Source organism: Miscanthus floridulus, chromosome 3 (genome assembly GCF_019320115.1).
Source record: "Miscanthus floridulus cultivar M001 chromosome 3, ASM1932011v1, whole genome shotgun sequence".
Lineage (NCBI taxonomy): Eukaryota > Viridiplantae > Streptophyta > Magnoliopsida > Poales > Poaceae > Miscanthus > Miscanthus floridulus.
Genome location: NC_089582.1, coordinates 92,639,866 through 92,711,954, shown reverse-complemented (window position 1 = coordinate 92,711,954; position 72,089 = coordinate 92,639,866). Strand labels below are relative to the sequence as shown.

General features: G+C 44.3%; 3 protein-coding genes and 1 pseudogene across 4 annotated transcripts; 3 read left to right on the top strand and 1 right to left on the bottom strand.

The window, feature by feature from the left end:
* Window positions 1–30,363: 30,363 nt before the first annotated feature.
* On the top strand, window positions 30,364–31,590 carry LOC136544052 (FBD-associated F-box protein At5g56370-like). The gene is made up of 2 exons (XM_066536332.1): window positions 30,364–30,411; window positions 31,069–31,590. The coding sequence occupies exons 1-2, from the start codon at window positions 30,364–30,366 to the stop codon at window positions 31,588–31,590; spliced, it is 570 nt and encodes a 189-aa protein (XP_066392429.1).
* Window positions 31,591–33,359: 1,769 nt separating this feature from the next.
* Window positions 33,360–36,810, bottom strand: LOC136544051 (uncharacterized; annotated as a pseudogene).
* Window positions 36,811–38,463: 1,653 nt separating this feature from the next.
* LOC136546132 (uncharacterized) lies at window positions 38,464–42,163 on the top strand. 2 transcript variants are annotated; one of them, XM_066538108.1, is made up of 7 exons: window positions 38,464–38,861; window positions 38,948–39,038; window positions 39,366–39,948; window positions 40,041–40,308; window positions 40,470–41,154; window positions 41,228–41,687; window positions 41,786–42,163. In XM_066538108.1, the coding sequence occupies exons 1-5, from the start codon at window positions 38,619–38,621 to the stop codon at window positions 40,554–40,556; spliced, it is 1,272 nt and encodes a 423-aa protein (XP_066394205.1). In that variant the 5' UTR covers window positions 38,464–38,618; the 3' UTR covers window positions 40,557–41,154; window positions 41,228–41,687; window positions 41,786–42,163. The 2 variants fall into 2 exon arrangements, with proteins under 2 accessions (XP_066394205.1, XP_066394206.1); XM_066538109.1 differs by having other exon boundaries at window positions 40,041–40,353.
* Window positions 40,842–42,025, top strand: LOC136544050 (protein FAR1-RELATED SEQUENCE 3-like). The gene is made up of 4 exons (XM_066536331.1): window positions 40,842–41,154; window positions 41,387–41,501; window positions 41,612–41,687; window positions 41,786–42,025. Exons 1-4 carry the CDS (start codon window positions 40,842–40,844, stop codon window positions 42,023–42,025), a joined length of 744 nt encoding a protein of 247 aa, XP_066392428.1.
* Window positions 42,164–72,089: the final 29,926 nt, after the last annotated feature.

The window sequence follows — 72,089 nt, the reverse complement described above, 5'->3', positions numbered from 1 at the left end:
ACAAAGAGGAAAAATTTTTAATTGCAATGGCTATCTAGTGCCATTAAGTGTGAGTCTCATTTGCATTTATCCTTGCGTTTAGTGACGTGGTAAGATACATGAGAAAAGCATGTGAAAAATATTTATGAAAAGCTAACTTAAGTGTTTAATATATTTTGGTATATTTTGATGAAGTTAGCATTTAAAATGGGTTGAAAAGAGGTACTGGAATTACCGGTTGAAAGCAGTTGAAAGGAGTTGGAAGTAAGTGCTGCTGCTCTCTTGGCTCGGCTGCTGCATGTTGGCCAAGGCCTAGTTTAGTTCGTAAAATTTTTGACGAAATGATACTGTAGCATTTTTGTTGTTATTTGGTAATTAGTGTCTAATTATAGTTTAATTAGGCTTAAAAGATTTGTCTCGTAGATTTTGTCTAAACTGTGTAATTAGTTTTACTTTTTATTTATATTTAATGCTTTATGCATGCGTCTAAAGATTCAATATGACGAGGAATCTTAAAAAATTTGGCGTTTTGGAGGGAACTAAACAGGCCCCAAAGCCAAAAATAGGAGCTGGGCTTGTGCGTAGTCTGGGGCATGTTTAGTTGCCTGAATTTGGTGTCGATAAAATACTGTAGTATTTTGTTTGTATTTGATAATAATTATCCAATCGTTGACTAATTAGGCTCAAAATGTTTGTTTCGCAGAGTACAACCAAACTGTACAATTAGTTTTTGATTTCATCAACATTTAGTACTCTATGTATGTACCGCAAGTTTGATGTGACGGAGAATCTTTTTGCATAGTATCAAAGTTGGGAATTGGGGGTAAACTAAATATGGCTGAGGAGCTGCTGGCCGCTGTTCGTAGCATGCTTGCATGTGCGGGGCCCGCGCCTTAATTAATGATGAGCGAGCTGTGCGTGGGAGCAGCATGGGGCCTGCTTGCATGCTATTTCTTTGGTCTGTGAGGCTGCTGCTGCCGCCCCCGTTGACCCAGAGAAAGACCAGCGTGCGACTGTGCCTGAGTACGCGCTCGCTCACGGGATCAGCCAGGGCAACGTTGCTGTTTCGCTGAGAGGGGCACGCGGGGTTGGCCCGCAGCCGCTGCCGCCGCTCGTTGAGCCGTGCGAGAGAAGGAGCCGCGTGGGGGTCCGCTGGGACCCACGCCCGAGAGAAGCAGAAGCGCCTGGCTTCTGCCCGTTGGCTGGGTGCCGTTGCCCGTTGGATCGTTGCGGTCTGGTGCGACCCGTTGGGGAGCCGGGCTGGCTGCGCCTGGCCGAAGGGATAAGACAGTGACCTTGCCCTTCCCCTCTCTAGCTGGCTCCCATTCCTCATTCTTGCATCTGTGAGAAAACAGAGAAGAACAAGCTCTCTCCTTCCCCTCTCTCACTCCCAAACATTTGTGCTCTATTCAAGTGAGAGATTGAGTTCTAGTGATTGATCTTAAGAACTTCAAGAGCATCTTCTCCCTCTCCTCTCCTTCTCTAAGCGTGGTGCTTATCTTAAGAGGATTTGGGAGAAACCCTAGTGTGTATTTGGGACTGCATATTTCGTGGAACTAGGTGATTCTTGTGACTGTGGATTTCTTGTTACTCTTAGTGATTGCCGTCACCTAGACGGTTGGTGATTTGTTGATTGGTAGAGGATTTGGTGATTGTGTCTGCCCTCAATCAAGGATTATATTTGTGAGGGATTCTTGACCCTTTTCCCACGGGAGATCGCAAAAGGTATTTTTGTGGATTACTCGTGTCATTGAGTTACCTTCACTTGTGGGTAGGTCCTTGCGGCGCCCATTTGTTGGGCTAGGTTTGTGAATCACTTATTAGCCACCAAACCACCAAGTGTGTGGTCGACACAACGGGGACTAGCGTGCCGGCAAGCATATGAACCTCAGGAGAAAAATCATTGTGTCATTTGTCTTCTTGGATCATTTGGTTTTCACTACTTGATTTATTGATCATCGCTTGGCGTGATTGGTAATCTTATCCATCACTCGTATTTACATTTCAATATACTTGTCTTGTGGTAGCAGCTAGTTGAAACCAGTTGTAATTAAGTTGTAATCAGTTTTCTCACTAGTTGTTTAACTTAGTTGAAACCAGTTGTAACTAGTTGTAACCAGTTATCTCGTTGGTTGTTTAACTTAGTCCATACCAGTTGCAGCTAGTTAGAACCAGTCATAACCAGTTTTCTTGTTAGTTGTTTGGCATAGTTGTAACTTTTTGTTTCTTTCTTTAGCTAGCTAACTAGTGTAGAAATAGCAACCTAGACCTTTATATGCCATAGAGATTATAATTCACTAGAATTGATTGGATATGTGGCTTGCATCACTTAGTAGAGCTGGAGCAAAATTCGCTACCACCTTTTGTCATACTAATTATTTTGCTCTAGTGTTTTATAGAATTTTTATTAGGCTATTTACCCCCTCTAGCCATTTAGGACCTTTCAAAGGTGTGGAAAGTGGTGGAGACCAAGATTGAGATTGCCGATGCGAAAAATCCTACCATGGCCGAAGAAGTATTGCTACAAAATAATGACATTGCTTTTAGTGTCATTCATGATGCTTTAGATGAGAGGACATTTAAGCAAATCAAGAACATTGAGATGTCTCATGAGGCATGAAAGAAGTTGGAAGAATCATTTGAGGACACTCAAGCGGTGAAGGACGTCAATGCATATATTCTCAAAGAGAAGTTTGCAAACTTCAAGATGAAGGAAGATGAGAGTGTGCCGAAGATGTTTCATAGGCTACAAGTGCTTGTCAATAATCTCAAAGCACTTGGAGAAGAGGTGAAGGACAAGGACTTCTCCCACAAGTTCTTGAGATGCTTACCATCAAGGTTTGGCACATTGGTCACTATTCTAGTGAGGAGTGGTTTGGACACCATGACATCAAAAGTGTTGGGAGATGTGATGGACACATATAGAGATGATGATGAGAAAGAAGAAAAGAACAAGGAGAATAAAGATGACAAGAAGTATGAGAAGAAGAAGAGTGTGGTATTCAAAGCCGCATTGTCACACCCAATTTTAAGGATAAAATTGAATACACAAAACTCGTGTGTGCACAAGGATCAATCACACACACAAGCTGACAAATTACATAATGTATCATCACGGTGTCTCTTACATCAGATTCATAATATAACTTAGTCTTACATCACACAGCGGAATATAAAAAGATAACTCTCTCGTGGGACTTCATCACAGGGAAGGTCAACTGGTTGACCATAAGCCTAATAATCCTCAGGAAATTCCTCATACCCGTTGTCATCTGTTACCTATCCGGGATTTTTGTCCAAATAAAGAAATAAATAAGCGTAAGTACTTCCCATACTTAACAAGATAACATGGGGTTATGAAGCTCAAAAAGGACGACACTGGTTTACTATAATTAGCACTTTTAGTAAGTCCAAATTTTATTATCAAGTTTAATCAAGTTATGCTTAAGCTCCCATTTGAACCCACTTAATTAGATATCAGCATCATCTGGATCATATCATCATAAACCATCATAACTGAACAACAATGAGTGACCAATTATTCTGTGAGTTTTTCGGGCCGCTCATGACCATGAGCACGACTGTTATAACAGTTTGTTACCCTCTGCAGAGGTGATGCACATTCACCGCGAGTCGTGATTTTCATATGCCCGGGTTAATTACTCCCATGTCACTGCCAAGGTGAGCGGGAAGGGTACACTATGAAGCCATTTCATAGGTTTCTCTAACAAGTTAGGGCCGCTAGGTTTCCTCGACAGGTAGATGTAGGAACCCCCCTTTCCTATGGCACATATCCATCGCGGCTATACACATAGGAACAGAGGCAGCCCTATACCCAACGTGGCAAGCCCCTTTTGCGCCATAAAGGTAACCTCTAATAAGCTAGAAAAGGTCCTATTACTGAGCTAAAGTCAGAGCCATATGACTCTCCCAGTTGCACTGTCAGTCCTAGCTTTTGCCGATAGATAAGTCCTTATGGAGGGCCGGGAGCAACATGATCCAAAGTCATTTGCACCTTCGCCCTATGGATCAGTTGTTATAAATCATGTTATACTTTTAGTTCCATAGAACCATTCATCATCATGTAGATCATGTTCAGTTAGAGCACTAGCAATCTACCCATATGCAATTAACCTATAGGAGTCAAGGGAACAAGTCATCAAATGACTAGAATGTCCTTATGGTTATCAAAATTAGACACATGCACATGAGTAAATGATTAAAGTGAATAGGACATCAAGGTAGGCCCATGCTATACTTGCCTTGGTTCACAAACTCTTGCTGGTCCTGCTGGTCGTCGAAGAATTCTTGGTCTCCAACGATCTCCTCACCGTCTGAACGCGACCAACACGGCAACATACAACATTCCAAAGGCAGTCATGCAAAGCAAACATTCCTATAATTAGAATAGTACACCAATAGTATAGAAAACAATATAAAATGTTTATGAAAATAATCTACGTCTCGCTACGATCACGTCAACGCGAAGTTCACGAAAAACGGAGCTAAAATGCGAAAGTTGTGATTTAAACGGGATTTCCTATAGCAATATATTTAATTAAATCTAACCATGAAATTTAAAAGTTACAAACTTGATTAACAATGGTACTAACGCGTAGATTATGAAATTATGAAGCTAACACAATTAGAATGGGTTAATTCAGAGCTAAAACGCCGATTTTATAAGCAAAACAGTACAAATTGCATTTTTGTAAATACTGAAAACATATTTTAGACTAAAACAGTGAACTTTACGCTTTCAAAACGAGAAAGCGTACTCGGGGAAATGCGCTAAGGACACCGGGTTCTATTACGCGAAATCAGGGGGGTTCTTTAGCAATTTGACCCACGAAGGGGTATCGGCCAACGGTGGCCGTCGGATTTGAAATGAACGGCCAGAAATAGATCTGAGGAGAGAGAAGAAGGTGCTGGCGCCGGAACAGTGCGGCTGGCGGCAAGGCGCCATTGCTGGCGGCGTGGAGGTCGCCAAAGCGTGCGGTATAGGGGCTAGGGGCCACGGATTGCGTATCCGAGAGCACCGGGAGAGAGAGTGGGAGCAGGGGAAATCGCCAAGGCCAGAGAGGTGGCCGAAGAACGCGGCTAGCGGGGTGGTCGCCATGGCCGGCGATGCGGAGGTCGTCGACGCACACAGCTAGGGCGCTAGAAGACATGAAATGGGAAACAAACAACATGGGGGGAGAGAGGGGATCACGGTGAAGCTCACAGCGGGGAGAACGGAGTCGACGGCGGCTCGAAGACGACGGTTCGCACGTAGGCGGGCGGCGGATCCCGGTGTCACGGTTGCTGTGGCTTCTGAGCACGGTGAGTGCGAAAATGGAGCGGGGAGCAGCAGGGGAGCGCGTGGTGGGGGGTCGGCTTCGTTTTGTAGAGGCGGGGGTGCGGGCGACGCGCCCACATCGCGAGTGGAGCATGGGGCAGTTGCGGCTTGACCGCCGCTGCGGTTGCGGGGCGCGCGGGAGGAGGTGGGGGGGAGGAGCTGACAGGCGAGGCCGGGTGGTCAGTGGCTGAAGAGGGGAGGAGGGGCACTGGTGGTTGCCACTTGCCTGGTTGGGCCAGTGAGGCTTGCTGGGCTGAGCGACCGAGGCAGTTGCCAGCCCGGCTGAGTGGGCCAACACCTTGCTGGGTTGGCGCGTTGCGCAAAAGAGGAGAAAAATAAGAGCTGGGCTAGTGGGGAGAAAAGGCCTGTGGGCCGAAAACAGAGAAGGGGAAGATAAATAATAAAACTCCTTTTCTATTTCCTAAAATATATTTTCAAAACCAATTCCAATTCAAATTTCAATTCTCTTTGAAATTTTTGATCAATACCAAACATTCACAAAATAATATGCAGCGACATGAATGCACATACATGTTACTATTTTATGATAAATTTTAAATTCATGAGAAATTTATTTATTTCTACATTTCATGAGCACAAAATATAGAATTAAATCATTTTAAACCTATTTTCCAAAAGAGGCAAATTTTAGGGTGTTACAATTCTACCCCCCTTAAAATGAATCTCGTCCTCGAGATTCGAATGATTGCTTACTCAAACAGTTGGGGATAAGACTTTCTCAGATTCTCTTCTCTTTCCCAAGTAGCTTCATCCTCTGTATACCGATTCCACTGCACCTTGCACATCTTTATAGTTTGGCTTCTTGTAACTCTTTCATTAGTTTCCAAGATCTTTATCGGATACTCTTCATAAGTAAGATCTTCCTTGATAGCAAGTTCTTCCAAAGGAATTTGCTCTTCTGGTACCCTCAAACACTTTTTCAATTGGGAAACATGGAACATGTCGTGCACACCTGACAAACTCTCAGGCAGTTCTAACTGATAAGCTACTTCTCCGCGTCTCTCTAGGATCTTAAAAGGTCCAATATACCTTGGTGCTAACTTTCCCTTAATATTGAATCTTTTCACACTTCTCATTGGTGATACCTTCAAGTACACATAATCACCAACTTCAAAAGTCAGCTCTCTTCTTTGAGTATCAGCGTAACTCTTCTATTGGGACTGAGCCACTCTCAAATTGTCTCTAATCATTCTCACTTGTTCTTCCGCGTCTCTAAGGACATTGGGTCCAAACACTTGAGTTTCACCAGTCTGATTCTAGAACAAAGGCGTTCTACATTTATGTCCATACAACGCCTCGAAAGGTGCCATCTTAAGACTCTTCTAATAACTGTTGTTATACGAGAACTCTACGTATGGCAGACTCTTATCCCAACTATCACCATACTATAGTGCATAGGCTCTCAACATATCTTCCAAAATCTAGTTGATCCTTTCAGTCTGTCCATCAGTTTGCGGGTGGTAAGCAGAACTAAAATTCAACTTCGTGCCCAAAGATTTGTGTACTTTATGCTAGAATTGCGATGTAAACTGAGTGCCTCTATCAGACACAATCTTCTTGGGAACACCATGTAAACACACAATCCTTTCCATGTACAACTCTGCTAGTATTGCACATGTATAGGTAGTCTTGACTGGTAAAAAGTGGGCAACCTTGGTGAGTCGATCCACTATTACCCATATTGAATCATAACCTCTTTGAGTGTGGGGCAAACCTACGATAAAATCCATACCAACTTCTTTCCATTTCCATTTAGGAATCTTCATTGGTTGTAGCAACCCTGTAGGTCTTTGATGCTCAGCTTTCACTCTTTGACAAGTGTCACACAAAGCCACATACTCTGCCACATCTCTCTTCAAACCATACCACCAATACTTCTCCTTGAGATCCAAATACATCTTGGTATTTCTAGGATGTATAGAATAAGTAGACTCATGGGCCTCTTGCAGAATTGCATCACGGATAGCCTTCACTTTAGGTACACATATCCTTTTTCTGAACCAAAGAGTACCATTCTCATCCATCCTGAATCCTAGTGCCTTTCCAAGCACTACATTCTCTGCTATCTCCTTAAGTTTTTCATCCTCCAATTGACCTTTGCGTATCTCTTGCTCCAAAGTAGGCTCTATCACCAATTCCATTGCATTAGTGACAAGGCTCAAGTTGAGATACTCCATTTCAGCACACAACTCTACTGACATAGATGTCATCTGAAGTCCATTGGCATAGCTCTTCCTGCTAAGTGCATCAGCTACGATGTTTGCTTTTCTCGGGTGATAATGCACTTCCAAATCATAGTCTTTGATCAATTCTAACTAGCGATGTTGTCTCAGATTTAGATCTGATTGGGTAAAGATATACTTCAAACTCTTGTGATCCGTATAGATATCACTCTTATGCCCAATTAGATAATGTCTCTAGATTTTCAAAGCATGTACCACAACTGCCAATTCCAAGTCATGAGTAGGGTAATTCAACTCATGCTTCCTCAGTTGTCTAGATGCATATGCCACCACTCTTCCTTCTTGCATAAGCACACATCCAAGACCCAAACGGGATGCATCACAATAGATAGAGAAGTTCTTGCTTAAGTCGGGCAAAATCAATACTGGAGCTGTAGTCAATCTCTTCTTTAGCTCATCAAAGTTTGCCTGACATTTATCCAACCATACATATTTAGCATTCTTTTCCAACAGAGCTGTCATAGGCTTGGTTAGCTTGGAAAAACCTTCTATGAACCTCCTATAATATCCAACCAATCCCTAAAAGCTACGAATCTCACTTACAGTGGTTGGTGGTTTCCAATTCAATACATCTTGCACTTTGCCTGGATCCACTGCTATTCCCCCATTGGAGACAACATGACCTAGAAAAGAGACTTCCTTCAACCAAAACTCACACTTGCTCCGCTTAGCGTACAACTTATGTTCTCTAAGCTTTTGCAAGACCATCCTTATATGTTCAGCATGTTCTTCTTCATTCTTGGAGAATATCAGTATGTCATCTATGAATACCACCACAAATTTATCCAAAAACTCCATGATCACCTTATTCATTAGATACATGAAGTATGCAGGTGCATTGGTCAATCCAAAAGACATAACGGTATACTCATACAATCCATACCGTGTAGTGAATGCTGTCTTGGGTATGTCCGAGTTTCGAATATTTAGCTGATGGTACCCTGAGCGGAGATCAATCTTGGAGAACACATAGGCTCCTCTCAACTGATCAAACAAATCATCAATCCTAGGCAAAGGGTATTTATTCTTGATTGTAACCTCATTAAGTGAACGATAATCCACACACATCCATTGACTACCATCCTTCTTATCCACAAATATCACAGGTGCCCCCTATGGGGAAGAACTGGGGCGTATGAAACCTTTTTCTTCCAACTCTTTTAGTTGTTTCTTAAGCTCTTCTAATTCATTAACCCCCATTCTATATGGACGTTTAGCTATTGGTGCAGTTCTAGGTAATAATTCAATAATGAATTCAATGTCTCGATCTGGTGGCATACCTGGCAAGTCATCGGGGAAGACATTCGGGAACTCCTCCATGACACGATCTTGTTTATTGGCTTCACCATCTAGCTGGTTCACTGTGGCTGTAGGCTGAGCTTGCACTACCACTTCTACAAAGATTCTATCTCCATTGAGTGATGTCACAACCACAGATTTCTCCTGACACTGAATCACTGGCCGGTGTTGTTTTATCCAATCCATTCCCAGAATAAGATCAATTCCCGCTGTTCTCAACACAATTGGTTTCACTTTGAAGTCTACCTCCTTAAGGAAATGCTAGTTGAGGGACTCCTATATGAAGCGAGCATACTACCTCCCGGTAAATTTACTAGTATGGGGTTTTTCATGGCACACAAAGGTATGCTATGCATTCTAACAAAAGCTTGGGAAATAAAAGAATGCGAAGCACTAGAATCAAAAACTACTGTAGCAGAGATAGAGTTGACGCTGAACGTACCCAACATGACCTCAGGCGTCTCCTGAGCTACATCAGATGACACATAATTCACCTTCGCAGTGTGAGGTGGTCGGGCATTGAACTTTTGATTGCCAGTCTAGTTCTGAGGTGCTTGTTGGTTCTGCTTCTTAGGACACTAATGAGCATAGTGACCTACTTCTCCACATCGGTAGCAGACATTGGGGCTATTGGGGTGCACCACTCTTCATAGGAGCATTGTTGGATGGTTCCTAGCGTGTTGCCGGATTGCTAGTCTATTGTGGGGGACGCTGATTACCATACTGTTGCTGGTACTGAGGGCGTTGCTAGAACTGATTACGTTGAGGATACTGACCACGGTTTCCCTGGTTAGATGGTCCTTGATTCCTTTGTTGAAAACCTTGCTATGGATATGGACGTGGGTGGGTGTTACTTCCAAAAACTTGCCCTTGAAGCCTCCTCTTCTTGGCTTCCATCTCTTTGCGCTTATCGTTGATCACAATAGCGCGGTTCACTAATGACTGAAAGTTGGGGTAGGTGTTGGACATCAGTTGAAGCTACAGTCCATCATAGAGTCCCTTAAGGAAACAGCATTGCTTATCCTTGTCCTCTACTACATCATTTGGAGCATAACGTGACAGTTGAGCAAACCTATCATGATACTTCGCCACAGTCATGGATCCTTGCTTGAGGGACCTGAATTCTTCCTGCTTCAATTCCACGAGTCCATTAGGGATATGATAAGACCAGAAATTGTCCTTGAATTCCTGCCAGGTGATAGCAGGAGCATTGTTGGGACGTCCATACTGGAAAGAATCCCACCAATCTTGAGCTGCTCCCTAGAGTTGACCAGAAGCATACAACACCTTCTCAAGATCGTTGCATTGTGCTATGTTAAGTTGCTTCTCTACAGCATGCAACCAATCATCTGCCTCCATAGGGTCTGAGGCATGAGTGAACACTGGTGGATGACCCTTCATAAACTCTCCACGCTTATCTCTGACCTGAATAGGCGGTGGTCCTCTTGTAGGTTCATTGTCCAAGCGCTGCATCATAGCTTGCATCAACTGTGCTTGTATTCCTAATATTTGTTCCATGGTCACAGGTGGCGGTGGTGATGGATTTATGAGAGCATCACATCCACGACCACGGCCTCTACCTCTTCCTCCTCTTGCGGCCATCTGTTTTCCAACAAATGCCCAAAATTTAGAGATTTTCCAAATTATAGAGAGCTTACAAAAGATAAGAAACAATGCTGAGAATTTTCTGGACAAGATTCAAATTCAGCAGTTCAGTAAATCTGTTATAACTCGAGTTTCAGAGATCCAACAGAGGTGTACCAAGAACAGTTGGAAAGCTTAGGAGATCAGCTACAACTTTTATTTAGATCACTTTTACAGATTCTGACACACACATGGTCAAAAGTAGAGCTAAACCGAATCTGTTCTGGGTTCCAGACTGCGCAGGAACATCAACTTATGACAGCTAGATCTCACAAACCTGAACAGCTTTTGACGTGATTCTAGAGACATTTGAAAGATACCGAAGTCTAGTTATCTCCACAAAAATTTTAGAATTTTTGACAGCCCAGATTTTGAGATACAAGATAAAGAACATAGGCTGCTCCAGAAATCAACACAGCAGAGATAAGATAAAGCAAACCATCTACATTAAGATTTCATCTAATCTTAAGGTTCCAATCTAAGAAAGTTGTGGACATGCCCACAAACTTCCAGCAAACAACCAAACTCCAAATCAACCAAGTTCACAAATTAAAACATCTAATCATCCAAGTTCACAAGACCAAACAAGACTAAATATGAAACACGAACTAACGATGCGGTAATCTAAATCAAGGCACCTAATACCTATGGAGCGGTGTCAATCTTGGTGAACGACCGGTGCTTCTTCTTGTAGATCGATGGCTGCCCAAGTTGAGCTTGAAGTTCATCCACTTGCTTCTGGAGGTGTCTCTCAGCCCTCTGTGATGCACACAGTTCTCCCTTGACCTCTTCATCCACCCCCTGCATGACATGGACATGCTGCACCGTTGCTTCTAGAGTTGGGTCACTCTCTAGTGGAGCCAAGACCTGCCAAACACCCTCATGATCATTGCAAGGAAGGAACCTAAAATGATCCTCCCTCATGGCCTCAAAGCGACAACCATGGTAGTAGATGTAGGCGTCCTGTGCTGCATCTTCCATGCCATCCAAGGCATGGGCCCTTCTAGCAGTGGCACGGTGGACAGTCTCCACCTCATGTCCATTCTTGATATTGTTCCAAGCAGTGACCACCAGCTCTACCTTCCAGAAGGTGGCCTCCAATGGATGCTGGTACTCTGCATAGTGGTAGCTGATGGAGGCGTGCAGGTCGGGGTAGTAGTCGTCCAACACGTGAGTGAGGAGGGTGTGGTAGTAGGCCATCTCTGGGGCTAGCTTGAAGTAGTACTTGCACTTCTAGCCTATCTCCTCATCCACCACAGGGATAGCTAGGGATGGTGCAAGTGTAGGTGAAGTGGCTGATGAGTCCTCAGGTGTAGCTACAACAGGATAGACCGGTATGACAGCTGGAGTAGGAGCAGGTGCAGGTGTCGGTGTAGTCATCTCCTCATCGTCAGAGATGATCACAATCTCCTTCTCCGCCTGTGGAGCACGTGGGGTGAACAAGGCATGATAGCCAGCAGTGCTGAGGCGGGCAGTCTTCGGGTTATGAGACATCTATAGATTTAAAGTGAGATAGAATTATAATCAACAATTTTATATAATAGATTAAGGTATGAAAAGCATAAATGTTTTAATAAAATAACAAGAATAAGACAGTAAGTAAGAAACCAGAGGAGCAAAGATGCTAAAACGACCGTTTCTAACTAGGCTTGTGTCCTACAGTCAACATGGCTCTGATACCAATTTGTCACACCTAATTTTAAGAATAAAATTGAATGCACAAAACTTATGTGTGCCTAGAGATCAGTCACACACACAAGCTAACAAATTACATAATGTATCATCATGGTGTCTCTTACATCAGATCCATAATATAACTTAGTCTTACATCACACAGCGGAATATAAAAATATAACTCTCTCGTGGGACTTCATCACAGGGAAGGTCAACTGGTTGACCACAAGCCTAATAATCCCTAGGAAATTCCTCATACCTGTTGTCATCTGTTACCCATCCGGGATTTTTGTGCAAATAAAGAAATAAACAAGCGTAAGTACTTCCTGTACTTAACAAGATGACATGGGGTTATGAAGCTCAAAAAGGATGACACTGGTTTACTACAGTTAGCACTTTTAGTAAGTCTAGATTTTATTATCAAGTTTAATCAAGTTATGCTTAAGCTCCCATTTGAACCCACTTAATCAGATATCAGCATCATCAGGATCATATCATCATAAACTGTAATAACTGAACAACAATGAGTGGCCAATTATTCTGTGAGTTTTCTGGGCCACTCATGACCGTGAGCACGGCTATTATAACAGTTTGTTACCCACTGTGGAGGTGGTGCACATTCACCGCGAGTCGTGATTCCCATATACCCGGGTTAATTACTCCCATGTCACTACCAAGGTGAGCGGGAAGGGTACACTATGAAGCCATTTCATAGGTTTCTCTAACAAGTTAGGGCCGCTAGGTTTCCTCGGCAGGTAGATGTAGGAACCCCCCTTTCCTATGGCACATTCCATCGTGACTATACACATAGGAACAGAGGCAGCCCTATACCCAATGTGGCAAGCCCCTTTTGCGCCATAAGGTAACCTCTAACAAGCTAGAAAAGGTCCTATTACTAAGCTAAAGTCAGAGCCATATGACTCTCCCGGTTGCACTGTCAGTCCCAGCTTTTGCCGACAGATAAGTCCTTATAGAGGGCCGGGAGCAACATGATCCAAAGTCATTTGCACCTCCACCCTATGGATCAGTTGTTATAAATCATGTTATACTTTTAGTTCCATAGAACCATTCATCATCATGTAGATCATGTTCAGTTAGAGCACTAGCAATCTACCCATATGCAATTAACCCATAGGAGTCAAGGGAACAAGTCATCAAATGACTAGAATGTCCTTATGGTTATCAAAATTAGACACATGCACATGAGTAAATGATTAAAGTGAATAGGACATCAAGATAGGCCCATGCTATACTTGCCTTGGTTCCCAAACTCTTGCTGGTCCTGCTGGTCGTCGAAGAATTCTTGGTCTCCAACGTTCTCCTCACCGTCTGAACGTGACCAACACGGTAACATACAACATTCCAAAGGCATTCATGCAAAGCAAACATTCCTATAATTAGAACAGTACACCAACATTATAGAAAACAATATAAAATGTTTATAAAAATAATCTATGTCTCGCTACGATCACGTCAACGCGAAGTTCACGAAAAACGGAGCTAAAATGCGAAAGTTATGATTTAAACGGGATTTCCTATAGCAATATATTTAATTAAATTTAACCCTGAAATTTAAAAGTTACAAACTTGATTAACAGTGGTACTAACGCATAGATTATGAAATTATGAAGCTAACGCAATTGGAACGGGTTAATTCGGAGCTAAAACGATGATTTTATAAGCAAAACAGTACAAATGGCATTTCTGTAAATACTGAAAACGTATTTTAGACTAAAACAGTGAACTTTACACTTTCAAAACAAGAAAGCGTACTTGGGGAAATGCGCTAAGGACGGCGGGTTCTATTACGTGAAATCAAGGGGGTTCTTTAGCAATTTGACCCACGAAGGGGTATCGGCCAACGGTGGCCGTCGGATTTGAAATGAACGGCCAGAAATAGATCTGGGGAGAGAGAAGAAGGTGCCAGCGCTGGAACAGTGTGGCTGGTGGCAAGGCGCCATTGCCGGTGGCGTGGAGGTCGCCAGAGCACGCGGTACAGGGGCTAGGGGCCACGGATTGCGTATCCGAGAGCACCGGGAGAGAGAGCGGGAGCAAGGGAACTCGCCAAGGCCAAAGAGGTGGCCGGAGAACACGATTGGCGGGGTGGTCACCATGGCTGGCGATGCGGAGGTCGTCGGCGCACGCAGCTAGGGCGCTAGAAGACATGAAATGGGAAACAAACAGCATGGGGAGAGAGGGGATCACGGTGAAGCTCACAGCGGGGAGAACGAAGTCGACGGCGGCTCGGAGATGACGGTTCGTGCGGAGGCGGGCGGCGGATCCTGGCGTCGCGGTTGCTGTGGCTTCCGAGCACGGCGAGTGTGAAAATGGAGCGGGGAGCAGCAGGGGGCGCGTGGTAGGGGGTCGGCTTTATTTTGTAGAGGCCGGGGCGCGGGCGACGCGCCCATGTCACGAGTGGAGCGCGGGGCGGTTGTGGCTTGACCACCGCTGCGGTTGTGGGACGCGCGGGAGGAGGTGGGGGAGGAGCTAATAGGTGGGGCCAGGTGGTCAGCGGTTGAAGAGGGGAGGAGGGGCACTGGCGGTTGCCACTTGCTCGGTTGGGCCGGCGGGGCTTGCTGGGCCGAGCGGCCAAGGCAGTTGCCAGCCCGACCGAGTGGGCCGGTGCCTTGCTGGGCTGGCGCAGTGCACAAAAGAGGAGAAAAAGAAGAGCTGGGCTAGTGGTGAGAAAAGGCCCGCGGGCCGAAAACAGAGAAGGGGGAAGAGAAATAATAAAACTCCTTTTCTATTTCCTAAAACATATTTTCAAAACCAATTCCAATTCAAATTTCAATTCTCTTTGAAATTTTTGATCAATACCAAACATTCACAAAATAATATGCAGCGACATGAATGCACATACATGTTACTATTTTATGATAAATTTTAAATTCATGAGAAATTTATTTATTTCTACATTTCATGAGCACAAAATATAGAATTAAATCATTTTAAACCTATTTTCCAAAAGAGGCAATTTTTAGGGTGTTGCACGCATCATCCTCCAAGGGCAAGGTAAAGCAAGAAACATCAAGTGAAGATGAGTTCTCAAGCTTTGATGAAGGCGATGATGAGAAGATGGCTCTCTTTGTGAAGAGATTTATCAAATTCATGATGAAGAAGGGCTATCGTGCTAGAAGGAAGAAGTCATCATCAAGGAGCAAGGATGAACCAAGAAGATACTTCAAGTGCAATAGCAAGGATCATCTCATTGCCGATTGTCCATACAATAGTGACAATGATGATGACAATAAGAAAAGCAAGAAGAAGGACAAGAAGGAGAAGAAAGAAAAGAAGGATAAGATGACCTTCAAGAATAAGAAGAAGGGTGGTTCATATGTGGTCACTTGGGATAGTGATGCTTCCTCAAGTGATGATGACAAGGCCACCAAGAAGAAGGCTCTTGCAAGCATTGCTATAAATGAGAAGTCTTCTCTCTTCGACACTCCATCGACATGCTTCATGGCTAAGGCCACTAAGGTACAATCCGATGATGAGTGTGATGAGAACAATGGTGAAAATGAAAGTGATAGTAATGATGATGATAAACCAACTAAAGATGAACTATTCGACATGTTAGAAGATGCTAAAACTCATTTTGACATTAAGAGAAGGAAATACAAAGACTTGAAAAAGGAGCTTAAAGCCCTTAAGCAAGCCTTTGATGAGCTCAATACATCACATGAGAGGCTAGAGGAAGTCCATGAGAAGCTTGGTAAAGCTCACAAGAAGCTTGAAAAAGCTCATTCCACTCTTCTTGAGCAAAATAAGAAAGAAAATGATATTGTAACATGTGATATATGCTTAACTTATGATATTATTGATGAATCTTTCTATAAGCCTATTGTTGTTGCTTTCACTAACCCCTCTTGTAGCACTTTCACTTCTACCTCATCAAGTAGTGATGGTTTCACTTGTGATGCCACACTAATGGTTGAGAATGAGACCCTCAAGAAGGAGGTAAATGAGCTCACTCGCGCCCTAGGCAATGCCTATGGTGGTGAGGCCCACTTGCTAAAGTACTTGGGTAGCCAAACATTTTCTCTCAATTGTGTGATCTTGGATTTAAGTACATATTTGGAGTAGATGATGTAGCGATCATAAGTGTAGATGGCTCTAATTTGATCTTCAAAGGCTTTAGATATGAGAATCTATACTTGGTTAATTTCAATGCTAGTGAAGCTCAATTGTCCACATGCTTGTTCACTAAGTCTAGTATGGGTTGGTTATGGCATAGAGGGCTTGGTCATGTTGAAATGAAATAATTGAATAGATTGGTTAAGCATGATCTAGTTAGAGGCTTGAAAGATGTGGTGTTTGAAAAGGATAAGCTTTGTAGCTCTTGTCAAGCTAAAAAACAAGTTGGACACACCCATCCTAAGAAGAGCATGATGAATACTAGCAAGGCATTTGAGTCATTGCACATGGACTTATTTGGGCTAACACAATACACTAGCATCGGTGAAAACAAATATGGCTTTGTGATAGTGGATGACTATACTAGATACACTTGGGCATTCTTTCTAGTGGACAAGAGTGATGTGTTTGCAACTTTCAAATCATTTGTCAAGGGCATTCACAATGAGTTTGAAACAACTATCAAGAGAGTTAGAAGTGACAATGGTAGTGAGTTCAAGAACACTAGAATTGATGAGTTGTGTGATGAATTTGGTATTAGACATCAATTCTCGGCCAAGTACACTCCACAATCAAATGGCCTTGTTGAGAGGAAGAATAGAACCTTGACTGATATAGCAAGATCAATGCTGGGTGAGTACAATATGAGTCAATCCTTTTGGGCCAAAGCAATCAACATGACTTGCTATTGTAGCAACCGCCTCTATTGTCGCCCATTGAAAGAGAAGACACCATATGAGCTCTTGAGGTAGGAAGTCTAATATTGCATATTTTTGGGTTTTTGGTTGCAAATGCTATATATTGAAGAAAGGCACTAGATTGAGCAAGTTTGACAAAAAATGTGATGATGGATTCTTGCTTGGATACTCAACCACTAGCAAAGCATATAGAGTTTGGAATTTAGCAAGTGGTACTCTTGAGGAAGTTCATGATGTAGAATTTGATAAAACCAAGGGTTCCCAAAATGAAGATGAGAATCTTGACGATGTTAGAGGGATTCAATTGTCAAATGCAATGAAGAACATGGATGTTGGTAACTTAAGGCCTAGACAAGTGATAGATGAAGAAGATGATCAAGTGCAAGTGCTCTCTGACTCAAATGTGCAAGATGGTACAAATTAAGCAAGTACAAGTAGCTCTCATGACAATGTGCAAGATCAAGTGGCTAGTATATCATCTCAATTGAATGATCAATCAAGTGCAAGCAATTTGGTTTCAATACTCTAGCCAACCAATATTGCAAGAGATCATCCATTGGACACTATAATTGGAGACATTTCTAGAGGTGTACAAACAAGGTTAAGATTGGCTTTATTTTATGGGTATTTCTCATTTGTGTCATCCATTGAACCAAAAAAAATAGATGAAGCCTTAAAGGAAGTTGATTAGGTCAATGCCATATATGAAGAGTCGAACAACTTCACCAGAAATCAAGTATGTGAGTTAGTTGAGAGGCCAAAGGGACACAATGTGATTGGAACCAAATGGATCTTTCGAAACAAGCAAGATCAAGATGGGATAGTAGTAAGGAACAAAGCAAGATTGGTAGCTCAAGGTTACACTCAAGTAGAGGGTCTTGACTTTGGTGAGACATGCCCCGGTTGCAAGGTTGGAAGCAATTAGAATCTTGTTAGCCTATGTGTCGGTGTTTTTTACCGGGAGATATTTGATTCTTGGAGGAATTCACCGAATGTGAAGAGCAAGCGCAGTGGAGACATAGAATTTATATTGGTTTGGGCCTCCGGGAAGCGAGTAAAAGCCATACGTCTAGTTGCTACTTGTTTGTATTATGATCTCATTGAATAGTGAGATAGCGATTACAAGATGGCTATGCCTATGAGAGTTTCCATGATTACAACAGGGCAAATAGCTAGCTATTTATATCCGAGGCCTACTTGCCCTACAAATTACATAGTCATGCCCTATTCGGAGTCTTGGCGTGATCTTCAGATATCCTTCCTTGAATAGGCGAGTTGTGAACCTTTGGGCCTTCTTCGGTACGGATTCGGTAGCCAGCATATCTGGTAGTCAGGAATCCTGGGAGTATGGCACCATCAGTAGCCCCCGAGCTTATCGGTCAAGTGAGACTCGATAACCTTCCTGTACTCGGGCCTTTTAGGGTGCTCAGAATCGGGACTTTATCTCAAGAGCCCGAGTTCATACCCATGACGCTAGGCTGATCAGGTAGAAGTTACAAGGTTGCATAGTTGGGCAATGAGCTATAAAAATAAAATAAGCCATACTGTAGAGTTGGAAGAGTAAAGACTTAGTAGGTCAATTTTGACAGCTTTGTTGCTCTTTATGTGAATATTCAGGAAAAATTCTAGATAAAGAGCAATGATCTACTTGGGCAACTATCGAACAAACAACCAGGGTAGCCCCCAAGCCTTTGGCTGACTTTACAATGGGCTCGCACAACACTATCGGTAGGCTCTAGCCCCCGAGCATGCGAATTACGGAGCGGCAAGATATTAAACCATACATATAGAAAAGATGTTGATTGAACAGTGCAAAATTGAAGGAAAACTTATCTTTAGGCATAGAAACACCATAGTTGATCCATATTCCAAGTATTGGGGAGTATGCCACCGTCAATTTTAGCCAATCTATAAGCCCCTAGGCGAGCTATCTCGACTACGATGTATGGTCCTTGCCAAGGAGAAGACAATTTTACTTTGTCCTTTGTACGTTGGTCCTTTTTTAGTACTAAATCCCCGATGCTTAAAGCCTGACTGCGCATGGTTGTGATATTTATGAAGGGATTGTTGATATTGTTGTACTTGGTAAGCGGTTCTATCATGCTCTTCCTCGAGTAGCATTAGGTCGAGATCACGACGCTCAGGCTCTTCTTCTTCGAAAAACATCAATACTCGTGGCGATTAAAGTCATATATCTGGCAGGAGTACTACTTCGGCACCGTACACAAGGAAGAATGGGGTTTCACCTGTAGTGTGGCTAGATGTCGTGCGCATTGACCACAATACTGTCGGGACTTCTTGTGCCCACTTTTTGTCATAGGCTTTAAGCCTATCAAAAATTCGGGTCTTAATCCCTTGCAATATGATGACATTTGCTCGTTCGACATTTCCGTTGGTCATTGGGTGGTTTACTGAAGACCGAGGATGTTTTATTCCATAGGCGACACATAAATTTTCAAACTTCTTGCTTATAAATTGTGTTCCATTGTTCAATATTAATCGGTTGGGTATGCCAAAGCGCATTACTATGCCATGAAAGAATTTGACTATGTTTTCCTTGGTTATACGTCCGACCGACTCTGCCTCAACCCATTTAGTAAAAGTATCGATGGCAACGATTAGGAACTTGTAACATCCTCGGGCCTTTGGAAATGGTCCTAGTATATCGATCCCCCATGTGGCAAAAGGCTAGGATAGTGGAATTGTATTCAATGCTTGGGTCGGCTAGTGTATTTGCTTTGTGAAAAATTGACATGATTCACAAGTTTTGACCAAGTCGGTTACGTCTTGAAGAGCTGTTGGGCAGTAAAATCCTTGTCGAAAGGCTTTACCTACCAATGCCTGATGAGAGATATGGGACCCATAGATTCCTCCGTGGATGTCATGGAGCAAACTAATGCCCTTGTTCTGTGTGATGCATTTGAGAAGAACCCCATTACGGCCTCGTTTATAGAGGACACCGTCAACCATTGTATAGAGCATGGCTTTATGACTGGTTTGTTCCATATCTGCACCATCAACCAGAGTATCCTAGTTTGTGAGGTATGCCTAGATTGGATCCATCTAGTTCTCCCTGTTTCCAACTAGAGCGGCAGCACGAGCCAGATCACCCAGCGTAGACTTCCTGAGGAATTCGCTGAGTATTGCCCCATCGCTTGACGGATCAAGCGTAGGGTTTGGACCTGATTTTGAGATCGGGATAGAGGGGTTTTCAAGCACTTTGACCAGGACATCTCCCGGTAGGTGCTGTCGTGAAGCTGCTCGACTAGCTAGAGAGTCAGCATCGGTGTTATATTTTTGCGAAATGTACTAGACTTTGAGTCCATCAAATTTGACTCTAACCATCGATATGCCTATAAATATGAGGCCATGTTCTCGTTTGTTGCTCGATATCCTTTGGATGTTTGTTGGGCAACTACTTCTAAATCTCCTTTCACAAGTAGCCTTCTAATTCCCAAGGATTTGGCAATTCATAAACTAGTCAACAGGCCTTCATACTCAGCAATATTGTTGGTTGGAGTTGGATTAGTGAAATCAATTTGAATTGCGTACCTCATAGCGTCTCCCTCTGGTGATACTAGAACAACTCTAGCCCCCACGCCATTTTTACACTTTGCGCCATCGTAAAACATGAGCCAATGCTCGGGGTTCTGTGCTGCCTCTTCAGGTTTGGGGTTTGTCCACTCTACAATGAAATTAGCTAGAGCCTGCGATTTGATCGTAGTTCGAGGTACAAATTGTATGTCATATTGTCCAAGCTCTATAAACCATTGGGCTATCCTACCGATGGCATCCCGATTATGAACAATAGTGCCAAGCAGATAGGATGAGACCACTTTGATCTTATGACTCAAGAAATAATGCTTAAGTTTTTTAGAAGACATTAGTATGGCATACAATAATTTTTGGATGTTAGGGTACCTAGATCAGGTGTCATGTAGGACTTCACTTATGAAATAGACCGGGTGCTACTTCGTGGATTTTTCCACCTAACGCTCGACCACCAAGACCGCGCTAACAACTTTGGGGGTTGCTGCTATGTATAAGAGCATGACTTCACCATCCTTTGGAGGTATGAGGGTCGGTAATTGTTTCAAGTATTACTTGAATTTTTGAAATGCTTCCTCGGCATGTTCATCCCATTGGAAACCATTATGTTTATGTAGCAATCTATAAAATGGCATACCTCGTTCACCTAACTTGGATACGAATTGACTTAGGGCTGCCATCATTCCAGCTAGTTTCTAGACTTCCTTGTGGCTGCATGGAGACTGCATATCTTTGATAGCCTTGACCTTCTTGGGGGTTGCTTCAATGCCGCACCGAGACACCAAATACCCAAGTAGCTTACCCAAAGAAATGCCAAACGTGCATTTATCAAGATGGAGCATCATTTTGTTCTTATGTAAATTGTTAAAAGTTTGCTTCAAGTCAATGATTAAATCACCTCTGGATTTGCTTTTAACAACTATGTCATCAATATATGCTTCGACATTGTGGCCAATTTGGCCTTCAAGGACAATATGAACACACTTTGATACATAGAACTAGCATTCTTTAGGCCAAAAGACATCTTAATATAACAGTATACACCAAAAGGAGTTACAAATGTAGTTTTCCCTCATCATCTATGCACATGCTAATTTGGTGATACCCCGAATAGGCATCTAGAAACATAGCAATTCGCATCCGGAGGTTGAATCTACAATTTGATCTATCCTCGAAAGGGGATATTCATCCTTTGGGCTTGCTTTATTCAAGTTAGTGTAGTCCACACACATCCGCCATGTACCCTTGGGCTTCTTCACCATGACGGGGGTTGCTAGCCACTCTAGAAAAGGGACATCTCGTACGAATCCTGCCTTCAACAGATGGTTAATCTCGTCACGTATGGCAGCTTGCTTTTCTGGGGTGTAGCATCTTTGCTTCTGTCTGACTAGTTGGGTGCTAGCTGGTAGACCAAGTTTGTGCTTGATTACTTTTCTAGGGATTCTAGGAATGTTAGAGGGCTCCCAAGCGAACACATCTTTATTTGCCTGGAGAAAAGTAATGAGCTCGAGTTCCAATTGAGGATCTAGGTTTGTCCTGATATTGGTGGTTTTGGCTAGATCCTGGGTCTCCTTTGGTTGAGGAGTAGAATCAAGACCTTTCACCAACTCACCATCTTCTTCATGACTTTCACTAGCAGTGGTCACCGGTTCCTGAGCTAGTGGTGCTAGAGCCTTAGCTTGGGCCGCAACTGCTTTGGAGGATTTAGGATCTTTCGGTGTTTCCTTTGGCTTCGAGGTAGCCGGTGTCACCGCCACCGCAGTTGTCTTCTGTTACTTGGCTGGTGGTTCCTTTGGGTCTATAGGGGCCTACACATACTTCCTGATCATGTCCAGGGTTTTCATGTAACAGGTGATGGCGCCCTTGCGGTCACCATGTATAGTCATTGGGCCATAAGGACTGGGCACTTTGAGTACCAAGTATGCAAAATGGGCGACTGCCATGAACTTCTTCAGGAACAGTCTCCCCAAGACATAGTTATATGCCGAATCGAAGTCTGCCACCTCAAATGTGAGGAATTCAGACCTAGTGTTCTCGCCTTCTCTAAGGGTAACTTGTAGGTCGATCCTCTCGAGGAGGTATGCTGACATGCCCAACATTATTCCATAGAAGGGCTCTTTGACCAGAAGGAGGCGCTCTTTGGGGAATCCCAGGTTGTCATATGCATTGGCGAATAGGAGGTTGAGGCCACTACCGCTATCAATTAAGGTTTGACTGACCTTGTAATTCTTGATGTAGGGCTTTATGATCAATGGGAGCGATGAACCATCGTACAGGTTTAAGGGATGGTCCTGAATATCAAATTGGATCGGCACCTCTGACCATTTAAGCCTTTTGTCCAAGGGCTAGGTGCTGTTCACCTGGCGCTTGACCTTCTTTAACTTGGTCTTGGAGGCTAGCGTGGTCATGCCATCGTAGATTATGGTGATCTCACTTTCCCCTAAGGCGATCAGATCATCATCATTATGGGGGTCAGCTCGTCATTGGGGTGGCTCTTGCCTGACCAGCCCCTCGAGCTTACGTGTCTGTTCTTCTTCCTGCTTCTATTTCTTGTAGACTAAACAGTCTACAAAACTATGTTTGGTAGAGCGATGAATAGGACAATAGATGGGAAGGTCTTCAGGTTTACCTTGCTGGCGTGGTGGTGCTTTTCCTTTCCCTACGACAAGGACTTCAGCTTCACTAGTCTTGCGCTTCTTATCCTTGTTCTTCTTCTTATCTTCCACGTCAGACTGTCCGTCCATTCGGGCTCAGGCGTCGGCTGCCTTCACCGTTGCATCGAGAATTTTGTAGAGTTCAGCGATCATCTTCGGGTTCTTGGTGGCTAACTTCTCCATAGTACGTTCATCCTTGCATCCTTGCTTGAAGGCTACAATCACCCGATCTTCACTCATGTCAGGATCATGTTACGAATCTCGCTGAATCTATGAATAAAGTCCCAAAGATGCTCATCGGGTTTTTGAACACACGCAAACAGATTGTCCTCATGACCGATATGGCTGTAAGTTGCATGAAAGTTGGCTTCAAATAGCTGATGCAGATGGCTCCAAGATTGGACCATGCACTCAGACAAATTCATCAGCCAAGTTCGGGTAGACCCTTGAAGGACAGTCGGTAGGAAGTTGGCTTTTACATAATCATCTCTTGCTGCTGCCTTGATCACCATCTCATAGATCTAGATCCACTCCTTGGGGTTGGTAGTCCCATCATATTTTTCAATGGGTCTAGGACAGAACTTGTTGGGCCATATCACCTGACGTAATCTATGCGCAAATGCCGAATAGGGGGTGACCAAATAGTTCCTGTGCTGGGCCATGTTGATATTGATGGTTTCCCGAGCATCGTAATTTCTACGATGCATCTCAAGTTCAGGCCGTAGATCTTGGTCTCACCTGATAGTGGTTTCCTACCGATCGATTAGATCTCTCAAGAGGAGGGTTACGACCTCTAGACTGAGATCGGGACTTGGTAGCTTTGGTATCTATGCGTTGCTTCATCTGGTTAGCCAGATCTTGAGCCTGCTCAATGATTTTTTCCAAAGGCATGCCTTCTTCAGCCAAGGCCCCCATAGTACCTAGGATGTTATCTTCTTGGGCTGCTCGGAAGTCAGAACTTAGATTCCTCGAAGCCAGGGTTGATTGAGTCAATGCGCGGGGAACAACCGTATTGAGTGTTGGTGCATTGCTAGGGTGTGGATGTGATTGAGAAGCTGATGACCAGCCTCATCTACCGGGGTTTGATCATGACTAGCCATATAGATTCGATGACTTTTGAAGGGATCTAACTCACTGTCTGTGTCCTCAAAGTCTAGATTGAGTTGAGCAGTTTTGTCGTTCTTCTCCTCCTCGGTTGGGTGTGTTCAGGAGGTGAAAACCTCCCAGCCATCGTGGGTTAGATTGGGATCATCAATCCCCATCCACTGGAGATTGAAATCACCGTCATGCTCGAATACCAAGCTTCCAAAGTGGATTGTTGGTGGCATGTTGTGGGATGGTGAATAGATCTAAGGTCCTGAGTAGTAGTCGCCCAAGATATTAGATTTGGCCAAAGTTGGCAATACCTGGACGTTGGACGTCGGAACGCGTCGGATCGGCATACCAAACTCCGCTAATGATCAGCATGATCACTCTTTGCGCAAAATCTCCCTACCTGGCTCGCCTCTGTCAGTGTTTGTTACCAGCAGATATTCAGTTCTTGGAGGAATTGGCCTGATGCAAAGAGCAAGCATAGTAGAGACATGGAATTTATACTAGTTCAGGCCCCTAGGAAGCGAGTAAGAGCCATACGTCCAGTTGCTACTTGTTTATATTACGATCTCATCGAATAGCGAGATGACGATTATAAGATGGCTATGCCTATGAGAGTTTCCATGATTACAACAGGACTAATAGCTAGCTATTTATATCCAAGGCCTACTTGCCCTACAAGTTACATAGTCATGCCCTAGTCAGAGTCTTGGCGTGATCTTTAGATATCTTTCCTTGAATAGGTGAGTCGTGAACCTTTGGGTCTTCTTCAGTACGGATTCGGTAGCCAACATATCCGGTAGTCAAGAATCCTAGGAGTATGGCACCATCACTATGCTTGTGCCCACAACATCAAGCTCTATCAAATGGATATCAAGAGTGCATTTCTCAATGGCTACATCAATGAAGAAGTTTATATTGAGCAACCACCCGGTTTTGAAGATGACAAGAAGCCCAACCATGTTTACAAGCTAAGAAAGGCATTGTATGGTTTGAAGCAAACACCTAGAGCATGGTATGAGAGATTAAGGCACTTCCTACTCTCTAAAGGGTTCATTGTGGGAAAGGTTGACACCACTCTTTTCACTAAGAAGATTGGTAAGGACTTGTTTGTGTTGTAAATATATGTGAATGATATTATTTTTGGATCAACCAATCAAGACTTTTGTGAAGGTTTGGAAAGATAATGGCCAATGAGTTTGAGATGTCCATGATTAGAGAATTGAGTTACTTGGTCTTCAAATCAAGCAAATGAAGAATGGTACATTTGTGAGTCAAGACAAGTACATCAAAGATATGCTAAAGAAGTTTGGCATGAATGAAGCAAAGCCAATTAGTACGCCAATGGGACATATGGCAATTTAGATAGTGATGCAAATGGCAACATGGTGGATCAAAAGTTATATCGTTCTATGATTGGAAGCCTACTCTATGTGACCGCATCAAGACCGAATGTCATGTTTAGTGTATGCATGTGTGCTAGATTCCAAGCCTCACCAAGAGAAAGTCATTTGAAGGCTACAAAGAGAATTTTGAGGTACTTGAAGCATACACAAAATGTTGGTTTATGGTATCCCAAAAGAGCAAAGTTTGAGCTAGTTGGATATTTGGACTCTGATTATGTGGGATGCAAGGTTGAAAGGAAGAGCACTTCAGACACTTGTCAATTATTGGGAAGATCACTTGTTTTTTGGTCATCAAAGAAGCAAAATAGTGTTACATTATCAACCACCGATGCCGATTACATATCCGCCGGTAGTTGTTGTGCACAAATTCTTTGGATGAAGGCCACCTTGAATGACTTTGGAATCAAGTTCAAGAAAGTGCCATTGCTATATGACAATGAGAGTGCAATCAAGCTAACCAATAACCTGGTTCAGTATGCAAGAATAAAGCATATTGATGTCCGACACCATTTCATTAGAGATCATCGACAAAAAGGGGACATTTGCATTGAGAGTGTGGGCACCGAAGATCAACTTGCCAACATATTCACTAAGCCACTTGATGAGAAAAGGTTTTGCAAGCTAAGGAATGTGTTGAACATATTGGATTTCTCAAATATGTGTTGATGCACCCCCACTTATATGACATGCCTCTCCTTCGATAAAATTGTTTGGCATGACATTCATTCTTTGCTAAGGACTTGTTTAGTGCATCTAGTCATTCCTCATGTTTTAAAGGCTCATTCATGATAATCAAATGAATTTGATGCTTGTATGGTACCACTATTGCTTCTATTCTTGACTTGATCTAGTGGTAGCATATGACATGTTTATGGGCTTGCAATCCTAGTTTTTTTATCTAGAAAATGAACTATAAGTGTTTAACTCAACATGGTCAAGATAACCCTTGAAACGAGGTGTGAAGAAGCTTATCCTTGGATCAAATCGAGTTAAATATCTTTGGCAAGTGTTCTAGACTGAACCAAATTTGGGAAAATGATCTTCACTTTCACCCTAACCTATCTAAAATTGGAGCTCACCTTTTGTGGTATTTGATGCCAAAGGGGGAGAAATAGTTCACAAAGTTAAAGGTAGGATGACAAAGGGGGAGATATAAGTGATAGAGGGATATTTGACAAAGTAAAGGGATCAATTAAAATTTGAGCACACAAGTAGGGGGAGCAAGCTCATGAACTTGAATGCTGCATTTTGATGGCATTCACATATGTTTGCTTGCATTTGTCAAGTTTAAATTAAAATTTCATGCTTGTGTAGTGTATGCTAGTAGTAGGTTTTGATTGATGAAATAAAAAACTAGCATGCATAGGATGATAGTTAGATGTGCCTTGCATATGTTTTCACAAGTGATACTAGAACCTTGATTATAATGTTGATCTCATGAGGTATCTAAAGTTTGTGTTTTGCAAGAGCTATATAACTAACAATGGTGCTAAGGATGGTATTATTGATGCACTCCGATTGGTATCACGCTTCAAAGGTCTATCTCTTACACCTTAGCATCATTTGGTAGACATTGCTTTCCCACATTTCATATCTATGCATATGTGCAAGCTTCAATCCAAACTATTAGCACATATGTAGGGGGAGCTAATGCTACCAATTTGGGTTCATGAAACTTGTCCAAATCCTTTACATATGGTAAACATGCTTGGGCAAGCAACATGGATTCAAAATTATTTAAATTCTTATCTTTGTGAAAGGGTTGTCATCAATTACCAAAAAGAGGGAGATTGAAAGCTCTAGTTTGGTTTTGGTGAATTGATGAAACCCTAGGTACTAACCTTTGACTCTAAGTGACTATGAGATAGGTTAGTACACACCAAGTGATGGAGCAAATGAATGAAGATCATAATAATGGTGGAGGCCATGGAGATGATCAAGCTCCGGACTTGGAAAAGAAGAAAGAGAAAAATAAAATGGGTTCAAGGCAAAGGTATATTTGATGGGGCCATTTTGTTTTGGTGATCGCGACACTTAGTGAGTGTGATCACATTTAGGATAGATAGCCGTACTATTAAGAGGAGTGAAACTCATCGTGAAATGCGGTTATCAAAGTGCCACTAGATGTTCTAATTCATTGCATATGCATTTAGATTTTAGTGAGTGCTAACACCCCCTACGTGTTTGAGAAGTGGAGGAGGCATCTCGTAGTGACCGAACGCTGCCCTAGCAGTGACCGGACTCAGTGCCTGCGTCCGGTCAGTGGTGCGTAGAGAAGGGCACGCTCGAGCGTGTGACTAGACTCTGGTCCAAGTGAGGGACCAAACACGCAGGGGGTGCATCTGGTCTCGCTGATGTGGCATGGCGTGTAGGAGCTAGAGAGGACCGAACTCTGCCTGGGTCCGATCAGCCTCGATCTGATGCGTTCGATCCTATTTTGCCGGCTCTAGACCCTCTCTGGAATTGACCGGACTCCGAGCGATGGCGTGTCCGGTCGCTCCATGGCGGGTCTGATCGGTGGCGTGGTGGTGCAAGCGCGCACGCGAGTGGACGCTGCTCTGGCGTGTCCGGTCCTGCCGCGGCGCGTTTGGTCGTTACTTAACGCACGTGCGCAAGGGTTACTGACCGTTGGGATCATGCGGTGGAGGTTGAATCACAGGGACACATGGAGGACATCCTACGACCGAACGCTGGGCCTAGCGCATCCGGTCAACCTGACTAGCTCTTTTGGTAAGCGCGTAGGGGCACCCCACCTTGACCCTAACAGCTAGCTCTATTTCGTGGGGGTGCCTATTTAAGGTGTTTGGCTGGCTTGGGCTCACTCTCTTGGCCATTTCTATTAAGAATACACCCTAGTGAGCCAAACCATTCCTCTCTAACTCATCTTGCTTGATTGATTCATTATTTGGTAAGATTGGAGAGCATCCAAGTGCATTGCTTTGAGTGATTGCATCTAGAGGCACTTGGCGATTGTGTTTCGCTGTGAGATTTGCTTGTTACTCTTGGTGGTTGCCACCACCTAGATGGCTTGGTGCAGTGAGGATCGTCAAGCGGAGGAAGGTGCTTGTCTCCGGCTCTGATCGTGGTGATTGTGAGGGGTTCTTGACCTTTTCCTAGTGGAGAGCCAAAAGGTACTCTAGTGGATTGCTCGTAGCTTGTGGATCTCCATCTTATGTTGGTTGTGCGGCACCCGATTGCAGATTATGCGTGTGATGCCTATTAGCGTGTGAACCTCCAAGTGGGTGAATCGCTACAACGGGGACTTAGCTTGCTGGCAAGCAAGTGAACCTCAGTGAAAAATCATTGTGTCATCTTGTCTCCGAGGATTTTATTGGTATTCATTGTGATTGATTGATTGTCTCTTGCCACGGCGGTATAATCCTCACTATCTCTCTTGTATTTACTTTCTAGTGTAGCTAAGCTCTTTAGTGTAACTAGTTTTGAGATCTAGCTTGTGTTTTGTTAGTTTGGTTGGTGAAACTCTTTAGTTAGTCTTTGAGAGTTCACTAACTTAGAAAGTAGTGACTTAGCCCTTGTGTTAAATAGAGATCATAGTAACTAGAATTGTGAATAGGTGGCTTACATTTTTAGTAGGCTAGTGCAACATTCGCTTCACTACTTAATTGTCTAACCACTTGGCTTAAGTGTTGTTGTAGAATTTTTATAGGCTATTCACCCCCATCTAGCCATTAGGACCTTTCACCGCCCCCTCTGTCACCTGCCTTCGTCGACGCGTGATAGCCCGATGCCTCTCCCACCTACCCCCGATTGACATGCCTTCTCCCACTCGCGTCTTCCCCCGTCGTGTGTGACTCCCTTGTGTGGTCACGCACGACTCCATTGGCGTGGCTAGGGTTCCGTGCAACTCCTCCCTAGCACGCCCCCTAGCGACTTCCCCAGCATGCGTGACTCCCCCGGGCGTTCGCAACCACGACTCCCCCGAGACCGTAACTCCTCTCCACCTACAACTCTGCCGATAGTTTGACTCCATCATTGCCCCCATTTCTAGTGTTTTGCCTGAGAAAGTCAATGATGAGCGGGGCACATGTGTCATATTCTTCATTGGAATGAGTTTGATGGCTCTATTTTGAGGATCATTGCTGGAGTGCAACCCAGAAAACAAAGTTCTTAAAAATAGGGGAGCCTTCAAATGAAAAGTAGGCTATGGCGGAGGGAATAGAGACTACAGTAAAATACATGGCTAGCCCTTAAATTTCACGCTATGGCATTGAGGTCCTTAAATTGCACACATAATAAAGAGTTAAGAAAACAATCATAGTCCACATATAAGAGTTAAATTGCACACATAACAAAGAGTTAAATTGTTGACCCTAATGATGCCTCATCCTAAGCCGTGTAACGCGTAGCAAATTGGGATGGCAACATACGACACTAGAGATTATACTAGTTCATGTAGGAGTGCCCTACGTCCAGTGTATGGTGGTCTTTGAATTGCTTTTTGTGAGTTGTATGCTGAGCACTACGGTTTGCCTAGACACTATGAGTTGTGTTGATCAGAGGCTCGCCCGCCATATATAGGCTGGGGAACGCTCACGTCTATGGATCACTAGTGGATTGTTGAGCTCCATAGTGTGCTAATATTGGAGTGCTTCACCTATAGGCACTAGATCCATGGAGGAGATAGGAGGGGACATAGTAGAGAACAACCGAGCGTACAAGGTTGGTATGGATGGGAGAGAACAAGAGTGAAAGAGAAGTCAAAGTCGAGGTAGCGATGATGACCGAGGTGGAGGTGCGATCAAAACAAAGGTAAGGGTTTTTGATAGGGCCAGAGGCGGGAGCTAGACGACTACTGCCGCTTTTGGTTGCCTAGCGTTTTGATCCATGGTTTCAATACATAGTTCCGCCTACTATTTCAGCTCATAGTTTTGGGCCCGTACTTCCAATTTGAACCCATGGATCCTTAGCGAGAGTCCGAACTACACCATCACACCAATAATCTAAGTCCATTCTCCACCAAACCAAAGCAGTCCAAGCTAGTAAATAGTCCACTAAAACCATTTCACGCCAAACCATAGTTGGCCATGTAGCCTGAGCCCGTCGACCCGGCCCAAGGCCCATTTTTTGGCCCGGCCCAAGCATGGCCTGACTCGGAGGAGCAGGCCGTGCCTGGGCCTTATCCTAGGCACGTGGGTCGGCACGGCACAACCTGCTACAGAGCAGCCGGCCCGCTAGTGGCCCGACCTGCTGCCTCCCCGCTCCCCCTCGTGCCCGACGTATATAAGCGGGGACTCCCCGGCTCCCCGCTCGGCCGCCTCCCCCCGCCTCACCCCGAACCCTAAATCCTACCTAGCTACCCCGCTCCCCGCCGTGTAGCTCGCGACCGCCACCACCATCCTCTCCCTCCTCCCTCTCCCTGTTGTCGGGCACACCCAAGTCCTATCCCACCGCTGGCGCCGCCTATGGCCCTCCGCATCACTCCACCTTCTCGACTCCCACCTCCCCATCCCCGCCTCCTCCCTCTCCGCTGTCGTGTCCCGGATCCTCGCCTCCCACCGTGGCAACACCGCGAGGTTCCATCTCCTCATCGCCCATCCCTCTGCCTCAGACTTCGACTCCTGGATCCGCTCCCTCGCCGCCAAAAACTTCCTAGAACTTGTCGTTCGGCACCCTTCCGACGAGACTGTTCGCCTCCCTCCTTCATTCCTCTCCTTCCGGTCCCTCCGCACCGCGGAGCTCACCAACTGTAGCCTCCCCGAGGACGGCACCGGTGGCGGCGAGGTCTATTTCCCCCACCTCAGCGAGTTCACCCTCAAGCACGCCGGCGACCGCCTCCTCCATGCCTCCCCACGTGGCCCCACCTCCAAGGCGAGCGCGCCGGCCGTCTCCCTCCCGTGAGTGGCCGTCTCCCTCCCGTGTGCAGCCGTCTTCCTCCCACGACCGGATCTGCCTCTGGGGTGAGCGCGCCGACGACAACGACCGCCTCCCGTGGCTGCCCTGACTCCTGCTCTCCCCTTCCCTCTCTCGTGGGCCTCGGGCTGGCCCGACACGCCGGAGTGGCCGTGCTTCTCGGGCCAGCCAGGCATGAAAATCGGCCCAGCAGGCCGTGCCTGGGCCGGAGGCCAGGCCCGTGGTCCTATGAGGCACGGCCCGGGAGGCACGGCGTGCTATGCCGGTCCGTTGGCTATCGGGCCGTGCTTTTCACGGGCCCGTGCCGGGCCGGCCCGTTGGCCATTTATACGCCAAACCATTACCAGGGCTACGCCCTAGGACCCGAGCACGTGATGGCACTCGGCGGAGGCACAAATCCCAAGCACCACAAGCAAGCTGGCCTCTTCTGTCTACGTCTGCGTGGCTAGACGGAACCAATCGAGCACGAATGTCCGGTTTGAGAGCGAAGTAACGAGTCCCACAAGTAGGCTAGCCTCCCATGTTACCCTTTTTAAGGAAAAAATTAGTCTGCAGACAACATTCAACATGGCTTTTGCCACGGGCCACTAAAAAAGAGTGTCTATACTCTCTAGCAAAAGAATAACAAATCAGTGTTAATATGGTATATGATAATGGACCAATTATTATATTCAATTTTAATAAAAAAACATGGGAATTGACAAATGTACCCTTCCCATTTGCCTCCTCTCACCGGCCATGACGTTGCCTTTGCCACTCAACAAACAAGAATTGTAGAAAGCATGCTCCCCGCGCCATCATGTTCTCTACTGGCAACGCCCATAGTGACACTTGCCCGCGGCGCCAACAGTAGTGCTCGCTCCCTGGGACGGTGCCCGTCTCCAAAGCCCCACCACGCTCACTCCAAATCGGCAACTGGCAACAGGAGTGGTCACTCCGGAGCTAGCGATTCATATGGAGCTTCCATGATTTTCGGTCAATGGCATTTTCCTCGAGAGCATGCCAATCTTTCATGGGTTCTCGACGGTTGCATACCGTGTTCAATTGTTCATGCTGATTCTTTTTTATGATGAGTAGGGGGCATTGTCGTCCATATTTAAGATGAAAATGTTATTATTGAGCGAAAGCGTTTTTTGGTAAATATACATAGATTTTTTAGATTTATTTGTAATATAGTTTGTGGCAAAGGTTCGAGTATTTTTAGTGGCACTTATAGGAAAAGAAAAATTTTAATAGTGCCCGGCAGCAAATTTTAACATTTTTAAGGTTTGATCTACAACTATTTGACCCGCTTGACAGAATCACACATTGTTTTATTAGAGAAAGAATTGCCAAACGTGCGTGAGGTCTATGGTCGCCTCTCCGCCCCACTGCTGTCACTGCGACGGTGACGAAGAGTATCCTTGCCGTGCGTCCACCTTCCGCTCATCCGGTGTCGAGGCTGACTGCCGCCGCATACCTGTGGCTTCCCCGACCGATGTCAATCGCCGCCGCAGGTCTAGGGCTTCGCCACTCAACCCGAACCGCGGCCGCGGCCGTGACCCAGTCAATGTTTTCAGATCGTATTATCGAGGCTAGTCGTATGACCACCGATCAGACGACTAATCGTGATTAGTCGTCGATAAGGGTCGATTAGTCGGTCCTAATCGGTCTAATCGGCTAGTCGGACATTTAGTCGTCCTTGTGCCTAGATGACCTGATCGACCATGTATATACTATATATATGATGTAAATATATGTAAACATAGCCATAATAAATAGGTAAATGTTAGAGGCAAGCAACCAAGCACAGTTTGGCATGTAATCATGTTTGCAATGAATCATTATCATGGTGATTTGGCCACTTACCTGTAACTGCTGCTTGCTGATGCCTGATGGTGTCATGGTGAGTGCTGACTGCTGACCAAAGAAAAACTAGCTGTTGCTTGCTGCTGCTTGCTGAATCTGATGTCTGAACTCTGAAACTGCTCTGACCAAAGAAAAACTAGCTGCTTGCTGCCGCTTGCTGATGTCTGAACTCTGAAACTCTGAATCTGAAATTACAAAGAAAGAAGATAATCAGTTAAATAGGCAAAATAGCAGAAAAACAAAACTGTAAAGACTAAAGAAAATGTACAAGAGTAGTAGACAGTAGAGCATGGGAAAACAACTTAACCAAGTACACAAATGTAACAAATAGGAACTAACAGCAGTTTAGCACAGTGCACACTGTGCACAGCAGTACACAACATAAGTAAACTAGCAATTCAGCCATAAGTAAACTAGCAGTACACAACATCCAGTCCACTGATCCATAGAACCAGCAATTCAGCCATCTAGAGAAGTAAATCTGCGTCCACATGGAAGTCTTCATTTCCATCATTTGTTGCAGGTCCGCCTGAGTCTTCCTCCCCTCCCTGGTCCTCCATTTCTTCATCTGTTGCACTTGCACCTTGTGGTTGTTCTTCATGATCACTGCTTTTCAGTTGCTGGTGCATCTGACCTTGGACTTGGACACTTCCTTTTGTTATTCCTCCCATATGTGCGGGTGACAGTATTCCTCGCACGAGCAGCAGCAGCCCTAGACAAATTGCGGCCTCTAAGCTGGTCGGTTGCACCAACAGCTTCATCAACATGTGTCCAAAGCATATCACTGCCATTAGATGCATGAACTGGGTCACAGTTGATGTCTACCCACTCATTTTCCCATTGAAACTCTTCTAGCAGCAATGGGTTGGATTTCTTGCCTTTAGAACCGAGCTCACGAATTTTCTGAAACCTGAATGCCATCTTACGGTTGTAGCTAACAAATACCAACTTATTCAACCTAATGTGCTCCAAACGGTTCCTCTTTTTAGTATGCACCTACAGCCATAGAAAATAGGAGCAAATTCATTAGATGGCTGCAGCATATAAGAATGCATTAGCATGCACCTGCAGCCATAGAAATTGCACTTACATGAGCAAAAGCGCTCCAGTTGCGCTCACAACCAGACGCCGAACAGCAGAGGCTTACAATTCGTTTTGCTAAACTCTGTAGCTCGAATGCAAGGCCACCAAAAGCATCCCACCATAGAACTGTAGTTGTAGATTACAAGCAAAACAATAATATAATCAGTAGCTCATCACATAGAGAATTATAGCTTAATTAAAAGAAAGTGCTGACTGCTGAACTGCTCATTACTTACTAGGATTTTTGCTATTTCTCTCTACTATTGCTAATCTCTTTGAGAAACATTCACCCTCAGCCCTGTCATAATCATCAGCTTGCTTGCTTATTTTCCTCGCTTCACTCTCATCAGGCACCATCTTCCATATAATGTCATTAAACATGCATCTTAGCTTTGTAGCTTGTCTCCTATCCTTTTCCTTTATGGCAAAGTACTTTCCAGGATTCAAGAAGAGGGCTGCTCCATATAGTTTTTGCTCCATCTGGTTCTCCCATCTCTTGTCATAGCATTCCATTACATCATTCAGTAATGATGATTTGTCTCGCAAAGTTTCCTTGATGGTCTTCTTTGCAACATCCATTGCTGCCATTATCTCAGGAGCTGCTGGTGTTTCATCACCATCTGCTATCCTCATAGCAATGAGAAGGGGTTGTGTTGCTTTTATACAGTACTCCACTTTTGTCCAAAATGGTATGGAAAGGATTGTGTTCTCAGCCTGCCGCCCTTCAGCACTTTTTGACAAGCTGTTGGAATGCCATTCCTCACTCACAAACAAACTCCTCAGCCCCTGTTTGTTCTTATGCATGCTTGCTAATGTGAGATAGGAAGTAGCAAAGCGAGTAACAGCAGGCCTCACAAGATCACCACCAATCTTTTCTCGCATAAGATCCAGAATTCTCCCATGCTTGTAGAGAAACCTACACACCTTCTTAGCCGAATTAATGCAAGAGCTAAACTCAGGTATCTTCCCAATGTCCTCCATCATCAAATCCAAACAGTGGGCAGCACATGGTGTCCAAAACAAAGTTGGGATCCTCTCCATAAGAATTCTTCCAGCAGCCTTGTAGTTTGATCCATTATCTGTGACAATTTGCACCACATACTCCTTCCCAACCTTGTCAATTTGTTTCTCTAACAAGTCTGCTAACATAGAAGCATTGGCTATCTCACTTGAAGCGTCAACTGAACCTAAGAAGAATGTTCCAGTTGGGCTATTCGCAAGAAAGTTGATGAGATGACGGTGGCTAGTGTCAGTCCATCCATCTGACATGATTGTGCAGCCATATTCCTTCCAAGCGTCCTCATGCTTCTTTCTAAACTCCTCTGTCTTGTTCACTGCCCTATCAAGTAGTGGATTCCTAATCTCATGGTATGAAGGTGAGCGATACCCAGGACCATATTGCCCAATGGACTCAAGCATAATCTCCCAGCTTCTTGAGTTAATAGCATTCAATGGTATTCCATTCTCATAAAAAAAATCAGCCACATGGTCATCTACAATTTGCTTTGCTTCCTTGCTCTTTGTGGAGTACTCAAGAGTGGGCTGTGACATCTTGGACTTGTGCCTTTCTGCAACCACTTCTTCTGGACTCTTGCAAAGCAAAGAACTCACTGACTTGGAATGCTTCTGTGTTTGAGGTTTTGGTGGAGCAGAAACCACAAAGTTCGTGATTGATGCTTGAGCTATCTTTTTTGCTTGCTTTGATTTTGTCCCAGAACTTGGAACTTGGTTTGACTTTGTCCCAGCATTTGGATCATTTTCAGCAGCAGCAGAAGCACCACCTCCATCTTCTTCTGTTTCTGTCTCCACCCCAGTGTCCGCAGGTACCTGCACCTGAGTCCTTGACCTTGTGACCAAGTAACCATTCATCTCACGCCTAACTAGTTCAGGTGCTTCACCACATTTCACTACATCAAAATAGCCCCCAACAAGGTGTTGCTTGAACCTTTTAATGCCTGAAGGGACAACCTTTTTGCAGAAAATACATTGGATGAACTCTTTCTTCCCTATGTCTGGCCAAAACCCATATTTCCATCTAGGATCTGATGATTTTGCCTTCCTCTTCTTATCTTCAGCCATGGCGGCAAGATCTGGCGGCAATTTAGCTAACGCTTGAGCTATCAGAGATGCTTCAGTTGGAGCAGCTGACGACGCTGAGGCAGCCCCTCCTGAGATAGCTTCATTCTCAGGTAGAATTACCTCAACAACTGCACGCCGTCGAGCATCCTCTGTAGAGCGGCACAGCCACACAAATGTGTCACAAATTGGTGGCAACATGCAATACACAGCAGCGGAGTAGCAGACAGAGACAATAACCTTCAGAGGAGGCAGAGTGGTGGGACTGGTGGCTCATCTTGATGCTTGAGGCCTCCCGTGTCCGCCCTCCAGGCGTCGAGGAAGGAGCCTCAGAGGCGGGCGGAGCTACTGGGTCCCAGCAGGGGAGGAGACAGGAGCGAGCGAAGATGGAGGCGCGGGCGGAGCTGCTGCGGACGGACGGACGGAGCTGCTGCGGGCGGAGCTGCTCGGACGGACGGACGGGCGGAGCTGCTGCGGACGGACGAACGGAGCTGCTGCGGGCGGAGCTGCTGCGGACGGACGAACAGACGGAGCAGCTGCGGGCGGAGCTGCTCGGACGGAGCTGCTGTGGGTGGAGTTGCTGCGGACGGACAGACGGAGCTGCTGCTCGGACGGAGCTACGGACGGACGGACGGACGGGCGAGCTGCTGCGGACGGACGTGCGGGCGGAGCTGTGGACACCAGCGAGGGGCGCGGCCGGAGCTGCGGACGCCGGCGAGGGAGATCCAGAGGCAGGCCGCCGGCGGCTGCGAGAGAGAGGCAGAGAGCAGCGGGAGCTGGAAATGTGCCGTCACTCAGTCACTCAGTCACTCCTCTTCTTCTTACCCTAATGGGCCAGCTAAAGGTGGGCCGAATTCTTTAGCTGGGCCAAATTCTCCCCCCCGAACTAGTCGTCCGGCTAGTCTGATCGGACGACTAATCGTGATTAGTCGCAACTTATTGGACGATAAGTTTTCTAATCGGTCTAAACTAATCGAGAGCCCTTATCGAGCACCTGGTTACGATAAGGACGACTAATCGCGATTAATCGCGATTAGTCGTCCGATCTGAAAACATTGGACCCAGTCCCCCGAAGGATAACAGATACTCGATGCCCAGCGGATATGCCGACGTCCACCCTCCCCGACGCTCTATGGCTTCCGATGGGGGAGAGGATGGCGACCGTAGGAAAAGAAGACGTTCTAGGGTTTCCGACAACGAGAGGGAGGATGGTCGCCTACCGATGTGGGCTGGGTTTCGGATGATCAGAGCGACAACTGGTTCAGTAAGCGTTGCCGCCGGAGCTCCCGCTCGGAGCGGGAATTGTGCCCTGACGCCCGCTGCCGCCGTGTTGGGAGCTCGAGGCGTCGGGATGACTGTGCATGCCCAATGGACCAGCGACACAGCTGGGATGCTCTCGAGAAGAACATTAATGGACTACTTAACAAGGCCAATGCAACCAATATCAAGGACATAGTGTCATAGCTCTTTGCTCAGAACCTGCAGCCTGTTCGCTTGGTCATATTCGGTTTATAAGTCATGACTTATCAGCCAACGAACAGTATTTTTCTCTCACATCAAATCAGCCAATAGTACTTTCAGCTATGACTTATAAGCCAAACAAGCTCAAACGAACAGGGCGCTGGTTGGTGGGCAGGGGCTCTTCTGCCAATCATGCATCAGGTCACAGACGAGAGTGGATTTCCCGTTTGTATCTGTGGCCGGCAGGTCTATCTTGGCCTTTAAAGTGTCCCTGCGTCAAGATTCGCACTCGTTTGGCAATCAGCTTACAAAACGATCCGATTTAGCATTCAAAGGCAGAATGGGAAATGTGCATCCAGTGCAGCACACAGAGCGGTAAGGGGAAAGGTTAAGTCCCTGTCGCCGCCCATTCCTCCTTTCAAAAGAACACGAGTGTGGAGAAAAGAGGAGCGGAAGCTAGAAGAGGAGAGGAAGCTACAGCTGCAAAGAACATTTGCAGATCCCCGATTCCAGTCACAATCGACACTTGCGAGCTCGAGAGTCTGGAAATGGGTGCGGAGGGAGTGAAGATGGCCACTGAAATCGAAGTGGATGGAGGTCCACTGCAGGCGCAAGCTTCGCCGCCGCCTCCTCTGTGGCTAGCCGCTGCAGCGGAGAAGACTGCACACAAGCAGATCAGCGACGCCCATAGGGCCACCGAACTGGAGGAGGTCGCGGTCCGTTCCATGGCGGAGCATAGTAGAAACGGCGCCGGAGGGTCGAGGGCTACAGTGGCCGAGTTGGGAAACATTGTAAGTGTCCACTTGAGTAATGTTTATTTGGAATACTTTGGTTGCAGAACTTCTTTCCGATTCTATAAATACCATCTTAAATACAGGTTGAGATGCCTTGTCTACTTGGATGCAGCGCCACGCTAGATGCACACAACATTGGAATGTCGATTCCAGTAGGAAATAGCTTGCTAGAAGGTATAAATTTTATTACGCCCATCTTTTTAGATATGAATCTATTTCTTATTATTAATTCAGATCTGTAAAGGATTAGCTTTGTGTGATAGTAGAGATCTTGGTAGTCGTTTAGAGAGTTCACATTGGATTGTTTCATGATAAAAATGTTAGCTTTAGCAAGGAGCATTCTAAATGGATGTACAAAAATAATCAACATTTTCAAGTAAGCCTAGAAAAAAACTGCTACTGTCAAGCAAATATACACTATGGAGATTTTGATTAAACCTGACATGCAAAAGAAAAATATTGTTAGCCCGAAGAACTAATAGGAAATGTCTTGTTCTGGAGGTACTGGGCATTATACAAGCCTGCAAGAGTTACTGCTTGGTTTCACCAGTGGTGCATTATGCCTAGTCAGTAATCAAGATGGTCACCTAGGACAAGGTCTATCCTATGTGGAGACAATTAGTTATGCAGATGAAAGAAATGTTGAGTACTGCAATGCAAGCTGTCAAGTTGGGAAAACAGAAATATCCTTACAACAGGATTATGTGGAGACTGAGGAGGACATTGTGCATGAAAACTCAAGTGATGAAACTAGTTATGCAGGCAATGATGCTGACAACGATGAAACAGATAATGAGATGGAACAGACAACTACTAATGCAGGCAGTGATGCTGACAATGAGGAAACAGACAATGAAGAGTTTAAAGAAACAACTAATTATGCTGGCAATGTCATTGAACCAGAGGAGGCTGCAACATTTTTTCCAAATGAGAAAGAATTGGACAGTGTTGACTGGGACAGATTCTATTCTACTGGTGAGCTTGTAAAGACAAAAGACTCTAGTGGCAATGCAACTAATGCAGATGTGCAAAATGGTTATCTGGAAACGACACTGACACAAAACAAAGAAGGATGGAAGAAAAGGTTATTACCAATACTTCTTTCTGTTTGCTTAAAAAATATTTTTTCTGTTATTGATGTTACATGTACATAACATTGATTGACTGCTATTTCAGGAGAAGAGATAAAATTGCTCCAAACATAAAGCATTTCAGGATGCCAAGCGGATTGGGAGCAGTAGAGAGAGCAATGAGGCAATTTTGTGACAAAAAGGAAGGGCACATATTTGAACCGCGTGTTGGTTTAGAATTCGATTCAGAAGCAGAAGCTATTGAGTTTTATAACCTGTACTCATGGGAAGTAGGCTTTGGTATTCGTAGAGGAAATGTAGATGGCAACAAAGATGGATACATAACAGTGAGGGATGTGGTGTGCCAGAGGCAGGTAATTACTTAACACGTGCAATTATTCTTCTGTCTTAAAAGGCAGGTAATTACTTAACACGTGCAATTATTCTTCTGTCTTAAACTTATAGGACATTTTAGGTTCTTATCATAGGATCTGAATATTACTAAGCTTTATATACATGTTCTTTCCATATGCAGGGTTATGACAAGCGAACAAAAACAAAGACAAAAAGATGCCACTGCAAGGCAATGATTAGGTTGCACCGAACTGAGGATGATGGCTGATTTATATCATCCTTCATAAAAGAACACAACCATGAATTATCAGCAACAGATGAAGAGAAAAAGGAATGGAAGTCTCACGGGGTCATAGATCAAGGAACAAGGGACATGATAAAGAATTTACGAGAAAACAATATTTCACTCAACAAGGTACATTGCATAATGGGCAGTATGTTTGGTAGTATGGACAATATACCGTTCACTAGGTGATCACTGAAAACCATATGTGCGCAAATTGCAAGGGAGCAAAGAGATGATATAAAAAAGACTTTAGAACTGTTCAGGCAGATGCGTTCTGAGGATCCAGGGTTTCAGTTTTGTGTGGAGCTTGATTGGAAGGACCAAATCAAGACGCTGATGTGGGCAACTGGTAGAAGCAGAAGCAACTATTGTTGTTTTGGAGATGTTGTGACATTTGACACAACTTATTGCACAAACCTATACAAGATGCCATTTGGGCTCTTTGTCGGTGTCAACAATCATTTCCAAAGTATTTTCGCTGGTGTCCTGATGAGGGATGAAACAGCAGATAGCTTCGAATGGGTGTTCAAGGAATTCTTAACATTAATGGGTGGTGTGCACCCACAAACTATACTAACAGGTAATATTTTGCGAGACACACATGCATTATGGTAATAGGTTGACCACTGCCTAATTTTTTTTTTCTTTTTCAGACCAATGCAAAGCCATGGAAATAGCATTGAAGGTTGTAATGCCAGGCACTACACACTTATGGTGCAGGTGGCATGTGTTTCGGGATGCAAGAATAGAACTTGGACCTGTGTTCAGAAAGAACTGTGGCTTCAAGGATGAATTCCACTGAGTAATCACAGAAATGCTTACTGTTGATGAGTTCACCCATTCATGGAACACATTATTGGAAAAGTACAGCTTACAATCACACCACTACATGGTTAGAGCATATGACAAGAGGGAGAAATGGGCAAAGTGCTACAACAGGGGAACATTTTGTGCAAGAATGACTTGTACACAAAGATCAGAGAGTGCCAACCATATATGCTGAAGACTGTGGTGCCACGAAATAGTTCAATGAACAGGTTTGTTTCAAACCTAAACAAGCTACTGTATCAGAGGTATGCTGAAGAAGAGAGAGCTGAGCATGAAACTAAGCAGGTAATCTCGTGCGATACTTTGCTAACAGAGTGCACTTCATTGAAGTGTCACTGTGTTTTTTGCATACTAATGTTACTTTTGTTTCAAATGGTTTCTAGGATGTCAGGGTCAATAAGAGAATATGGGATGTGGAGAAACATGCAATGCAGATTTATACTAGGAAGGTATATGAAATGTTCAGTGATGAAATGGACAAGACACACAACTATGGTGTTCCGAAGACTACAGACAACACACTTTTCATCGTGAGGCACACAAATGCTGAATATGTGCAGCGTTATAGAAGACCGGAATTTAGAGTGATTTCCATCAACAACTGCCATGTTGGAAATTCGTAGAACCATATACTAAATCATCGCGGTTAGAAGGCAGAAGGCGATGTTGGAAAGGAAATTTGTGTTGGTTAGTCTAGGTTCAAAATGAACTGTGTGAACTAGGCGCCGGAGTGGCCTCAGTGAAGGTGAGTTCAGAATCAACCGTGCCTGGCTATCTAGGCGGGCTTAAAGAAGTAGTAGAAAATAAAATAAAAACACTATTACCAACACAGTTTTCATAACTAAGAATACATGGCCATATATTACACCGTTCCAACAAGCCATAGAATTACATTGTTGAGAGTACATAATTAAAAGGACAGGATGGTACAGATAGATAAATATATATATCCTGGATGTTTCAGTTGGTCCTCTCCACCCAAAGCTCCAGCATGGCCCTGTCAACCTGTAAAGTGGAAGAAACATTTAAACACAAATATGGCATACAATTAACAAATAGAATCCGCAATGCATTTGGACCCTTCCAGGTTAGATGGTACAAATTTAAACATGAATTTGAACGCTGACAACTAAAGTAGCATTAGTGTGCCATGTACCATTGTATAAATTGTACCTTCAGTTTGATGAAATTGATCATTCCAAATTGGAGTTTAGACATGGCTTTTTCCAGACGATTTGCACAAGTGTTTAGTGTGTGCAGTACCAACTTCTCACTTGCATTTGGTGAGTCTCTTGGTATGACAAATGACCGTTTGTTGTTGAAATCAGCCTGGCAAGACCTTCCTAGTTCTTCTAGCTGCCTGCCACATTGCCAAATGACTTCCATTTTTCCATCAAACCTTTCTGTCTGGTTGATATGCTGCCTAGCACTGTGATTTACATCAATGATGTGGAACCCTAGCACGACGTCAATGTGTCTAAGTACCGTGTACAGTAGCTTGGCCTTTGCAGCTGTAGAATTAGGTGCAGCTTCACCTATGAATTGGTTGGGTTCAAATGATACATGAATGCATGCCTGGTAAGATGCTTCATTCAGCTGAATAATATCAATCACTGATGCATCAGCATGCATCTTTTTTACACGTGTCAAACAAGAGCTGTAGCACATGGTATGATGCCTGCCAGTCAACACTCTGCAATTGCAAAACTAGATTACCAGATTTAGTGTTGGTCCAATCATAATGTGTAAGTGCAAACAGAAGAAAACCAAAATCATCGATCCGTTATTTACATACCATAGGCATCGGTGCTGTATTCTTCAGGCAGCATAGAGAGGCAGGCGCTGCATCACTGGCCATGATCTTTGCAACCTATGTGCTTGCTTCAGACTTAGTTTTGGTCATTGAGCCTGCATATCCATTTAGCCATTCATTAAATGCTACTGACAGCTTCCATGGTCGAGACTTTGGTAGCCATGTTTAAGCTATTCAGCCAAAGTGACAATGCTCCATAGCACCAATAGAGTGCATTGTAGCAATCTTCCACAGCACCATCTATCTCCAGATAAGTTTTGCTGAATTCTTCTACTGATTTTTCCATTTCATCATACAGTGGCCTCTTCTCAGAAATAACTGCATAGCTGTAGTCTGAATGGAAGATGGTATACTCTGTTCTCAAGCTTTAAACCAGTGCAATCAGAACACTTGTTACAGCTTCAGAACCTTGCTTCTGTTCCCCTGATACCTCCAGGCAGATCCATCCACTAGGTGTCAGCGATGTAGCAAAATTGAATATTATCGAGAGCTTGTTACCTAGCGTGCCTCTGTCATGCTTAGGGAGTTCTTTAATCATGAAACCTCCTCTACTCAGACCGCCTTCAACAAGGTCCAGATAAAGGCTATGAAGAATTTCCAGTGGGCACTTCAAGAGTTTCATACAAAATGCATTTTAGGTGTTAATGAAATGCATATGTTATATGAAACCTTTGCTTTTGATTTTGTGTTAATGAAGAACTTGAGAAAATAAACTAGAATATTTACAAAGGTTTCATATAACATATGCATTTTATTCTTCTGTACGATGCAAAGGTTTCATATAACATATGCATTTTAGGGAGTTGGTTATAGGAACGCTCATTTCACTTCTAGAATCACATTTCGAAGGGCTAATTAGTACAGCGTGTGGATATACAGTGTACTTACCTCCTAAAGCCTGCTTCCCTTCACACAGGCTTGTCAGCTTGAAGCCGCGCAGAGCCAGTGGTGGATGCGGAGAGCGAACGGGAATGAATCTCGTGGTATACCCGGCGCCCGCCCTCGAACTCGTTCAGAAGACATATTGTTGTTGTTTGGGGTCTTATACCCAAGAACTTCACAAGGTGTCCTGTTGCAGAATCTCGAACAGGTGCCAACAGGGTCACCAACAGTGCACTTGTTAACCGGCAGCGTGGCCCCAGTAATCCCTATGGCCCATACCCAGAAGCTCACGCAGAGAAGATATCAACAGGAGCAGCACCATACTACACAGTAGGAAGAGTATGGCCAAAAGTGCAATTCTATCGGTTGACACGGCTCCGTTGGCTTCGCTAAAAGCCGAAACACGGTTCCCACCGATTTGTTGTGAGAAAAAAAACATAATTTCAACTAAAAAAATAAATTAAAAAAGATAGATTACAAGAGAAACGAACAGGACCATTATCCATACTACAAATTTCCTAAAGAGAAGAATCGACTATAATTCCAGGCATGTACTAGTGTAGGAGAAAAGAACATAATCCGCAGTACTAAGAAGACAAAATGTGCAGGAAAAAGAAACATAATCGGGCCGGCTTGCCAAAAATGTATGGCCCATGCCCAACCTAGCAGTGGAAGCCGAAGCGTTAGGGATCCTGTCTGCCTATTTCTGGACGGACTGGTCCGCTGCCTTCTTCCGTTCGTAGCGCTTCATTCCCCAACCGCCGCACTCCGTGCGCGGCACAGTAAACCCCAGGGTCGACCACTATCACTGCTCTAATGGCAAACCTCGCCGTTGATCCACGCCGTCATGTGCCTCTAGGGTTCGAGCTTGAGGATCCGTCGCTCCGTCCGCCCCTGCGTCATGAAGTTTTCGTGGCAGATTCCTACAACTTGGCGAATGAAGACGTGGCGATTGTGAAGCTGGAGCCCCCAGTGGAGAAGGATGATTTCGGTTCTCTGTCCAATCAGTTGCGCAAGTTCTTTAGCGAGGTGCATCAGGTGCGTGTAACCGAAACCCAGCCATGTGCTGTAGGGGATGCATATGTTCGATTCAGTAGCCCTTTGGAGCGTGAAAGGTTCCTAGGATCCGTTTTCCCCTTCGGCAGATACAGCTTGTCCGTGTACAAGCATGATGAAGTACTGAATGCTAGAAGTTTTGATTTGAATCGTGAAGCGTGTGTGATGCTAGTTGCTTTTCCAGAGGATCTGTGGAACGATGCCCTCATAGCAAGAGCTGTCTCCACGTTTGGGATTATGGTAAGACTGGCATGACACTGAGAACTTGGCTAGAGTAGTGGTCAAGGTTTATTTGAGACATGGTGCCAAAATTCCTGACTTAGTTAAGGTCAATGCTTTGCTTCCTCCCAAAGGTGCCTGTTTTTGTTCTGAAGAAGAATGAAGTTGCAGAAATCCGAGCTGAAGAACCAATTGGGCTTCCTAGGGGGAGTCGAGCACCTGCAACTGTGAGAGCAGACATTGGCTCTCCAAACATGAACATTAAGAATCAAGTGAATTTGGAAGGTAATAAGCAGAGTGAAATGTGTGAAGAAGTTGTTGATGCAGTTATAGAGCCTGAAATGTTTGAAGAAGTTACAGAGCCAGTGGTGGATGCAGCTGCCACCAATCAGCCTGTTCGCTTGCTCGTAAACGATCGTAAATTTCCAGCCGGGAACAGTGTTTTTCTCTCACACCAAACCAGCCAGTAGTAAATAATCCACGATACGATACGGCCTCCCGAACAGGCTGAATATAGTTGGTTCTTCGACGAGTACTGCAGCAGGACTGACTCTTTTATTTAAGCCTTTTGTGGTATAGCTGAATGTGAAAGTCCAGCGTGTGTGCTGGGAGAATAATCTTTTGTTTGACTTTCCGAGGTCAAGCGGATGTAATCCAAGTATGAAGTGTTTGTGTTGCATCAGGACTATCCTTTACTTAATCTACTTCTTTATATATTTCATAAGCTAGTGTTTACACCAAAATTTAAGAAGAACGTGGCAACTCGAAACTTCCAGAATTAAATCGATTAAATGTGAATCGGTATCAGCTGATTTGGATGTGATGTTAGAATCGACTATTTTATAGATAACGTCAACAGACGGCGTCAATGGGCTATTCTTGAATAGCGCTAGGAAAATATGTCGGACTCTACAAATAAGAAAAATTAGGGTCCAAGTTATTATTAAGTTAGGAAGTTTTCTTTTTATTCCAAGAATTATAATGAGTCGTATTTGAGTATGATTCATATTTAGGTTCCGGTATAAATATTAGATCCTGATTATTGTACAAAAGGACAAACAATCAATCAATACAATCTTTCTGACTTTCGCCATCGTATTAGGAGTAGGAGTACTGTAGATCTCGGTAAGTTCTTCAGCAAACAGAGCTGCATCAACTGATTGACCTCCAACTTGTTTATGAGTACCGTCACGACTTGTATTGTGCTAGTAAAGCTGTATTAGTTGATTGATCTTTTATGAGCCATAATATAAGTTAGTTATCGATCTGTATCATAGTTTGTAAGGCTGCATCAGCTGATTGATCTCTTACGAATCATAATATAGATAAAAGTTATCGATCTTGTGTCAAATAACTTGTTGTTTAATATAATATCACCGGTTATCGAATCTGCTAAGATTAGTAAGATTTTTCTTGTTGTTTTTGTTTGATTCACTGGTTATCGATCTTGTTATAATTAATGTTTTATTAATTATAACAAATCACCTGATTGAGATAGAAATAGATTGACATCATATCATCTTAATTGGTCATCCTTTGATCTGACCACGTTTTAAATCTTATAATTGATGGCTTAATTCCGCTAGATCGATTGTTTTATCTCTATTCCAATCAAACATAGTATGCATCTAAAGACATATTTTAATCTTAAATAAACTCACTAGTTAATGAGATCTAATCTAACGACGCTACTATAGCTGCATCGATTCGGTCGAACCTCACTGGTAAGACTTTAGATTAGAAATTATCGATTAGTGGTCTTGTTCATGATCAAGATATGTACTCTGTTTATTTGCTATGACTGCATCGGCTATTTTAGCCGATTTGCCTATACTCTCATGCATATAGTATGTTTTCATGAATCTGTCAACATATAGATGGTTTTATAGATTCTTTGGCTTTAGTTTGTTATCATTATCATAGCTGCATCGATCCAATCGAACATCACTATTGATAATAATAGATTAGATTCAAACTGTTTGTAAATTCATTTATATTAGATAGTCGATTTGTTCGCATATTATACTATTTTCATCAAACTTATCGGCTCGATGCTTTATATCGATTATGTTCCATTTAGCCGATGATGCTTTCTTATATCGCTTCTTTGCTGATTACCAATTCTCTAATCGATCGATGACATCAATCGACCATTTGGTCATATATATTAGAATTTTAAGGAAAGACCTTCTGATTTTGTATTTAGGTGTATTGTACTTATTTTTGTCTAGATTAATCAGTCATCATAAATCTGCTATGATCCATGAGCATCGGTTATTTTGATTCATATCATTATCATTTAATATTAACCGATAATCCTTGATTTAAAGATCTTCATTTCATGGATACGCCGAATATTGACTATTTAGTTGATAGCCTTATTGAATCGGCTATTTAGCCGTATATTTGGAACTATCTGGTGCAACACCGACATATTCCACCTTAAATTACTGATAAGATTTTCTCTCCTTGTCAATTGCAGGTCAAATTGATTGGCACGTCGTTGGGTTTTTAGAATCGGCTGGTTCTGTGCTGAAGTCAAGCAGATCTCTAGTCTCATTCCACTCAGATCCTCTGGCTTGCTGTGTGTTGATCACATCGCCCTATTTTTGTGTCAACACACTTTTTCGCACGCTTGGTGGGACCACAATCGTCATGGCGGTTCACAACAAGGACATTCTTATGGTACCTTATGAAGATTTACCTGATGAGGATAAAGATGTCATTGGTAAGGCTATTGAGGAGTTTCAAAACAAGTGCTTGTTGTCATAAACCAAAACACGTGATAATAAAGTTGTTCAGAAATATCCACTGCCGAGAGTTTTGATGCAATGCTGAATCATAATACAACTTTCTTGAATACATTCCACAATACTATGAAGGAGGTGTTTCATGGATTTCCACTTGATCAGGTTGGACTGACTTATTACAATATTCCGCATCCATCGACTCAGGGGACTAATCAAGCCGGTATTAGCCATCAAGAAGCAACACTAGCTAAGAGTGATGATGCCCAGATAATTCAGAATTCATTTGGGCAAATTCAGGGTGCTACTACTAATCAAATGCAATATAATCCTAGATCATCAGTGCAGCATGTGCAACAACCGATAGGGCAAGTTCAGAATCAGATGGTTAATTTTGATACATCAAGCCAAATACCACTGTCAGCCCAAAAAATATCACCATCGGTTCAAAGGATTCATAGAGATACAGATCCTAATGTTTTCAATCAGATATTTCAAACAGTAAATCAGTAAGGAGCCCGACAGATAGATATTCCATAAGGATATCATTATGGTTCAGATTATAATACCCTTAATATGATTCCAAATCTAGGATATCAAGGCACTCATAATTTCAATCTGCAGATGGGTCAGCAATTGTCAAGAAATCTAAACTCAAATGCTGATGAATTGTTGCTCAGAGTAATCAAAATGATGAAAAATCAATTTGGTTTAAAACTAAAAATGCAGGCCTTTTTGTACAAACGTCCATATCCAGAGTGGTATGATTTGGTGGCCCTTCCTATGAACTATGGGCTTCCAAAATTTGCTAAGTTTACTGGTCAAGATAGCACAAGTACAATAGAACATGTTAGTCGATATCTTACTCAGTTGGGTGAAGCCTCTGTTGAAGAAGCACATCGAGTTCGTTTCTTCTCTTTGTCCCTGTTAGGACCAACTTTCACTTGGTTTTCATCACTAGCGGTTAATTCTATTGCCAATTGGAGTGATCTTGAAAAAAAATTGCATACATATTTGTACACTAGGACAGGGGAAAGAAAGATCACAGATTTGACAAATATAGAGCAAAGAGCTAATGAGTCAGGTGCTGAGTTCCTTCAGAGGTTCTGAGAAACAAGAAACTTATGCTTTTCGTTGAATTTGACTGATTATTAGCTAGCTGCGTTGGCCGTTCAAGGAATGTTGCCAACATGGAGAGAAAAAACTGCTTGGGTAAGAATTTGACAATTTAGATCAATTGACTCAACGGGTGGTAGAACTTAATAGCCAATTTCAGAATATGCGTAGAGATACCTGATTCTAGAAGAATGCTGCAATCGCTGAAGCTTATAATCTATATTTAGTCGATGATGATGATGATGAAGAAGAAGAGGAAATTGCCATAGCTGAATGGAATTGGGGTAAAAAGATAGTAATTGTCCCAAATCCTTGGGGAAAAGAAGTTGAAGAAAGTTATGATTTTGATGTTACAAAAGTAGACAAACTTTTTGATTTCTTGGTTGAGAAGGGACAAATTAAACTGACTGACAATCATGTTATATTTCCTCCTAATCAGTTGAAGAATAAGTTCTGTAAGTACCATAACGCTACTTCTCATACTAATGATTGTAGGATTTTTCGGCAGCATATTCAGAGGGCTATTCAGCAAGGGAAGCTTAAATTTGATATAGCTCGAAAAATGAAAGTTTATGATAATCCTTTCCCAAAGGATCAGAACATGGTTGATGCTAAGTTGTTCAAAGGGAAAGCTAAAGTTTTGACATCAGCTAGGGCAAAAGAAACTAGAACAGTTGATCTAGAGATGCAAATATCGGCTGATGAATATAAAGAAATTAAAAGGCGTCGTGACCAACAAAAGAGCCGATATGAGTAGGGAGAAACATCGAGAGATGGTGCGATGAGACCACGTGTTACATATCGAATTCTATTGAATAAATGGCAACGATAGAAGGAGAAATATTATCAGCGTTGGTGTTGGTGTTTCGAGTCACCACCGACGAGTAAATTTCTAATATTACGCGTCTGGCTCGAATGGTGTGCTTAGAGGAAACGAGGTTTATACTGGTTCGGGCAGTAAGTCCCTATGTCTAGTTCATCGTTGCTGCTCATGTTGCTAGCACTAAAAGTTTACAGTAGGGGTTATAAAATGGGTGAGAGAGGGATAGGTCCCAAGTCTCTGGTGAAAGGTGTGAACAGGTGCTGAGAGCTCTATTGCTGCTCAGCTGAGTGCTCATGTCACGCTTCTTGTGTCAATCTTGATTGATCAGTTTAGGGTTATTCGGATCGATGGGTTGATCCCCCCTCATGGGGCACCCTACTTTCCCTTTTATAGGCTAAGGGAAAGCATAGGTTACAACAGAGGAAGAAGGAGAAGAAACAGAGAGCCAAAGGCTTCTAGGATTGCCAGGTCCTTCTTCTCCATCATGCGGGTCTCGCCGACCCTATTGATGTCAATAGGGATGGCTCCACGTTGCGGCCCTATCCATCGCTGGGGGTTAGGTAGAACAACACCAGTACGCCCGATGTTGTTTTTGATGTGAATCCTCTGGTATGGCCCATCAAGGCCATGAGTTACATCAGGGCATGCCAATCTCTTCCCTAGTGTTAGAGCTTTGACCTAGGCCTATATGCTTGGACCCGGAGTGGTTGGCGGTGGTATGGGTCTCCATCGGGTGAGACAGAGCCCGTGACCACGGGGTCGGGCAAGGCAGAGCATGAACTCAAGGGCTGAGCGAGGCAGAGCCCGTAGCTTTGGGGTCGGGCAAGGCGGAGCCCATGGCTAGAGGCTGGGCGAGGCGGAGTGCCAACCCAAGGGTCGGGCGAGGTGAAGCCCATGGCCTCGGGGTCAAGCGAGGAGGAGCCCTTCCCTAGAGGTCGAGTGAGGCGAAGTCCACCCCTAGAGGTTAGGTGAGGCAGAGCGCAAACCCAAAGGTCAGGCTAGGCAGTGCCTGCGGCCTTAGGGTCAGGCGAGGTGGAGCCCGTAGCCTCGAGGTCGGGTGAGGCGAAGCCCATGGCCTTAGGGTTAGGCGAGGTGGAGCCCTCCCCAAGAAGTTGAGCGAGGCAGATTTCATCCCCAGAGGTCGGGCGAGGTGGAGCTTGCGTGCCTGTGGGTTGGTTAGAGCTGTAGTCGTGCCCTTGACTGCTCGGATGAATCAATGTTGATGGTCATTAGCTCCTCCTCTTCGGGTACCCTAGTATTGGATCCCAACAATAGCTCCCAAGCCTATGAAGGAGTAGAATACTCCTTCAGAGGCTTTTCTAAACGGGAGGACTTTGATGGCCTTGGCCTTCTTTTGTTGCCCATGGCATGTCCTGGGGACAGTGATTCCCTTTCATCATGATCGGACCCCGTAGGGGTATAGCCGCGAGATTTGGTGGGTCAGAAAAGGTCTTTTCCTGATTTTGATCCCTATGGGGGTCTATCATTCTATGACCATGCGTTCGGTCTCCGTGTGAGTCCAACTTTCCTCGAGCCCCCACATGTAGCGGGGGTCCGATCAAGGGTCAGCTCGTCTTTGTGATCGTCTTACCTCAAGTGTTTTTTTTGATAAAAACAGAGGGGCTGAGCCATGTCATGATTTTCCTCTATGGACGAATCATGGTGCTCAGTAAGCTATTAACGAGCTAGTTCAAGTGGGGCCCCAACATCCTATTCGTAGGGATCTAGCTTGGGTTAGCTGGTGACTGACTCCAAATTCTCAACGGTCAATCCATATAGTTCTCGGGTCTGTTTGACTGGTCCCGAGGGCTCTCTGCCTTTCTTCAAGGAAAAATCATGGATCATATCTGGTCGAGACTCGAACATGGGCCAGGATGCCCACGACGCTCGTGCACCCAAGTATGAGCCACTAGCGGGCCCATCCCTTTCCACCCCTTACTCTAACAGTGCCTAGAGCAGTCATCGAACCCATCGGTGGGCCAACCTTAGCACTCCTAGGCCTAGACGGGCCGTAGGAGTGTTTTTAGCTCCGTATCCTTTTTACCTGTGATGGGTCGTGGCCCATTCGGAGAGGCAAAACATCCATCGAGTTTGCCAATGGGATGGCCATAGGTTGCGTGCACATGCTCGGTGGCGAGACGTGGTGATAGGTCATGGCAGGCATGGAGATTTAGGCGGGTGGTTGGTTTCCTTGCACCCATCACCTCTATAAAACCAAAGGGTTAGCCCTCTGGGTTTCATACACATGCTTGCATACTTGCCTCTGTAGCCATGCTGCCACCGCCATCGCTTAGGTTTCCTGCCTCTGCATCTTTGCCGCCATTGAACTCGCATCCATCTGCCCTCATCTCTAATGGATCCATGGTGCCGTTCCGACATCAGCTTCCAGTGCATGGTGGGCCTCATCTATCGCGGTCTTCTCTTTGTGCAGACCTCGGCCGAGGAGTGGTTGCTGCCCGGCGTTGAGGATTTGCCGTTGCCGCCCGACGGCTATGTGGTGTCATTCGTCCACTTCCACAAGCGTTGGCTCATGACCCCTACCCACAAATTTCTTTAGGGATTGCTGCACTACTACAAGATTAAGCTATAACATCTCAATCCCAATGGGATCTAGCACATGGCAGCGTTCATCGTGCTATGTGAGGGATTCCTAGGGATCATCCCCCACTTCGACTTGTGGAGGCATTTCTTCACCGTCATCCTCTAGAAGAAGAGGGAGAAAAGTGGTAGGTAGGAGCTGCACATGCCAATGGGGTGCATCGGCATCCAACTTTGGAACAATCCGGTCAGTGAGTACCCGTCCATGTGGCTCTCGATGTCCAACAAGGAGTGGCCCTTGTAGTGGTTCTACCTCAAGAATGATGCCACCGCCCCTCTACCGGAGTTCACTGTGCGCCTGATCGAAGAGGCCCCGAAGCAGTGGAGGAAGTGGGGTGTCCTAGAGAAGGACAAGAATAAGATCCGAGACCACATCGCCACCATCCACATCTTGAAGGAGAATGGCCTAAAGGGGTTGGGTGTCATCGAGGCTTACCATGTAAGGAGGGTAGCGCCATTGATGATGCATGCACTCTAGCTATATGCGATGGTGCCCGAGGCATCGTTTGACGGAACGATGCTCGCTGAGGGAACACTCTCCAACTCTAAGATCGTGCAACGTATCAAGGAGGTGATGGAGCCTTTGTAGGATGACACGGGTGCCGCCCTTGACTTCATCTACCCGGTATCGGGGCATCCTCCGATGCGGCTAGAGCTAGGCTACATCATCTTTGTAAGTTTCCCTTTCCCTTGCTTTCTCTTCAATTGATTTCCCGACCCCATGAGACTAACCTTGAGAGGGGCAGGACCAACTGAGGGACCTTATCCTCATGGATCACCTAGCGCGGCTGCTAAGAGATTTGGTCGTGAGGATGATGAATCGTGTCGAGGGCGAGCAGCTGAGGAAGGCAAAGGAGGACATGAAGAGGAAGAAGTAGCTAGAGCTACAGGCGTAGGAATGAGGGGAGGACAACAATGAAGATGACGATGGTGATGAAGATGAGGTGATAGAGGAAGAAGAATCGGTAGCCAACAATATCAAGTGGGACAACCTAGAGAACGAGGATGTGCTGACAGGCGTCGGTTCGTCCTTGTAGGTGTTGGGACCCTTCCATTCCATGGAGGAGAGGGCACGTCAGGGGAGCCAACGGAGGTGGACCGCTCCGATGATGCCTCCCTAAGAATCAACAGAGGTATGATGTACCATTGGCTTTCCCTAGGAGCCAACAGAGGTTAGCGGCTCTGTCATCACGCCTGGGGTGCTAGCGGAGGTGAGCGGCTCCACTATCGCACATCAAGAGCCAAGGGGAGCAGCCCCTCTGCCTAGGAGCAGGGGGCGGGCTTGAAATGGCCTCGTTTTGATGAGGCAGAGCGAGGGTCAGGGGGTTCGCCCCAAACACATCTACCACCCGACGGTGCTGAGGTGAGTTATCAGTTCCTCTATTTTTTCTATTTTAGTTGGATTTCATCGTGGCTTATGTTTTTCATCCCTTGCAGTGTTGGTAGGCAGCAGAATCCTTTGGCGCTGGTGCTAAAGAAGAGCATCGCCCTCCAATCAAGGTGGCAGCTATCGGCTGGTGTCGCGCCCATTTTATGCAGGGGCGGCACCAGTGTGACTGCGTCTTCAGCCAGTCAGATGCCACCAACGGTGGTGCTCGTGGCCTTAGCGGGATGGGCGGACATGGGGGCTCAAGGGGTGCCTTCGACAGTCGCAAAGTAGCTGGTGATGGCCATGATACTGCTGCTAACGGCAGGGCAGATGGGGCCGCTGATGCAGGTGGAGGTGGCGGCGGTCGTGATAGATGGGTCATAGTCGGGTGCAACCATAGTGGCGCCTCAGGCATCGATGTGACCCAAGCCATCAGCAGCCTAAGCGACCGTGCCTGACATGGGCCGAATGGAGGGGGACACTACCGAGGGGTCCCCAAGAGTCAAGGTGCTAGGAGAGAGGTTGGCGTCTACATCGCTGACCCCTTCAGTTGCTGGAGGGGGTGTCCCGGTGGGGATGTCATGGCGAGAGGGGTCAACGGTGCTTGGAGCCAGTGGGTAGTTGTCCCTAGCCCTGATGTTGCTGGGTAGCGGCTCGCCTATGCGGGGCGAGCCCATGCTCCAGTGGGCAAATCCATAGGATCCGGCGTTGATGCTTTTTACCCTAGATGACGCCACGGAGAGCATGGAGCGAGAGAGCCTCGACGTAGGGATTGCATCCATGCTCGAGGCCCTGGACCACACCATGGGTGCTTTGCATGATGTTGTTGTTCCCTCTGACTGGGTATTTGCTTGATCCTACTTCTTGCTCTTTTCTTTCTCTATATACTCAGCACCGTCGGGTAAGGGTTCCAAGGCCGCTCGTGACCATGAGCACGGTTGATATACTAGTTTTACACTCTATAGAGGTTGTACACTTTCACTGTGAGTCGTGATTTACCCTTTCGCCCGAGGTGATCAGCCTCTTGACCCACTACCAAGGAAGGTCAGTAGGGTTCACTATGAAGCCTTTCAAAAGTTCGTCTAACAAGTTAGGGCCATTAGATTCACTCGGCAAATAGATATAGGAACCCCCCTGTAGAATGGCACAATTCCATCACGGCTATACACATAAGAGTAGAGGCTGTCCTATACCCAATTTGGCAAGCCATTCTTACGCCAATAAAGGTAACCACTAATAAGCTAGAAAAAGGTCCTCATACTGAGCTAAAGCTAGAGCCATGTAGCCCTCACAGCTGTACTGTAAGTCCCGGATGATCACTTACAGATAAGTCCTTAGGGAGAGAAATCTAGAGCACCATAAAATAGCCCAATGCTCTAGCCCTCTTGTTCCATGTTGCTAAAAAGCATCTTTTAATGTTTATTGCATATTACATTAGTCAAGTTACAAGATCATGGTTGTAGTTGAGCACTAGCAAAGCTACCCAATGCATATCCCAAAGGAAACAAGATATAGGGTAACAAAATACTAGAAAATCCTTAGTGGTAGCCAAGGTAGACACATGCAATATGAATTAAGTGATTAAAGATGAATAGGACAACAAGGATGATCCCATGCTATACTTACCTTAAAACACCGATCCTTCAGTAAGCTTTAATCTTCAACGTTCTTCTTCTTTTTCTTCTTGATCACCACGTATATCTCACCGACTGGACGAAATCATAAAGCACCACACAAGCATTCATACAATCATACATGAAGCAAACAATAGATCTAAATTAGAACAATACACCAATCATAAAATCAAAATGAAAAGTTTGTGAAACCAATCTACGTCTCGCTACGAACACAAAGACGCGAAAAGCACTCTACTCGGAGCTATGGTTGAAAAGATACAACTACCGAGAGATCTATTCATAAAACCATTAGCTTCATGTGTTTTAATTATATAAAACCATATATAGGATATTTCATAGAGATTATAATTTAAGTCAAATTTAGGTTTGATTTATAAAACTAAAGTGAAACAAATCATATTCTATTTATAAAATCTAGTTGCATAATTGTTATTTAAGCTATGATTCAAACCATGAAATTTTAGTATTAGTGACATGATAAACACTATTACTAATGCGTAGACCTTGACACTATGAATCTAACGCAACTTGAATGAGCTAAAACGGATCTAAAACACAAAAGATATGAAATAAACAAGATTTCCTTTGATAAAATAATAGATTAAATCTAATCATGAATTTAAAAAGTTGAAAACACATCTAACAGTAGTATAAACATGTAGATTATGACATTATGAGCCTAACGCAAGTTGAACGGATCAAATGAGAGTTAAAATAGAGAAGTTATGGCTAAAACAAAATCAGTGGCAAATCTGTAAATAAGTGAAAACGTATTTTTGAAGTCAACCGAATAAAATACACTTTTAAAAGATCAAGGCGTAATCAATGGATTGCGCAATGGACCACGAGATTGAAAACAGAGAATTGGAGGGACTCTTTTGCAATGTGGCGCGCGAAGGGGTACGGGCTCATCTGAGCCGTTGGATCCATGATAGATGGCTCTGATTAAATCAGAGGGGGTGAGAGAGATGCCGCCCGGCCAGAATAGGACTCCAGACGGCGGCGGCCATGGATGGCGATGAAGAGCTCGCTGGCGCAACTTGAATTTGGCCTTGGAGGGAATGGTTAGGCTTGGAAAATATACGGAAAGGAAGAGGAAGCCAAGGCAAACTTGATGGGGGGGTCACTTCGGCTACGATGGCACTAGGGCGGCACGGGGCTCGACGAGGTGTGTCGGACTCACCGATGAAACTCCGATGACACGACGTGAGAGACAGAGAGCAAGAATTGGGGCACGGACGGTACCTACGAGGTCCTTACCTTTGTGCAACGCTCGGGGAACAGTCCTGGTCGACGATGGAGCGGCGAAACGGCGAGACAACCGGTGGTGGTGGCTCGATGGAATCTGACCAAGGTACACGGCACGGCTAGGGCTAGGGCAAGGCGTCTAGGCGCTAGGATTAGGGGATAGGGGTGGCATGCAACACCGAGGCTTTGTTTTATAGGGCGCTACACATGGGGCGCACGGCAAACGGCAAGGCTGGGGCAGACACGGACACTCAGCGTGAGTCCGTCTCGACGATGAGCCGAGGTAGGAGGCAGAACTGATGAGCGGGCTCAGGTAGTTGGTGACAGATGGAGCGGGGCTAGGATGTTGGCCAGAGAGAGGAAGGGGAAAATAGGCTCGAGTGCAGCGTCGTCTGGGCTGAGGCCACTGGCTGCTGAGCATACGCGGAAGATGGGCCGACCTGGGCTTCGGCCTGAGCGAGGGAGGAGAGGGGAAGGCCGATGGCCAGCTGGGCTAGCAGGAGGCAAGGCCGGTGCGTGCGGCTACTGAAAAAAAAGAAGCTGGGCCTGAGCGGGAGAAGAAGAAAAAATGGGCCAATAGCCTGCTAGGCGGAAATAGAGAGAGAGGGCGAGATGAGTAAAGAAACTCTTTTGCTCATTTTCCTTTTTCAATCCAAATGCAAATATGAGTCTCATCAAATTCAAATGAAGTTTTGAATATACTCTTCATTTCAAATAAAGCGAGCAATTTTGGTAGGTTTCCAAAAATAATTTTTCACAACTTTTTAAATCCTTTTATTTTCAAATTATCTTTTCTTTTATTTCAAAGTAAATTTTAATTTCATTTGCAAAAGCAATTTAAACCATTTTAAATTTTCAATCAAAACCACTCAATCAAATACATCAAATGCAAGGGCATGTATGCACAATCATGTTGCTAAACCTTGAGATGAATTTTAATTCAATGAAAAAATTTATTTTCCTATTTTTCATGAGCACTAAATTTAGAAATAAATCAGTTTAAACCTATTTTCAAAAGAGGCAATTTTTAGGGTGTTACACGCCAGGGTTAGGAAGGAATAGGATGAGTTGCTCTAGAAGGACGCCGAGACCCGCCAGCGGATCCTTGACCTTCTAGGCGAGGTTGAGAAGCAAAGGGATCTGAAGCTAGGGGCCGAGGGGAAGCTCGTAGCCCTAGAGAAGAGGGCGAGCCTAGACGCCATGGCGGTCACTCGGCTACACAAGGAGCAGGATGAACTGATCCAAACTGTGGAGATGCTCTTCTCAAAACATGGCGCGGCTCATGAGGAGCACGACCAGGCTTTCCAAGAGCATGACCAGGCCTGCAAAGAGCGCAATGACACGTAGCAGAAGGTCAGCTCCCTCTAGGCCAAGCTCAAAAGCACGACGACCCAAAAGCTAGAGGCCAAGAGCGTTTCTACCGGGATGGTCGTGGATCTCGCTGAGGTGAGGAAAAATCTTCAGGTGGAGAGTAACGAGCTCGGTATCCTGAGTGCCACCCTTGGAGTGGTCTACGATGACCTTCAGGTGGTGCGGTCAGAGGGGACCAGCTCACTCATGGCTCATGCCATCGAGATCATGGCTCAAGTGCGCCAGCTCGAGAGGAATGCCCTTCACGCTAGGGTCAATCAGTCCTTCATGATTGCTCATTCTCATTATGGGGACAACATCGATCTAGAGGCGATGAGCCATGGCTACGCCCCTGACTATGAAGTCCACGAGCTGGAGGAGATGGAAATGGCGGTGGCTCCCCTGTTGTAGGACCTGGCGGATAGGATAGAAGACATAGTTCTTCGGAGGGGCTAGTTAGTTAGATAGGTCGGGTGATTGTTCTTGTAATAAGCGAACAAGGTCTGACCCTTCTATCTTGTTCAAACAAGCTTGTAATTTTGTTTTGTTTGAATAAATCTGTTCTTTTTGCCTTTTTATGTGTAAAAAGGTTTTAATGCGTTCCGACCCTTCCTATTGTTAAGACCATAGGGTTTGAGGTATGGGTGAGAAAACTCTAGTCACGCTAGTAAGCAAGAGCACCGTAGCCGCTGGGGCATAGGTTTCTTGCGGTCCAACCAATTTTACTCAGAGATTGTTTCTGCACACCTTGCCTCTAGGTTTTAGTGTTAGAAAGTGTTGAGCATAGACAATGTCTACCAAATAGACATCCTTGCTAGCCCCCGAGTGAGGCCTGACCCCTTGCCATTGCTAGGGTCGGGTGTCACTTAGAGATGACCCGTCTCTTGGCAGCGGCCCGAGCCGTCCGATTGACTTGGGCAACCTGCTGGCTTCACATCAATGGAGATTCTGTAGGGTGGCCCTCCCAAACCCTTCCTAGGAAGGCAAAGGCTAAAGCTCGAGGATGTGGGGACAAAAACTCTGATCATGCTGGTGAGCAAAAATGTCATAGCCGTGGGGGCGTTGGTTTCTTGTGGTCCGACCAGTTTTACTCAGAGTTTGTTTCCACACACTTTGCCTCTAGGTTTTAATCATGAGAAAGGGTCGGGCATGGCGACTATCTCAGAAAGGGTATATATATGTATACCCTTATTAGCCCCCCGAGTGAGGCCCGACCCCCTACCGTTGCGGTGGTCGGGTGTCACTATAGATCGAGGAGAGGATAGCGCAACTAGTAGGAGAAAGCGTCGCTTGTTTTAGAAATGTTATCCTTAGTTTTCGCACGTACCACCTCCCTAGGATCTGAGCCATTATTCTACGACCGCGCATTCGGTCTCCTTGTGAGTCCAACTTTCCTCAAGCCCCCACGTGTAGCGAGGGTCTAGTCAAGGGTCGGCTCATCTTTGTGATCCTCACCCCATCTGTGGTTTTCACAACTGAAGGGGTTGAGGTAATGACACTTGCCTTGATGGCTCGAGTGACGTGCTCGGTGAGCTCGCTAACGGGCATGTCCGAGTGGAATTAAGGTCTGTCATTCATGATGGGGTCAGCATAGCCCTCATGTGGAATTCCACTGCTCTATAACCCATCTCCCGGTAGATGCCCACATCATTCCAGAGAGTGACTTAGGTGGCCTGCTGGCCTCCCCTCGATGGAGATTCTATGGGCTCGGCTCGAGGTTAGGATCAAACAAGAAGGTTGAGATGACCCTGTTCGCTTCTAAGTGGGTCAGGCGAAGGCCGTTCGTGTCGCAGAACCGTCCAATTTATAAGAGTATGAGTATAATGGCAGCCCACAAGCGGTCGCACTGTCATACTTGAACCCATATAAACCCGATAGTCCGTTGAGTACCACGACAAGTCTCGATAAACAATTTACAACAACCAAGATCATACATGATTCAACATACATGTCACATATTACATAAAGTTCACAGATATATTTCCATCATCAGAGTATGAAACAAAGTTATTACAAACTAAGTTTGATAAACAAAAGCAGAAGCAAATTAAGTTTGAAAGTAGCATTTGCCAACATAGTTTGATACAATGCCAACATATGATCACTGTCCACAAAAGCATGTAGAGGAATTAATAAAGAAGCCTGCCCAAGGCTTACTCCTCATTCATAGTGGGATAGAAGCAACTCTTGCAATAACCATGATACACAGTGCCATCTGCAACAATGGGAAAATAAACCCTGAGTATGAGAAGATACTCAGCTAGACTACCCATCATAAACCAGAAATAAAATGACTCCAAGGATCATGCAAGGCTATATAAGTGGATGTAGCTTAACAACATTTTGCATAAAAAGCGATTAACTCAGTTATACAATTATAATTCTGTTATCAAGTTAATTATGACTATCCATCTCTAAATTAGCAACTATCCTGTGCCAAACATGTGGTATATCATTTTAAGAGCATACAATAGTAACCATAGCTGGTATTGTAATTCCATGTTCATGCAAACCATCATATTCTATAGTGCAATTACTACGATGTTAGGGCTAGCCAAGTTTCTCACTATTTAGGAGAGACAGCGATTCGAATCGATTTCAACCAGCTGGGAATTTATTCCTAACACAAACCTAGGCAGACCAGATCAACGGTCACCTTAGGTCACCTTTGGTACAACTCAAGTATATATTTCGTGGGTTCGTCAAGCGCCGCACAATCAAGGACAACCAAATGCCAGGACGTTCAGGCCCAGCCTGCCCTTAGGCTCAGTTTGGCTCCCCGCACATCCTTACTACCATCCAGAGTGCGCACTTTGATAGAGCGGGGCTCGGCCTAAGTTGAGCTACTCGGCTTCACAGTCGGAACAAGTTATCCGGCCTGCTAAGTGATAGGCATGCGTTCAATCTTGTCAGAAGTGCCAACAACGGTACGGTCCTTAATCGGCACAGACGGAATTACATGAGTCAACCTACCATAGACTCCGCCCGGCCTTGATTTACTTTTTACCCCATGGTTCTTTTCCACGATAGCAAATATAGCCAACCGTACTTCGGTATCCACCTATATCTCGCAGGTGACAGGAAATCATCTGACTTCTACCGATCTAAGCATGGCTAAGCATATATTCGATCCTGGACCTATATAGGGTTAAAGGTACTTTTCTGGACAAGGAAGTTATATGCATCAGTGGTTCCAATCAACTCTTATAACCTAATGCATCAATCATAAGGACTTGAGTAATATTTTGTAAAATACTGCGAGAGTTAGAATGCTCCGGGGCTTGCCTTTCAGAAAGGAAGTGGGGCGGTGGTTAGGGCACTCCGGAAGCTCTTCTAGGGTCTGCTCCTTGCCTTTGGGAGCTATGGCTTAAGGAATCTCCTGCTGGTCCCCTTCCTCTCCTTCATCGAACTCCAGCAACGTTATCTCCTCCGTCGATCCTAGATGCATGAGTATGGCATAAGATATTACGAATGCATACAGGTCGACAAGTACAGTATGATGATACATGATGAATGGATTTTTGCAAGCATTCTTAACAACATGGTGTTAACGTAATAACAAGTGCATTACATTTTACTGAGTATGTGCGTATCTCTTCTTGATTATTTAATCCACTACTTCAACAATGCATTTACTCTACCGCAAAACAGCAACTACTTGTTTTACTCATAACTGAAGTTTTACTTATCCAAATGTGGTGATCTTAGATTTTCTAGAAAGCTTATAAAATTATCTACAACTTTCTTATTAAAAAGTTTTATAGTAGAGACCATTATCCATATGAAATCATCCACACAATCAAAACTATACATGTAGTCTTGTATTTGAATGATAAAGCGATAATTAGTCATTTGTATACAATCAATGGCTTCTAAGCCTTACCATTGACATCAACAGTTACTATGCAACATAAGAACCATAGAAAACATTATGCTTAATCACAATCTAATCATTTAATTGCCTTTCTTAATTTAATTAAATAATTAGGGTAAATAATAAACATATACCAAACATGCATCATAAATTCTCAAAAATTTATAGTGGCTTACTAGTGCTACCAATAGACTATTGTAAAAGTTTTGTGCCATTTTACTAAGTAAAACATCCTATGCAAAAATAACAAGGCATAAAGGCTTAAAATAGCATAAATAGAAAACCCTAGTGAAAAGTGTCAAGCAATAGATTTTATATTTTTCTTAGCATCCATATGGTACTAGGACAACCTCCAATAAAGTTCATGAATATTGGATTCATAAATAGTTTATAAAAATTCATACAAGGATCACCTAATTATAAAATGAAAATCTATAACTAAACATCTATTCATGCACTGACCCTCAAATTTTTACCAGAGCTTATACTTGTCAAGAACAGCTCATCACATAAATTTCATAATTTTTGGAGCATAGGAACTCTAGATATAAATTAAACAAGTTTACATATATTTAAAAACGCATTTCAAGTTTCATTTTAATTCCTCTAAAAACTCTACTACAAATGCTAATATCATATTTGTCATAAATACTATACTTCCTAAGGAACACTACAAAATTTGGTTCACAAATTTTGGATCTCTATAGCTCAACTTATAAATTTTCAAAGTTGCACACAAAAATAGGAATAAATGCACTAGCCTACTGGACTACTGTCGCTGACAGGCGGGATCCGCTATCAGTGACCCCAGCTGTCAGTGAAACAAGAATAGGGCAGCGGCGCTGCTCAACACTCGCGTGGCCAGAGTTCGCCGACGGCGAGCTCATCGGCGACGGCAAGTGGACCTACACATTCTACAGAGCAAAGTGCGTCGAATGACCTAGGTGGAGGCAGTGGAGGTGGGGCGAAGCATGCTTGTTGCCAGCCATGGTGGCACGGTGGCGCTGCTCAGCGGTGCACCGGTCATCACCGGCTACGGCGAAGCTAGGCGAGGCGCACTATAGAATCACAGTGACCGTGTGAACCTATCTCGACAACCTAGGCGGCTTGAGGTGCTTTGACAAAGCATGGCCATGGTGCGGTGGTGCGGAGGTGAGAGCGCGGTGGCATGGGTCGTCGTGTTCCACGCTGGCAAGACCACCAACGGAGGTAACATCATAACACAAGCTAATACCCATCCTAACCAAGCTCTAACGCCAACAACTAGTAGCGAAGCGCATGCGAGCCGAGCGGTGGTGAGCTTGTCATGGAGGCGGCCATGGTGGCTGAGGTTCCGGTCAGAGGGGAAAAAGGCAATACACCCTCACCGAAGCGCAATTGACGCAGCGAATACGTCGAGGCGATGGAGGTGGACGTGGCACAACTATGGGCGAGATGGAGACGGTGGCTGTGGGGTGGAGTGCACACAAGGCGACGACGGAGGTGAGGCTGTGCTCAGCAGTGAGGCTACGCTGCTATGAATGGCGAAGGAGGAGGTAGAGAAATGAAAGTGTGAGCGCGGGGATGGAGCAGCGGGTGCAGGACACGATAAAATGCGCTCTGGCCCGACACGACCGTGCTGGGTAGGACGCCAGCGACACGCGGCCTCCATTGGCTCCATGCGGCGGTCAGCACCTGAAACCAGTCGGCCACTGAAGCTGTTGATTCAGTTTGTTCAGTGCTATGACAGACCGACTGACGACGCGATTTCAAGGCAATCAAACGGAAAATCCACAGCTCCATTGTGTAAACAACCTAAATGGAAATTATAGACCTATGTACCAGCTCCAATTTCTATTTAGAACTCATGCCCTGATTCTCAACCAAACTCAAGTTATTTCATCCCAAAGTCGAGCTTGTCAGCACTGTCAGTGAAAAGGACTTAGCAAATTTCTCTAAGTGTTGAAAACAGGGAATTGATGATTCTTGTGAGCCTAATTCAAGCATGTTAGGAGCTAAACCAGTCTATGACCCAAAAATAAAAGTTGTTCCTCTTGCCAAATACTACAACTTTGCTTTAGTGACCACCTCCATGCAAAGTCTCTAGCACATAGTTCAAACTTGGTCAAACCTGCTACATTCAAATGATGGTATACACTTAAACTATGGCTTAGTGACCAAATTACCCTTAACCATGAATACCAAAGTTGTTCATAATGATCTTCTAAACATGTTTAAGCTATTGGTAAGGTCACACACTCATTTCATGCATTGGTCACACATAGAGCTATCTAGGTCCACATGCATAGCATCACTTAAGTACTTGATTAGACAAAATGATCTTCATGAACATTGTTCCACTAGTCATCATAAGTGTAGCTAATATGTTTTAGTGACTCACATAAACCATTTACATGTATTCACTCATGATCATATGCATAGATACAAGGAGACATGAAATAACAAGCATGTTTCATATGTTTCAATCAAATGTTTCAATTGTAAAAGCTTAAATATGAATGCTTGATGCTCATGCTCATGCAATGCAAGTCAATTTATGCAAGGCTAACACCTAGGGTGTTATAGCCCCTCCCCCTTATAAAAATCTCGTCTCGAGATTTTCAAGACCTACCATTCTTGAAAAAAGGCGGGATAAACCTCTTGTAAATAATCCTCTCGTTCCCACGTAGCATCTTGTTCACTATGATTGTTCCACACCATCTTATAGAACTTGATGATCTTACTTCGTGTTACTCTTTCCATCTCTTCTAACACTCGGATTAGCTTTTCTTCATAGGTCAAATCTAATTGAAGCTTTAGGTTGGTGGGTGCAATAGCTTCTTGCGGTACACGAAGACATTTCTTCAACTGAGAAACATGGAAGACATCAAATATTGCACTCATCTCTAGGGGAAGTTGTAACTTATAAGCAACATTTCCTTACCGTTCCATAATCTTGTATGGTCCTACAAATCTAGGCGCAAGCTTCTTTTTCACTCCAAATCTCTTCACTCCCTTCATGGGTGATACCTTCAAGTATACATAGTCACCCACTTCAAAAGTTAGTGGTCTTCTTCTTTTATCAGCATAACTCTTTTGTCTTGATTGAGCTGCCTTTATATGCTGTTGGATAATACGCACTTGCTCTTCAACTTCATTGACAAAGTCAATACCAAAGTATCTCCTTTCACCGGGTTCAATCCAATTCAACGGAGTTCTACATTTTCTGCCGTACAAGGCTTCAAACAGAGCCATCTTGATGCTTGCTTGATAACTATTGTTGTAGGAGAACTTAGCTAAAGGTAACCATTTCTCCCATGGACCTTTGGAAGATATAACACAAGCTCTCAGCAAATATTCTAAGATTTGGTTCACTCGCTCTGTCTGTCCTAAAGTTTGCGGATGGTCTACCGAACTTCTGATCAATTTAGTCCCCAAGGCCTGGTGTAAGTGCTCCCAGAAACGAGCTATGAACTAAGGTCCTCGGTCTGAGATTGTGGTCCTGGGTACTCCATGTAGTCTCACAATCTGAGAAACATACAGCTCAGCGTACTTCCCCACATGATACCTTACGTTCATGGGTATAAAATGTGCTGACTTGGTGAGATGATCTATGATGACCCATATTGAATCATGACCTTGCGGTGTCATTAGAAGGCCTGTGATAAAGTCCATACTAATTTCTTCCCATTTCCAATTTGGAATAGGCAATGGCTGAAGTAATCCAGCAGATTTCATATGAACAGCTTTTACTCTACTGCAGTTATCGCACCTAGCGACATAGGCTACGATCTCCTTCTTCATCTTAGTCCACCAAAAACGGGGTTTCAAATCTTGATACATCTTACTGCTACCCGGATGGATATACAATTTGGACGAATGAGCTTCCTCTAGAATTTGATTTCTAAGCTCACGATCTTTTGGTACCACAAGTCGGTCCTCAAACCATAGCACACCCCTTTCGTCCAATCTAAAATGCTTAGTTTCCTGCTCTTGCTTCTTGGGCTGCTACTCTCCGTTGATCCACTTGCTCCATTTGGGCATGGAGAGTGCCCAAAGCTACATAGGCTTGGTCAGATTCCCATCGGGCTTTACTTGCGGCTTTCTTTTGCTTGCACACACACTTCTTGAGCTTATGCTGTGCGGCTTCAGCTCTCATGAGCTTGTCCATGCAAGTGGTGTATGATTCCTGCCAGAAATCCCTGGTGTCCTGGCGTGTACAAAACATCTTCATCACCAGAAACATGGCACTCATAGCGGGACTAGAACTATTTGCCCGCTTATCCTGATCTCGGATTAATGCATTTTGGTTGCGTTGTTCCCATATTGCTGTGGACGGATCCACCCAAGGAAACATACCCATGGCACTGCCGGTAAGTGCATCCCCATGCTGTTGGTAGATTTGACTCAAAATCTCAAAGGCCACTACTTGGGTAGCCTCCCAAGGAGTTTTCCCTTCTGATTATGCCTTCCACTCCTGCTAGAAGGGTGCTTGGGTGCAGGCTGGTATAGTTAGCCACACCTCATACCATGGCTGCCCCTCCAAGTACTCTTCATTCCAATGAAAAAGGGGCGGTTCATGGTACCCCGCAAAGTGTAAAACTCTCCATAGTAGAGTAGGCATTCCAAAAACCATCAGGAAATTCTCACATCTAGCTGGTGCTGCCATCTGTACCATCAACATGTACAACTTTGTGGGATAAGGCCTTAATGGATAAGGGTTACATAACCGAGTAAGAAATTTATAAGGGGAGGAACAATGTAATTATGTGAATGATAATTATCATGATGCATGCTTGTTCCGTACGTCCTCACAAACTTAGAAAAAATTATTTCTAACGACATATACGGTGGCATACATACGTTCTCTCATATACAATGTAACTAGTCGAGCTACATGTTTCGTTGTTAGTGTACCTGCATAAAAGTTTCATTTTAGCCCATCCCATAATTAAATATGCAGAATGTAAATCTAAATACTTCCATATATGTATACCCATACATATACTTCCGTATCAAAGCTACCTGCTAACAGTTTATACCCACAATTAAATACGCACCACATACACATGCAAGCATGCATACATAGTCATACCAAAGCTAACTCTCCCTGACCACAGGCTCACATCTTGCGGTCATGCCACTTATCAACTTACCTTGGCGTAGAGGCATTTGATCCATACATTACCATTCAAGTGAATGGCATCCATACAATAGCACGCCGTATGCACGACAAAATTTAAAACCCCCAAGTTAGTACCTAAATAGCCACCTAATAGTCCTTAACTTGGGCATAAGGAAAGTGATCACTGACACACTTTAGATTTCAAATACCTATTTATATAGCTATTAGTTGCTAGAAAGGGTTTTGGAAAACAAAAACTTTTGTTTTAAATACACATGTGACCATTAACGTTGAATCTTGCTCTGATACCAGCTATCGTAGAACCGACCAATTTATAAGAGTACAAGTACAATGACAGCCCGTAAGCGGTCACACTGTCGTACTTGAACCCATATAAACCCAGTAGTCCGTCGAGTACCACGATGGGTCTCGATAAATGATTTACAACAACCAAGATCGTATATGATTCAACATACATGTCAGATATTACATAAAGTTCACAGATACATTTCCATCATCAGAGTATGAAACAAAGTTATTACAAACCAAGTTTGATAAACAAAAGCGGAAGCAAATTAAGTTTGAAAGTAGCATTTGCCAACATAGTTTGATATAGTGCCAACATACGTTCACAGTCCACAAAAGCATGTAGAGGAATTAATAAAGAAGCCTGCCCAAGGTTTACTCCTCATCCACAACGGGATAGAAGCAACTCTTGCAATAACCATGATACACAGTGCCATCTGCAACAATAGGAAAATAAACCCTAAGTACGAGAAGGTACTCAGCTAGACTTACCCATCATAAACCAGAAATAAAATGACTCCAAGGATCATGCAAGGCTATATAAGTGGATGTAGCTTAACAACATTTTGCATAAAAAGCGATTAACTCAGTTATACAATTATAATTCTGTTATCAAGTTAATTATGACTATCCATCTCTAAATTAGCAACTATCCTGTGCCAAACACGTGGTATATCATTTTAAGAGCATACAATAGTAACCATAGCTGGTATTGTAATTCCATGTTCATGCAAACCATCATATTCTATAGTGCAATTACTACGATGTTAGGGCTAGCCAAGTTTCTCACTATTTAGGAGAGACAGCGATTCGAATCGATTTCAACCAGCTGGGAATTTATTCCTAACACAAACCTAGGCAGACTAGATCAACGGTCACCTTAGGTCACCTTTGGTACAACTCAAGTATATATTTCGTGGGTTCGTCAAGCGCCGCACAATCAAGGACAACCAAATGCCAGGACGTTCAGGCCCAGCCTGCCCTTAGGCTCAGTTTGGCTCCCCGCACATCCTTACTACCATCCAGAGTGCGCACTTTGATAGAGCGGGGCTCGGCCTAAGTTGAGCTACTCGGCTTCACAGTCGGAACAAGTTATCCGGCCTGCTAAGTGATAGGCATGCGTTCAATCTTGTCAGAAGTGCCAACAACGGTACGGTCCTTAATCGGCACAGACGGAATTACATGAGTCAACCTACCATAGACTCCGCCCGGCCTTGATTTACTTTTTACCCCATGGTTCTTTTCCATGATAGCAAATATAGCAACCGTGCTTCGGTATCCACCTATATCTTGTAGGTGATAGGAAATCACCCGACTTCTACCGATCTAAGCATGGCTAATATATTCGATCCTAGACCTATATAGGGTTAAAGGTACTTTTCTGGACAAGGAAGTTATATGCATCAGTGGTTCCAATCAACTCTTATAACCTAATGCATCAATCATAAGGACTTGAGTAATATTTTATAAAATACTGGGAGACTTAGAATGCTCTGGGGCTTGCCTTTCAGAAAGGAAGTGGGGCGGTGGTCAGGGCACTCTGGAAGCTCTTTTGGGGTCTACTCCTCGCCTTCGGGAGCTATGGCTTGAGGAATCTCCTGCTGGTCCCCTTCCTCTCCTTCGTTGAACTCTAGCAACGTTATCTCCTCCGTCGATCCTAGATGCATACAGATGAACTCCAGCTTGAGTATGGCATAAGATATTGCGAATGCATACAGGTCGACAAGTACAGTATGATGATACATGATGAATGGATTCTTGCAAGCATTCTTAACAACATGGTGTTAACGTAATAACAAGTGCATTACATTTTACTGAGTATGTGCGTATCTCTTCTTGATTATTTAATCCACTACTTCAACAATGCATTTACTCTACCGTAAAACAGCAGCTAGTTGTTTTATGCAGAACTAAAGTTCTACTTATCCAAATGTGGTGATCTTGGACTTTCTAGAAAGCTTATAAAATTATCTACAATTTTGTTATTAACAAGTTTTATAGTAGAGACCATTATCCATATGAAATCATCCACACAATCAAAACTATACATGCAGTCTTGTATTTGAATGATAAAGCGATAATTAGTCATTTGTATACAATCAATGGCTTCTAATCCTTACTGAAATGACCTGATTTCCGTGAAGGGAAATCCACAGAGTCAAAGTGTATTATGACCATTGTAGATCATATTACCCAAATTCCAGTCGAATACCACATCCATACAATGATAATATTAGAGTGCATAAAGTGCGGAATTACATAAATTATTACATCGCCGCATCGATGGAATCAAAAGTAGCATTCATCCAGAACAGCTTGGAGATAAGATCACCAAAACTCAAGCATAGGAACGAACCCCTCAACCATCAAACTCCTCAGAGCTATACTCCCCAGCACAACCTGTGTGCCAAAGTTTATCAGTACAATTTGTTCTGGCCACTCCCACCCTATGAGCTATGCTTTGTGGAAATTGGATGCAAGTTGGATATAATCAAAAGGAACCTATAAGGCTAGGGTTTCCTATGTATTAGCATATTAAAGTTTTCACACCATTCCCACACACATTCCACCCAATTTCCGTCCAGAGCCAGGTTTCAATCCTGGGATCGATATACCACCATCTCCATATCATCACCATACCATCGCTCAGTCGACAAGCCAACTCCCTCTCAGCACTGTCTCATGGCCCGTAGCCCCTGGCTACGACCGACACTCTCTCACGGGGGAAGAAGAGAAGGACTCATCTCACTATCTAGTTTAAGCGAAACCCAGGAAAGGTCCATGGCCAACTAGTCGGCATATGTATCAATCGATCAACCATACACTCTGCAGAGGTTTTACATAACCACAAGATCTGCCTTCTTCACTGACCGTCATCAACTAGGCTGATTCCGGCCACTTGCTAGCCTAGGATAATGCCACTCTACCATTCAGCCCTAGTACACCCCAAGTCTAGTCTGGGGTGGCTGAAACTGTGAGTCATGAGCCGGGTCCACAAGGTCTCCATGAAGTCTCAAAAGGGTGTGGGGGAAATCCTCCATGCCCCGTACCTCCTTGCACTATCCGCTATCAACCTAGCAGTAGTGGCAATATCCTACCAAGTAGTCCGGCCATCCCGCACCATATAGGGCGAGTGGTACGTAAGGCTTCCCGATGAGTCTGAGTACAAGTAAGTCCTTAGAGATGACCAAGCCAGAATGTCTTCATCAAGGTTTTACCGTGCCACCACAACACCTCTACCCTAGGCTCCAACCATTATAGGTTCACACCTAGGGCCACCTCATATCACCATTTACCCACCACAGGTATCCATTTCAGGGGTGCCTAGGTAGCACCTCACGACAAGACTTGCCCTAGGATCGTCGTATACTCCAACTTGGTCGACACAACCCTTACCCTCCACACACCCAAGTCACACACACAACACTCTCCCCATAGTCCAGATAACTCCAATTTCCACCACGCATCAATATGGTATATATAAGCGTAGTAGAAATAATAAGCAATGAAATATAGCAGCAAACGTGTGACTTAGCCTAACAACAGGGTGAGCAGGGGTTAGGTTGCATCAAGGTAAAGGCCATCTGTAGCACCTGATTTTAAAGACAAAACCAGATACACACTATATGTGAGCCCAGGAAGTCAAATCTCACATATAGCCACAAATCATGATAATATCAAGAGGCAATACTTATTACATAACGTATTAGTAAAAGAAAAGTACCCTTAGAGTATATACAGCAGAAAGTTGACTCTGATCTTCTGGCGAAGACTTCAAATCCACAGGGATGACTGACTGGTTGACCACAAGCCTAACTCCTCCAAACCAGCAATCTGGTACCCATCCGAGATTTTTATCCAAGTATAGAAAAGTAAAGCAAGCGTAAGTACATGTCATACTTAACAATTATATCATGGGGTTCATGAGGCTCAAAAGGGCTAACACTGGTTTAACTACGATTAGCTTTAATAGATCATCTTTTTAAGCAATTGAGTGGCAAAGAATTTATCATTCCCATAAACACATGATCAGGTAAACATGATTAATGTATAGCATAAATGATTAATCATTAGTACCATTATCCATTAGTGATCATCACTATTCCATAAGGGTCCAAGGTCGCTCGTATCCGTGAGCATGACTGTTATAATAGTTTTATACTCTGCAGAGTTTGTACATGTTCACTGTGAGTTGTGATTTACCCTTTCGCCCGAGGTAGCTATTCTCTTGAACCACTTCCAAGGAAGGTCGGCAGGGTTCACTATGAAGCCTTTCAAAGAATTTGTCTAACAAGTTAGGGCCGCTAGGTTTATGTGGCCCATCTCTAGGAGTGGCACATGTGGGCATCGCAGCACGGTACACACTTCCTAGCAGCAAAGGAAACATACCCTGCACCTCAAAGGTAACCACTAACAAGCTAGAAAAGTTCCTCATACTGAGCTAAAGCCAAAGCCATATGGCCTTCATAGCTATACTGTAAGTCCCGGATGATCGCTTATAGATAAGTCCTTATGGAGAGGAATCTAAAGCATATAAACACTTCA

Bases quoted from the DNA above. Each gene is read 5' to 3' on its own strand.
- LOC136544052 (XM_066536332.1), top strand. From the start codon at position 30,364: ATGGAGGAGATAGGAGGGGACATAGTAGAGAACAACCGAGCGTACAAG. The intron at 30,412-31,068 runs GTTGGTATGGAT...CCCGCCGTGTAG, and splicing joins AGAACAACCGAGCGTACAAG to CTCGCGACCGCCACCACCAT.
- LOC136544050 (XM_066536331.1), top strand. From the start codon at position 40,842: ATGCGTTCTGAGGATCCAGGGTTTCAGTTTTGTGTGGAGCTTGATTGG. The intron at 41,155-41,386 runs GTAATATTTTGC...GAGTAATCACAG, and splicing joins CCCACAAACTATACTAACAG to AAATGCTTACTGTTGATGAG. The intron at 41,688-41,785 runs GTAATCTCGTGC...AATGGTTTCTAG, and splicing joins CTGAGCATGAAACTAAGCAG to GATGTCAGGGTCAATAAGAG.
- LOC136546132 (XM_066538108.1), top strand. From the start codon at position 38,619: ATGGGTGCGGAGGGAGTGAAGATGGCCACTGAAATCGAAGTGGATGGA. The intron at 39,949-40,040 runs GTTATTACCAAT...CTGCTATTTCAG, and splicing joins AAAGAAGGATGGAAGAAAAG to GAGAAGAGATAAAATTGCTC. The intron at 40,309-40,469 runs GTAATTACTTAA...TTCCATATGCAG, and splicing joins ATGTGGTGTGCCAGAGGCAG to GGTTATGACAAGCGAACAAA.